Source organism: Setaria italica, chromosome VIII (genome assembly GCF_000263155.2).
Source record: "Setaria italica strain Yugu1 chromosome VIII, Setaria_italica_v2.0, whole genome shotgun sequence".
NCBI classification, from domain to species: Eukaryota; Viridiplantae; Streptophyta; class Magnoliopsida; order Poales; family Poaceae; genus Setaria; species Setaria italica.
In genome coordinates, this window is record NC_028457.1 from 22,443,372 (window position 1) to 22,515,460 (window position 72,089).

The 72,089-nt window shown below is 42.2% G+C and overlaps 1 protein-coding gene and 2 long non-coding RNA genes across 3 annotated transcripts; 2 read left to right on the top strand and 1 right to left on the bottom strand.

Moving 5' to 3' along the window:
* Window positions 1–26,808: 26,808 nt before the first annotated feature.
* Window positions 26,809–30,686, bottom strand: LOC101771582 (probable LRR receptor-like serine/threonine-protein kinase At3g47570). The gene is made up of 2 exons (XM_004979205.3): window positions 27,677–30,686; window positions 26,809–27,496 (listed from the first exon to the last, which is right to left on the bottom strand). Exons 1-2 carry the CDS (start codon window positions 30,657–30,659, stop codon window positions 27,102–27,104), a joined length of 3,378 nt encoding a protein of 1,125 aa, XP_004979262.1. The 5' UTR covers window positions 30,660–30,686; the 3' UTR covers window positions 26,809–27,101.
* A 16,731-nt stretch (window positions 30,687–47,417) lies between these two features.
* Window positions 47,418–48,049, top strand: LOC101771979. Its single transcript, XR_001164716.2, has 2 exons — window positions 47,418–47,603; window positions 47,715–48,049. It is a non-coding gene; the product is annotated as an uncharacterized LOC101771979 (long non-coding RNA).
* Window positions 48,050–62,450: 14,401 nt separating this feature from the next.
* Window positions 62,451–64,140, top strand: LOC101761586. Its single transcript, XR_001164699.2, has 3 exons — window positions 62,451–62,647; window positions 62,753–64,047; window positions 64,126–64,140. It is a non-coding gene; the product is annotated as an uncharacterized LOC101761586 (long non-coding RNA).
* The last annotated feature ends 7,949 nt before the right edge of the window (window positions 64,141–72,089 follow it).

Here is a 72,089-nt window from a genome sequence, read left to right on the forward strand (position 1 = left end):
ACGTTCACGGCCCGACTACAGCCTTCCAAGCTGCACCTTAGCAACCGATACACCACCTCCAATGGCTGCCGCGATCTTGTGGAGCGCGTCACCCAGCCACTAGGGCACTCGTCCTGCAAGCAATAGAAGAACAAGCAAGAATAAGTAAAACAAGCAACTTAATTGCACATATGGAGATGAAAACCAATCTGAAATCATAAAGTTGGGGTTCTGAATCAAGTAGAACGGATGGTCTAGTCGACACACGCGTCTACAAGGAACTAGCAATGGCTAAACTTTCAACAAAACAAAACCCAATCTGTTCATGGTGGCTCTAATCCTTATTAATACCTAGGAGGATGACCAGGGGGGTGTTGGGGTCGTGCTCCAACCCTAGGACGTGTCCCTAATGGACCCAACTTGATACACGGCTCATTGGGCCAAAATAAGGCGACGTAGCACCTCTGGACAGAAAACCTCTCAGTAGTATTTCGATGATTGCGGCCGACTCACAGAAGATATGGATGTGATTCTAGATCCATATGAAAATAGACTTCATAAGGATTCCAAGGAGTACTTGAACACCTAAAAAGGAGTCCGGATGAGGTCGTGGCGGCCATTGCAAGTTGACATAGAGCTACAGTTTGAATCCAGCCTCAAAACGTATTGGATTGGAGCTCTTTCTTTCCTTGGGCCAAAAGTGACGTGGTGGCCTGGTGGAGGACGTTGGTAATACTTGGAATTGGCCCCCAATCTACTTCTTTGGTCCTCCATACCTTCCATGTGTTTTTAACACTATTTTTGATCCATGTATGTATTTTTGAAATTGAGAACGAATACACATGATGGTGCAGCATCAATTCATCAAATGTATCACATACAATTTTGATAAAGAATTGTTTCACCTCAGAGTCAAAATATGCCAATAAGGTTGTATCTGAGCATGTGATGTCCTCATCATTAATGATATGAACCCGGTAGGGTTGATTCCCGATCTTTTGATGAGAGAGGCGTGGATAACTTGATTCGTGGATGGAGACGACGTTCACGACCCGACTACAACCTTCCAAGCTGCGCCTTAGCAACCGATACACCACCTCCAATGGCTGCCGCGATCTTGTGGAGCACGTCACCCAGCCACTAGGGCACTCGTCCTGCAAGCAATCGAAGAACAAGCAAGAACAAGTAGATCAAGCAACTCAATTGCAAATATGGAGATGAAAACCAATCTGAACTCACAAAGTTGGGGTTCTGAATCGAGTAGAATGGATGGTCTAGTCGACACACGCGTCTACAAGGAAGTAGCAATGGCTACACTTTCGACCAAACAAAACCCAATCTGTTCGTGATTTCTCTAATCCTTATTAATACCTAGGAGGATGACCAGGGTGGTGTTGGGGTCGTGCTCCAACCCTAGGACATGTCCCTAATGGACCCAACTTGATACACGGCTCATTGGGCCAAAATAAGGCGACGCAGTACCTCTGGACAGAAAACCTCTCAGTAGTATCTCGATGATTGCGGCCGACTCAGAGAAAATATGGATCTGATTCTAGATCCATATGAAAATAGACTTCATAAGGATTCCAAGGAGTACTTGAACACCTAAAAAGGAGTCCGGATGAGGTCGTGGCGGCCGTTGCAATTTGACACATAGCTGCAGTCCGAATCCAGCCCCAAAACGTATTGGATTGGAACTCTTTCTTTCCTTAGGCCAATAGTGACGTGGTGGCCTGGTGGAGGACGTTGGTAATACTTGGAATTGGCCCCCAATATACTTCTTTGGTCCTCCATACCTTCCATGTGTTTTTAACACTATTTTTGATCCATGTATGTATTTTTGAAATTGACAACGAATACACATCATGGTGCAGCATCAATTCATCAAATGTATCACATATAATTATGATAAAGGATTATTTCACCTCGGAGTCAAAATATGCCAATATGGTTGTATCTGAGCATGTGATGTCCTCATCAAGATGGCACCCCCCATCGTTGGCAGTGCTCCCTACCGAGGTGGCCATTGAGATCACTAGCCGCCTCGCTGCGACCTCGGAGCGGCCCATGGATGACCTCCATAGCCTATGGGCAACCTGCTTGTTCATGCACTGCGTGTGCGGCGATGACGCCATCGGCCGGCGCATGGCACTTGCCCATTTCAGATGCAATATGTCATGGAACGAGCTCGCCAGCTACGCCGCCCTCCTTACACGCCTGACCCTAATCGGCAACCCAAATGCCTACTTCCTCACCGGTATACGAGAGTTCTTCAGGGAACACCGCAGCCACCAGCCATCCCTCTATGAGCTTGCTCATGCCATCACGGGTGGGCACAATGTGGCAGCCTATTTTGTTACCCTCCTTTACAGGAACAATGGCAGCGCTGGTGATGACGACACTGCGAGGTGGTTCGTCAGATGGGTTGAGGGTGAGGAAAATTCAGCAGCGAGCAATGGCAGCGGACCAAGGATGCAAAGTAACAAGGGGTGTCGGCTGTGCCGCGAGAAGGCCACGCAGATGTTTGGCCCAATGACACCGTTGCCGCTGGCACCGGTGCGCGGCGACCTTTTGTGCGCTGGCGGCGGCTGCGGTGTCACTTTTGGATGGCCAAAAAAGACACTGTGTTGCAGCGAGGGCTGTAGGATGTGCTGAGAAATTGTTTTGTTCCAAAGGGCACTTGGATTAGCTAACTATTCACTCTGTACATGCAACTGCGAATTAGTGGAGCTTTTGCTTTTCTGCTACTTTTGCTGATGAGGTCTAGGACTGGTTGGCTGACCTTGTAGTCAATATTGCCAATGTAAACATACATGTGATTAACAAAGATCAATCTCATATTACCATAAAAAATATTAGTAATTTCAAACCATTAGGTATAAAATATAATAAAACAATCATCATCATCAACAATTCAACATTACAAAAATTCCAATCTAACGGCATAACAATAACTACAAGCATGTCCAATAACACGCACGTGTAGCAATGCAAAATCCTGTAGATCATCGTCTTCGGACACATCAAGTACGCCATCACCATAGCGCAAGTCAATCACACACATGAAAACTCACGTGAGGAATATGCTTATTTGCCTTCCACTGGTTTCTTGGTGGAAACAACTGTCGTACCCCTACATTCCTTAAAAAACCGAACTGCCTCGCTGTCTTTCCTATTTGCCTTCTCCCCCAAAACATCCCATCATAACGCTAGTTTTCTTCCCTCTTCCCGCATCGGACGTTGTTGGCGATATGCCCTAGTGGCAATCATAGAGATGATGATATTCCATTGTATCTATGATTTATATTGTGTTCGTTGAATATCCATTAAAGGCTACCTGAATTGATTTGCAATTATGTGAATTGTATGTCAAACTCTTTACTTGTATGGTTATTCTAAAGTTGTCCCTAATCGGAGTTCATGCGAGGACACACATGAATATTAGACTAGTACATGTATTAGTTGATGACTATGTTTCACAAGTCATGGACATGGAGATGTCAAACTAATAATGTGGGCACATGTAGAGACATGTGCTAGGACTGACCCAACACGAGACGTAGTTACATAGTTCTCTCTTTCCACGAGATTGTTGCATGCACTCAAGATGTGAATCGATTTACTTAGGGGCTGCCAAATGCTACTCCGTAACTAGGTAGTTCTAAAGGTAGCTCTTGGGTTTGTCAATAAGCATGCTGTGAGGCATGATCAGTAAACATGGAATTTGCCCCTCTCTATTTGAGAGAGATATCTCTGGGCCCCTCCAGTCATCGAATCTGGAAATGCATGGCAATGCTACGTGAGGTTAAGAGTTACCTAGAAAGGGATTTCGAATCACAGGATCGAGAAAGAGTGGTCGGCTTGGAGGTAGACCAAATATGGTGAGGCAAAGGGAATATCATGCACGTGATGTTGTGATGGTTTGTCTGATATGATCTTCGTGTATGTATAGGAGTTGGCACGTCTTGCTAGAGGCCGCTACTAACTATTGGACGAGTAGGAGTACTCGCACCATGTCTATACGTATATGAACCTATAGGGTCGCACACTTAAGGGGGCTGGAAGCCCAATGAGGATATGATCTGAATTGGACCAGGTTTGGGAGTACTAATGGGCCTCGGACCTAGGGGCCCATTAGGGACCCTATAAATAGAGGGGTGGGGGCGGCTTAGGGTTTCAGCCCTTTTTGATCGAACCTCAGCCGTGCCTCCCACGCCCTCGCCTTGTTGCACTCGCGGACCTAGCAGTCCGGCTTGCGACGCTTCCTCCCTGCATGTGTGGATAGCTTGGAGGTGTTGCATCTGCAACACTTGGACGAGCCACCGCACGAGAGCTTGACGAGCTGACGAGGAGCTTGACGAGCCGCCGCACGAGGAGGACGCCGCTACACATGGACGAGCTGCTGAGGAGCTGCTTGACGTGGACGTGTTCGACTACACTGCGCCGACGTGTGATCAACTACACTGCCCCAATGTGCTTCATCAACTTCCGCATCTGCACGTCTAGTGGTAATCTCGTGATCTATAATAGCAGTATTCCTAGTTTACGCAGTAGAAAATTTTGTTTTGTGCTAGCATAGCCTACCTCGTATCCCTACAGACGCATTGTCTTCTTCCCCTCTCATTGCTGGCCGCATCGTTCTCCCCCATCTACAGTGCGACGATGGCACGCCGCAACCACAACTCCCAGAGGCAACTGCGCGACGTGCGCAGTCGCTTCTCGCGAAGCCCCGCAACCTCAGGACCATCATCAATGCACGGCCCCTCATACACCACGGGGCCGAGCCGCCAATGAGTCATCAAGATGCCACTCCCCATGGACCTTGACGACGACATCAAGCCCGGAGTCCTAGACATGGCACCGGGCTTTGAAGCAAACACTGCCGCCCCATGGAACCAAGGGAATGGAACAGGAGCCTGAGCATCGCGCATCAGTGATGTGGTGAGCTGGATCCATCCAGCATCTCTATAGTCTTAGATTTTTAAACTTGAGTACCTGAGGATTTCTCCAGAAATAGGGTCGAGGAAGGAATTTGCTATTTAATTTGGATGCTCACCTGTTGGTGCTAGTCTATGGTGTCCTAATTTAGTGCTAGCCTCACTATCATGCGTGTAGTAAGCATTTGATAAAGATTCACATTTGGTAAAGTATGCAAAAGGAATAATATTTTTTGAAGATGATGGCATGCAGTAAGTTCATTATGTGCTACTTGATAGCTTAATTTTTGTAATATAAATGTATATCTCTTAAATCTTCATTGCAATCACATTCTAAACATAGAAGATCCACTGCATGAAACATTCTAAATATTGTTTTATGGGTACACTTATGATAGAACCATATAATCATGTTTTGGGTTCGTAATCTTTTCATACCACACACTTAATATATAGGCCTATCAACAGAAAATTGAATATTGTTCGTGGCATTTTATTCATCATTACGCACATGCATGTATATTTGCTCCAGAAATGAAAACATGGATTCACAATATGTCAGTTGCTCTCCTCTCCATTATACAGTTGCCAATAATTAGATTAGTTAATAATCAGGGGTGAATTTGGCTTATTTATCAAGAGTGAATTAGATTAACCTCTAGTTTCATGAATGGTATCTGCCCTCATCCAAATACATTCATGACTTTTGGTAGCAGCACATTCTTTTTGTTCTATGTATAAATAACCCTCTTTTATTTCCTATAACAAATAATTGCAACACACATGAATCTAGGGGATACAAACAGACAATTCTACCATCCTGACTCATCAATGTGTGCCATATTTTTTATGATCCAGTGCAATTAGTATTGTACAAAGGGTGAAAAGTTCTATATAGTAGATATCCTTTATATTCATTGTGACCATGTTTTTTCTGTTAATGAAGCTAGTATTGTACATGTCCTATCTAATTACTGGACACTATTTTTTCCTGAATAAAGGAGGATTCCTACGATTATGCCCTCTATTTAAAAAAATGAAAGTGTCATTGTCATTCTCTGTTGATAGCGACGACGAAGGCAGTGATGATGTCCTTTCTACCAAGCAGGTGATAGTCCTTCCCTTATCTAATATCCCTTGTTTACATATGGGAACATCATTTTTCAATTTGAATTTCTGAAAAAAAAAACTGATGCTCCTGTAAAATGTCTGATCAAAGCTAAGGCGGAGGAGCTTCGCGTTACTATCAAACGAAGGATGATGGCTGGCAAGTTTTATACTCTGGGATGAAGTATCAAACGAAGGATGATGGCTGGCAAGTTTTATACTCTGGGATGAAGTATAGTCGAGGCGGCATGATTTTGCATGCCTCTCTGCTTTATTCTGATCTCATAAAGATGGACTTCATACTTATATAGATGTTAGTTTGCTAATGTATATGTAATGCATTCACTATGTTTGATGTCTCTGCTCATCTTGATCACATGGGCAACAACTTTGTACTTATATGTGTTAATTAAGTATTTTGTGGGAGGTTACACATCTTGTTTGCTAATGGTTATATCTGTTGCGTATGATTGTTTGGTTAAATATATTGTCTACTTATATGTGTTGTGTGACGCAACCCCACTCGAGTGAGCGTATTATGTTCGATAGTTCAATTCTAAATAACCAGGAATTCTGAAAACCCAGCGAAGTTCTTTCCACTAACAATGGCGAGCCTAGGTACCCACGCAACTCCATTTTAAGGCAACACTGAACCTGTGGATACTGGATTTCGTCCACAATCACACTATCTACTTATTCTAGATGCCGCTGGAATAGGCGGGAGGAGATAAGATCCAAACAAGCACTTTTAATACAACTATTGTAAATTCAAAAAATGGAAATGCAGATACATGTGTATACAAACTAATTGTTCAAGCATAAAAACTATGCCTGAAACTAAAAGTTTAGTCTGATCTGTACTCCAAATCTGTACTTCAACATAATTTAAAGACACAGAAATTCTCGATGCAACAGATCCTTGTCTATAACTTTACCTTTGTACTCCCTGTAAGTATTCGCTTATAGTCTTGGCTTTTTCAAACATGCAAGGAAAGATTGTGATCTCAATCTGTGAATTGGCAGCAAGTAAAAATTCTAAGAATTAGTAAAAATAAATACATAGTATAACTTTTTTCTTAGCGAAGAAAATAACCATCAGTTGAAAAGAAAGCCAGGAGAGTACAAACACATACATAAAATCAACATCATAAGAAACCATACCATCCATAACGCTTGACTAGTCACGAAGAAAGCGATCGTCTGGGTGAAGCAAACACTTCAGGATACACAATATTTTTTGTGTATTTTCCACATCCATTGTCACCATCTTCTACAAAAATTTTGAGACCTCTTTTAGAAGTGACTCTTGACACTCCAACGTATAACTTATCGTGCGAAAAACCTGGATTTCTTAAATATAGTCCAACAGCTAACAAAGTCTGGCCTTGACTCTTAGTGATAGTCATAGCATAGCACACTCGAATAGGAAATTGACGTCTTTGCAAAGTAAAAGGCCACTTCTTATTTCTAGCAGACAAAACTATACGAGGAACGTATACTATGTCACCAATGTTAGAACCAGTACTAATACGTGCCTCCAGAATTCTGTTAGCTAAATTAGTTATAATGAGGCGCGTACCATTACATAAACCGGCCATCTGATTAAGATTCCTGAGAAGCATCACTTGAACTCCAACTTTAAGAACAAGGCAATGATCAAGAAAATGATTAACCTTCAACGAATTCAAAAATTCAACCGTATATAATAAATCAACGTTGCCAACTGTATCTGAACACTTAGAAACACAATCAAAACTCAAATATTCTTTCCTTTCTCCTGGGACTATCAATATCATTGCAGAATTCATCTCATCTGCCACGTCATTACTAGGAGACACAATGGCTCGCTTGCACAAATAAGTTTCATCCTTAAAATTAAAACTGAAGTTGTCATAAACTACATCAATCATGCCTCGTATTCTATCGCCAGCAGTAGTCACAATTAACATGTCGTCAGGAATTTGTATCCAAGCACCATAATCTCCAAGTGCACGAGAAACAATAGGTAAAGTACCATCACCTACTAAAAGAACCCAGTCACTAAATTTAGAGATCTCCTCCTTAGCAACGGAATCTAAACAATCTATAACTAACCTCATATTCATTGTTAGCTCCAAAATAATAACAAATCTCCATAGCGGAGAATTAGTAATCGCAGCATCCACTATCTTTGAGTGCACACCACCTTCAATAACAGGCAGAAGCTATCTTAAATCACCACCGAGAACCACAACCATGCCACTGAAAGGCAATGACCCCATATCTGCATCGTTCTTTGACATAATGTCTCGTAACGAGTGATCTAAAGCTTCAAAACACCGTCTATGTGTCATCAGTGCTTCGTCCCATATTATTAGAGACCCTTTTTTCACAAGATCAGCTAGCATAGTACCTCTCTTAATATCACAAATTCTAGTCTCATCAATGTCTATTGGAATCTTAAATCTTGAATGTGAAATTCTGCCATCCAGTAGTAACAATGAAGCAACGCCTGATGATGCAACAACAAGGACAATCTTTCCAAGAGATCTAACATACGTAATTATACTGTTCCAAAGAAATGTCTTGCCAGTACCTCCAAAACCTGACATGAAGTAAAATGCAGGTTCATTATTCATGACACTTCTGACAATGGAATCATAAGCAGTCCTTTGAAAATCATTCAATCTACTATACAATAGGGGAGCCTGATCTACTAATGTAGCAATGTCATATGCATCTTCATCATGAATAAGACGATTTCCAAAACCTGAACTCGTGCTAAAGATGGCAAATTGTACTTTGTAATTGAAACCCCATTTTTAAAAAATAACTCAGATAGCTCATCAATTACCATACCTCTCAACTGTGAATCAGGTACAAAATAAGAAGAACTGCCCATACACTTTTGAAAAAAATACTCTATATCATCAGCCATGGATCGCCAACATCTATCAAATAAAGAGACTTCATCAGACACACCACAATACATCACCATTAATACAAAAAAAGATCTTAACTGAGATCCGGTAACCCAGCAATCTGCTTCAGCGAAAGTAGAAAACCATTCGCGATCATCACCCAATAAACCTCATGCTGAGCAAGCCTCTTTAAACGTGTCATACAAAATTCCGTCAACCATACGTACATCCTCATAACATTGAGCTCCTTTGGGAAGTAACAGAAGCATTCTGAGATAGTAATTCTCACCGGGAGAAGGATGAATATTATACATGCGTCCAATCTTATAGGTCCCATTGCCCCTGGGTTTCCAAAATCATGATAAGCTATCCCATGTCCACCTAGTAGGAAAATCACAATACGATAAATCATGAGCAGCAGGATAGTTACGATTTGCTACAAACCATTCAGTTAATGTGGTCTTCTGGAAAAAAGGAGTAGCAATCAAAGATGCCAAGTTAGCTCCAGTAGCATATGGCGCCATATTCATGTTAGGTAAATGAACTGCCAATCTCTCAATAGCTGGAATCTTGTGATGCAGTTTAAAACAAAAAATACGCCAATATGCTTCCTTATCACATATATATCAACATTGAATATGTTCTATTATTTCATCTTTAGCATATGGCACACCGAATTTATCTACTGATCACAACCTATTATTCACCAGAAAAGTGCTACTCGATGAGGCCTTCCTTTTCCCAGTCCTCCAAAATGTAACATTTTCTTAGTCAGGTCCCTTCATTACATACTTAAACAAATACTTAACAATGTTTTACTGATTGCAAAATTCAACATTTATATGTGCTTGATATTTCTTCAACAAGAACATATTGTAAGGAACCACATAACGATTATCCAATTTAACACCATTCTTAATAATGTACCGTCCCTTATCATGTCGCTTGTACATAATGAAACCTATCCCATCAGTAGTAGTTTCTGCTTGAAATTGCTTAGGAAAATGCTTTGAACACGAACCATTCTTCATACAAGGAGAATTTTTATTATCATCACCACATGGACCATGCATCATAAATTCTTCCACGAGTGCATATCCAAGTGGATCTTCTTCAGGATCTGGTATTTCAGCGGATATATACTTGTCAATGATTGAAATAATGTCTGCCACTGCTATATCTTGGAGCCAAACCAATATATGAGCATGTGGCAACCCTCTTTTCTGAAACTCGACACTTTGCAGAACTGAAAGGAAATTGCTTTGTTGGTATGTAAGTCGTACAACAACAGCCATAGAAGATAAATCTGAGCAAAAAAAAATTATGATACCATTGTAAAATGCAACAGAACCTAATAATGCATAAATTATATGTCGTACCTGCAACAATAGGTCCAAAAACAGAACCAGACTTAATATCATCCATTAATTTGCTCAGCTTCATATGATACACCCTACAGCCAACATCAGGCCTATCCGAATGCTGTTGCCCACACTCCAACTCCACGCTCTCTCTTTTATTTCTGGCCATTTTGGATTGCATGTAAATGTTGTAAAAAATGAGGAATACCATGTACCCAACATATAGCAACTGCATCTTGAAATTGCTGAGTTAAATACCATCAACCACCAACGAAAGAAACTGAAACAACGCGTTCTTTCCCTATAGAAGTACCATCAATGCAGCCTCTACTCACAGCATCAGTAATACCTTGAAAATGTTCACATCTAAAGTCATCTTGATGATCAGCTATCCAAGTCAGCCTACATTCTTCTATGCAGGCAAAAATATCAACTGATGATTGAAAAGACAACCTTCCACAACATAAATATGGATTAGGTTGATCTCTCCTATAATGACAATTATAACAAGCATACTCCTGCATGGTAACATTTTTTCAAGCACCATCTTGTAATAAATCCGTACATCTATATGGAATCCCAAGACAAAAGTCCTGCTCGCCATAAGGAAACAACAATGGATATTGTAGTGCCATATAAGCAGGATGAAGACAAGAAATGTGTTGCAAGCTACAGGGTATACTATCCACTATGATATCTCGTTTATAATTCTCAAGTGAAAAATCACCAACAACTAACCCAGCTATTTCACTCGTTGTTGCCACATTAAATTGAAAAGGATCATCTTCATGTGCACCTACAATTCTTATACCTATATGTTCACCACCATGCTGAGCAAGAAGATCACGTGCTTTCTGAATTGCTTCACCAAAGGGTTACAATTATCTAGCATTAACATTAGACCATTAACAATATCAGGATCCAAATTGGTATCATCACTATCCTCAGACACAATAGCTGAAATTCTATTCCTAATTTCATGCTCTATCTCATATATGTATAATTGAGCAAACTTAGGAGACTCATCTTCAGCAGGCATCAAAGGACCAATACGATGATATACTAAACCATTAATTTTGAACATATAAGGGCCAGCGCCATCATTAATTCCTTTGTCCATATTGGCACCCATAGAAGTAAAAGCAAACAAAGAATTGTATTGCCTAATTCTATTCAAGAAATTCTTGCACCGAGAATCTCTATCACAATGCTCCAAAGAAGCCAAAAATTCTGGCATTACTTGAAAAGACGGTAAAAACACCTTGCCACCTCTGCAACATAGATTGTAGATCATATGATGTTGTGTTGAATCCTGCTTACTGCGCTCTCCATACCAAAACATACAACTACAAAATGCGCATTCATAATCAGCGGTATCGTAGTATGACCGATCAGGATAAGATACTGCTTCATTAATAACAAAGTTTCCAAAAAAAAGGTACAGGCTGTAACAGCTGCCATTTTAGTCATTTAAGTGACTTGGATGAATTGGAAGTAATTCAAGAAGAAAGGAAAAAGAAATTGACCGAAAATCAAATTCGGGTCAAATTTGGCCGAAATTTGAATTTTGAATTTGAAATTCAGAAAAATTCGGCGAAAATATAGAATAGAAGTGTGAAGATGATTAGAGCTTAAGGGTCAAAAATTTGGAATAATATTTGATCCTAAACACTCAAAAGAAATCAGAGAAGGAAATGAAAAACTACATTTATTGTTCACCGTACGAAAACAAGAAATCAGAAAAACAGCCTCAGAGTCTATTTTGGAAACTGAATTCTGACAAATTTCTCAAATAAGTAAATCAGGACAACTATACCATGTTGAAGTATGAACTTTGGACTCCAAAATTTGGGTGTTGTTGATCAGGAATAGCAGAGGGAACCATTTTAAATAGAGGCCTAAAGTTGGCACTTTGTCACAATAGGCGGCTTTGCTGGAATTTGGTTAAGTCTGGAAATGGTATTGAGTACATGAATTTAGAACCAATTTCTGGAGAAATTTCCTTAAAAGTGAGCAGATGTTTTTGGACATTAGTGAAATATGGACTATGGAGAAGGTAAATGAATAGTTGTTGTCCAGAGAAAGATGAAGGTTTGAATTCAAATTGGAGCCAAAAGTCAGCAATTGAGCAGATTTCGAGCTCCTTGCTGAAATAATTCTAAGTCTGGAAAACATGATGAGTATCTATTTTTGAAACCGAATTCTGCCCAATTTTTCAAGTAAGTGAGCAAAGGCAACTAGACAGCGGTGAAGTATGATCCTTGGACATGTTTAATAAGGTGTTGTTGCTCAGAGATAGCGAAAGAGTGAAATTTAAATCAAAGCTCAAAGTCAGCACTCTAACTATTTCGGCCAACTCTTGAGCTGCATAAATTCTAAGTCTGAAAACAGTGTTAACTAGCAATGTTTGGAGCGAATTTCAGGAAAATCCAGTGCAAAGGTTATATAGTTTCTGGTGCAAAATGGAATCCTTGCTGGTTATAGAGCACGAATGGGTAGTGGATGGCCTATATGGAATACAATTGGGCTACTGAAATTGGTGCCAAAGAAGGGTAAATGATCATATTTAGAACTGTCGAACTGAATCGATAAAATTTAGTAACAGTACAAGCTGACAGAAATTTGGAGCTCCAAAATCTCGACCTTAGGGTGCTTATTTCGGTTAGAGGTTAATCTATCAAATGGAGTACATGGACTACTTTACAAGATTGATTAAAGGATGTTCGAGAGATTGGGTTCGGATTTGCCGATTTTGAGGCCTGAATATGTAGATTGAGAAGAGATAAAGGAAAGAAAAACAGCAGGAACAGAGGCGACAGGAAGAGCCGTGCCGCCGCCGGCTCTCGCGCATGCCGGCCAGCGCGACGGCCACGTTCGCGCCACGCCGCCTACCATGGGCCAAGCTGGATGTTACGCACGGTGAAAGACCACGACGTTGCTATCCCCGTGCTTATCCGTTTCACCCCGCCGCTTTACATCGCCAGGAACCGAGCTCAAGCAAATCAGTGCCGCCGCCGGCCGATTCACCCATGCCGCCGCTCCTCTTTGCGATTCCACCCACCCAAGGTTCCGTCAGCTCCTCCTCAACGCCCCACGCTGCTCCGTTCAGTAGTTCCTCGCCGTCGAGCTCCGAATCACCGCCGTACCGGTCCGCCCGCCACCACCACTGTCCTCTCGGTGAGCTCTTCGTGCCAGCCCTTTTCCTTTCAATCGTCGGTCCTCGTAGAGTATCTAGGTTGTGTAGATGCCGTAGGTCGCGCCGGAGACTTTTTTTTGTGCCGCCACCGGGCCTTGCGCCGGCCGGCCGCCGGTCATGGTGCCACCGCTCGTGGGGAGCCCGGCACAGGCCACCTCCAAGAGGGCCGGCACCGCCTGTGGGGAAGCCTCGGCTTGAGGATGCCCCCAGCCCGGCCACGCCGCCGGGGAGGCGCCGCCGGCGAGCCCCCGCCCCCTGCGGTTGGCGCCCCTGTTTTGGCGCAGAGAGGAAGAAGCCATGCGCCAGGGAGGTTGTGAGGAGAAAGGGGGGAAGCAGGCCGGTCAGTGTTGCTTGGGCCGAGATGCCGAGTTGTGGTAGGAGAGGCCCAGGTGGAGTGGGAGAGAAATAGAAGAAGGCCAGCCGCCGTCTTGGGCAAAGGGGAGGCGACGGCCCAGCTAGCCTGCGCGGTGTAAAAGGAGAAAGAGAGCCGGTGGGCCATTTTTCATTCGGAAGGAAATGAGCCGTGCGGCCCAGGTGAAAATAGAAGAAAGAAAAGAGTGGGCTGGCGAATGGTTGAGAAGGAGGAAGTTGGGCCGCGGCCTGTAAGAAAGACAGACCGGCCGGGCGCTCGTTGGGCCAGTTCAGCAAGCCCGTGCGCCAGGGGAAAAAGAGAAAAGAAGTTTGGTGGACCGGCTTTTAGGCCCAGTGCGAGTGCAATAGTTTGGGCAGGTAGTTAAAAAAGAGGAGAGAAGAGGGAGCCGGCCCAAAAAGGAGCTGCCGCAAAAAGGCCCATGCGCCACAGGTTAAAAGCGGGCAGGCCACTTCTCGGCCCGAGGAAAGTGCCGACCGTGGGCCCCACTTGTCAGTGAAGAAGAGAGGGAGGAGAATAGGAGGCCGGATGGGCCCTAGGTGGAAGTGATAGTGGGTAGAAGCAAGCTGAGTGAGAAAAGTTTTAACAGGGGTTTTTGAATAAACCTTAGGTTTTCTTTTGTTAGATAAATAGATTAAATACGGTTTTCACCATTTAATTCACAGGAAATTCTAGAAGTGTCCAAAATTAGTGAAACCAATTTTATTAGGATTGTTTTATTTTCCTTTATGCATTAAAATTCTTAAACCCTAGGAAAAATAATAAAAATTTAGGTATTTATTTAATGCCTCTTTATTTAAGGTATTTAAATAAATGCTTAAACATTATTAAATGTATAAAACTTGAAAAATACTTTATTATCCACAAATCCTTATTAAGTCATAGGAAATAAGTTTTCGAGATTAGAAAATAATTATAATGCTTTTAAAAATAAAGAAAAAGGTCTAAGATAGGATTAATAAAGAAAATAAAAATGGTGGGTTAATCTTTGGGGTTTTTGTGTGTTGGCTTGCAACTTTATCATGATAAATTGTGTAGTCACTGTTGGCTTGCAACTTTATCATGAAGGAAAGTTGTATAGTCTTGTATTCAAAAAGTTTTGCATCTCTAACTCTTGCATATACTGAATCGTAGACGTCACAACTCCTGAAGTGGGAATTCATGGAATTCAGCTGGAGATGGACAGCATTCGCGAAATATGGAGTGCCTCTTTTAATAAAGAAGTTTTCCGAAGAACTAACATTTGTTGATCCCAGGCAAGCCCCGGTGCATTTTATACCTATCTATTTTGGAATCGTTATTTCATGTGACTGGTTATAGGTTATTGCTTATTGTATGCACTAGGTCTAGGAGTTGATTGAAACCTATTCTTGTGTAACATTTGTTGATCCCAGGCAAGCCCCGGTGCATTTTATACCTATCTATTTTGGAATCGTTATTTCATGTGACTGGTTATAGGTTATTGCTTATTGTATGCACTAGGTCTAGGAGTTGATTGAAACCTATTCTTGTGTATGATCATGCCTTGTTTTAAGGACATCTTTGCCACTTGTTCAAACCTTAGAAAATACCCAAGTCTAGAATTGCTTACTTGCTTACATGCTTGGTTTACCAACCTTAAGGAAAACTCTTAAGTCATACATGTTGCTTATAAAGGATACCTTGGAAAATGAAAACGGACAGAAGCTAGAGATGTAGTTCTGTCTGCTAGATTAATTTGATTAAGGCCCGATTCGTTGTCTTAACCTTTGATCAAGTGATAAGCATCTGATCACTTACTGGGTATGGGACCAGTAAAGCCCAGTAGGTTAGTAAACTCTGTGATCAGGAATACTTCGTACCCGCGCTTGACGTGCTGGAGATTGGCAGGGGTGTAGCCTGAAACTCACATGGAGATCGGGCCAGACGTGGGGTCCCATGTGGGGGTGCATCCCTGGGTCCGGGTAGTCGTATTCCTAATCATTGATTTTGCTAATTGAGAGGTTGTTAGATACGACCTGGACAGTCGTATAAAGCTGGTGATCAGGGTACTCTCCTGCAGGATGTAAATGGATCCGGATCACCGCAATTCTCGGTTATGAATGCACTTGATCACTGTTGAGCATCGTAGTATCAATTCATGCAATATATATATATATATATATATATATATATATATATATATACCTTTGGTTGATATTTGATATATGACTTAACAGCTATGGTTGTTTTTACTTCTGCTATCATTTAAAACGGTTAGGTAATAACTTAACCCAAATAAAAGATAAAACTAAGGCCTTACTTGTAGTAAGCTTTTCGGCAAAAATTGCATTAGCCAAGTACACCAAAAAGCTAAGCATCCACTTCCAAAGAAAGCTATTATATTGGTTAGTCGGGTAAGACTTGCTGAGTACCTCGTACTCAGGGGATCCCTTGTTGTTATTTTCAGAAAACCAGTAGGGACCCACCGAAGAGGAAGCTCCGAAGATCTAGGGTATCTTATGAGTCTTATGATACCCTAGAATAAAACTTAGATGTTTATTTTTTCTTCCGGACTGGTTTATGTTTTAAATTCTTAGAACCACGCTAACCTGCACTATTAAGTTTGTTTCGAACTATGGTTGTAATATATCGTACCTTTGATATGTCTTTAAAAATATAATATTTGTTGATATTATCCCATCGCGGATATTATTCTGATGTATGGCTATGAGACACGTCGTGGATCCTTCGAGGAGTCCTAGGGACACTCGACGGACTACCGGACTTATGCTGTTTTAGGTGCGTTTCGGATAATTGCTGTTCCGACAGCGATTAGGCGCACTTAAACCAGCTTAAGTTGGGCGGTTCAACATGCCAATTAAAACAAAAGAGTACTAAATATATACTTCGATTACCTTTCAAAAATTCAATATGATCCAGGGCAAAACGTCCCAAGAAACTGAGGGTATATTTCGCAAAAAACCTATTTGCAAACCAACGCGAACAAATTAGTTTATAGAATAAACTAAAATTCGTAAAAAATAGAAGAAAGAAATTCAGCGACTACTATTACAACACCTGCTCCTCCAAGATTACATAAACGCTGATTCTTCATCCAAAACCAGCTTCGTTAGCATTACTCACGAGACACAATAGGAAAGATACGTCTGCCTTAGTTAAACAAAGTAGAACAATAATCAACGCTGGAAACATATATTTGACAATTAAAAACAACAAATAAAAAGAGTACTCTATGTACTTACGTAACCTACCGATGACACCCAATTCTCCTGTCGTGCGATTCACCGGATCCAATTCAGATGCTTCGGCAATAGGAAAAATAAACATGCATACATACAACCACGAATGAATATAATGCGATCAACATGAGAAAATAAACGGATCAAAAGTAAACGCACACGCTAAACTAAAATAAAAACTAATAAGAAATTTCAATGAATCAAACATAAATGCATACACTGAGTTAATTCTAGGAGATGATGATGATGTTGCCTTCGCTTAGAATCTCGCGTACAACGACATGTAGGTGGTGACATAAAGCCGAAATAGGTCCTCCAAAATTCAAAAATGCAGAGTGTGAAAGAGGTATAGCAAAAAGAGTGGAAGTTTAACGACAAAGCATAAAGATAAAAATGCACAGGTAGCGCCATAAATCTAGAAATCTCAACACGTAGGAATTGAGCTATAACAAATGAGCAAGAACACGTCAACACGTCATCCACCAATGCAGTGAACATGGAGAAGCGAATACCTATGCATACTCTTGGAATGTTGAGGAGATGTCAAACGATTAGAAACTACACCAGGAAAATCAATGCTATTGCTGCATTTTTTGTCAAATGAAAAATGATTGCTGAACAGACGTCTGCTTTAGACATATTTCAGTGAATAAAAATTTCTGAAGAATGCAAATCTGAAAGGCAGCATTCTAACATATTAACCACCATTAATATTACAATAGTATAAGTTGTTTACATATATTCAGCATTCCAGACATTTCAGCATTACAGACATATAGATGCAACATTTGCTACTTGCATACTACACAAAAGAAAAGGAAGCTTAATGCTGCATCTAGATAACTCCATATTAATATGGTTCAGATTTCAGACAGCAGGCATATGAAAGAACTACATATAGTAATTGGATAATTCAGATTCTTGATTTGAATATGTCCGGATGATGCTTGATTAGGTGTTGAGAAGACTTATTCGGATCCACCTCAAAACCCTATGCTGCTGATTGTGATCATCGTAAAAATGCAAATACTTGATACTCCTCACCAAGTCAAAGAAGATCTTCTCTAGCCCAACTTCAGCATAGCGAGCACGACTATGTTTTTAGACTTGATACTCCTTACCTTTTTTTTGTGTACATTATAAGGTTGTATTGACATATTCGATCAGGAACATCACTACTATGTTTTTAGACTTTACCTTCCATTTTCAAGTTGATGGTAACTCAGATTGTTGTAATTTTCAAGAAGTAGGTACTATGCTGGAGGGGTTTTCACATGGTTTGCGACATCGGGTTGTTAGATTGACAGTAATTGTAGCGCTAAAAATGTTGAACATAGGGTTCCATAAGTCCAATTTTTTGTTGACTTTGTTTCGTTGTCTGTAACCAGATCCAATTCTTTGGAGTTTCTGTATAGAATAGAAACATTGTTTCATAGATTTAAGTTGCCCTCTCTCTACTTTTTCCAATTCTGATGATATTGTCTTGCGGTGCGCTGCTGCAGTGTGTCATTTAGGATTTATTGAGAGTTGGGCAAGACACACCACACCACAGGAGCAGGGGGGTGTCCTTTCATATATAGGCCATATAGGCTGGCAGTTACAAGTGGAAGTTGTATAGGCTAGTAGTACAAGAGGGAGTACAACTGACCATATCTAATACCCACCCGTAGTCACTGACCATATCTAATACCCGCCCGCAGTCACAGGAGGAGCTTGGCAGACACCAAGACTGGACCAAAAATCAGTAAACAACTGTATAGGAAGACCCTTGGTCATGATGTCAGAATACTGATGTGAACAAGGGACACGAGGAACACGAACTTCTCCCAACGCGACCTTCCCACGGACGAAGTGGATGTCAATGTCAATGTGCTTCGTTCGTCGGTGATTAACAGGATTGGCTGTCATATAGATAGCAATGACATTGTCGGAATAAACCAGCGTAGCCTCGGAGAGAGGAACATGAAGCTCGTTTAGAAGCTATCGCATCCAACAACACTCTGCCATAGCATGTGCAACAGCCCTGTACTCAGCCTCAGCACTGGAGTGAGAGACCGTAGTCTGTCACTTCGAAGACTAGGAGACTAAAGTATCACCAAGATAGACATAATAGCTTGAAGTAGAATGCCGCGAATCAGGGCAACCAGCCCAGTCTGCATCAGAATATGCTATGAGAGTGTCCACGGGTCTAGTGCCAATATGAAGACCATAGGACAGTGTGCCTTTGACATAGCGTAGGATGTCCTTCACAAGCGCAAGATGACGCTCACGAGGAGCATGCATAAACAAGTAGACTTGTTGAACAACATAGGCAAGATCAGGCCGAGTTAGAGTAAGGTACTTAGAGCGCTAGCCAGACTTCTGTACTCAGTTGGATCATTAATAGGAGGTTCGTCTATGGCAGAAAGCTTGGACTTACTGTCCGCTGGCGTTGACATAGAGTGGCACTCACTCATACCCGCGCGCTGGAGTAGATCCAAGGCATACTGTCATTGGGACAGAAATAGGCCAGCAGAAGATCATATGATTGAAATCCCTAAGAAGTGATGAAGAACCCCAAGATCAGTCATAGCAAACTCTGTGCGAAGCCGACCAATAATATCTTGAAGTAGAGCTAGCGTCGAGGCAGTGAGAACAATGTCATCTACATACAACAGGAGGTAGGCGATGCTGGCACCATCCTTGTAGACGAACAAGGAGGCATCAAAAGATGAAGAAACAAAGCCCAACTATCATATATAGGTGGCAAACCGCTGGTACCAAGCACATGGAGCCTGCTTCAGACCATAAAGCAACTTCCGTAGGAGACAGACATCATCAGGATGAGCTAGATCCACAAAACTAGGAGGCTGCTAGCAGTACACTGTCTCACCAAGATGACCATGAAGAAGTGCATTCTTCACATCCAGCTGATGAATCAGCCACTCACGAGAAGTTGCAATACTTAGAACAGTCCGGATGATTCCCGGTTTGACCACCCAGTTGGATGTCTCGTCGTAGTCAACACCATGTTGCTGTGAAAAACCCCGAAAAACCCAATGAGCCTTGTGATGAGCAAGAGAGCCATCGGAGTGGAATTTATGCTTGTAAATCCACTTCCCAGTCACAACATTCACACCAGGGGGCCGAGGGACGAGGCACCAAGTGTCATTATCAACAAGAGCCTTGAACTCATTGGCCATAGCAGCTCGCCAAATGGGATCGGCAAGGGCACTGCGATACTTGGATGGGACTGGCGAAGCAACTGGATGCTGAGCTGACAACCGAGTGCAGCCACGTCATAGGGCGATAGAGAGGCTAAGGTGGCTGCAGCTCAACCGCAGGAGCTGATGGCTGCAGCTCAGGTGCAGGAGGCGGAGGTACCTGGAGATGCTAGCTGTAGACATGGCCACGAAAGAGACCAGGGGGTGGTGCTTACAGCGGCTGAACACGAGCAGCAGCCAAAGTACCACCCACTGGTGGAAAAGCATCGGGGGATCTTGGCAGGGGCACAAGACCACGCCCACCCGGACTGGGAGAGGCCGACGGCCTCGGTGGGGATACAAAACCGCTCCCGCTGGGTGCCGTGAAGGACGGTACATCCTCATTGACAATTGGAGGCGACGGACTAGCTGACAGTGGAGTCGATGGAGCTATAGGGTTAGTAGGATAGTAGCAATAATCCGAATCATCATCTAAGAGGAAATCGAAGAAGCTATCGTGAATAGGAGACTCGTGAGTGAAGGGGAAGGTGAACTCATCAAAAATGACATGACGTGATATGATGATGCGGTGACTGGCGAGATCAAGACAACGATATCCTTTATGAGAGGACGGATATCCCAAAAGCACACAAGCGGCTGACCGAGGGGCCAGCTTATGAGGAGAAGTGGCCTAGAGATTTGGTTAGCAAAGAAACCCAAAAACTCAAAGAAGCTCATAGGAAGGCGGACTGCGGTGCAAGCATGTGTAGGGAACCTCATGGCCAATGGAAGATGAAGGGCTTAACCCCAACAGGATGGCAGCATGGAAGCATGAATGAGGAGTGTGCGCACAGAGTTATTAATGGTGCGAAGCATACGTTCAGCCTTGCCGTTTTGAGGGAATGTGTAAGGGCAAGAAAGATGAGAAACAATGCCACGAGAAGCTAGAAAAGATACTATGGCATTATTAACGAATTCTTTACCATTATCAGTTTGGAAACATTTAGTGGGAAGACCAAACTAAGTATGAGTGTATGCAACAAAATTAACCAAGTGTGCATGAACATCAGACTTGCGCTTAAGAGGAAAAGTCCAGCAAAAGTGCGAGTAATCATCAATCATGACCAAATAATAACCGTAGCCCGAAATACTAGTGATAGGTGACGTCCAAACATAACAATGAACAATTTCAAAGGGAGAAACTATTTTGGAGGAGGAGGGACTAAAGGGTAGCTGCACGTGTTTGCCTAGCTGGCAAGAATGGCAAAGTGAGCGAGCTACTTTATTACAATAAATAGACTGATTATTCTTGAGACGAGCTAGGGCAGCACAACTAGGATGGTCAAGATGCTAGTACCATAGGGAGGACGAAGCAGCGATGAGGGCATGGGCAGTGGCAGGGGTGACGGCAGATATGGTGTAGAGATTGCCATCACTATTGCAACGAAGAATCACGCGTCCCGTCCTGAGGTCCTTTACAGAAAAACCAAAGGCATCAAACTCAATGGAACACTTATTGTCTCACGTGCATTGATGATAGAAAGCAAGTTTTGAATCAACGAGGGGACAACAAGGATGTTGTTGAGCATTAATGTGGAGGTAGTGGTATGTAAAGCGGAATTTCCTTGAGATGTGACCAGAATATGCGTACCGTTACCTACTATAATGGAAGAATGAGAGGCAGGGGAGTGAGAGAGGAGTATACCATCCAAGGTGTGCATATGGGTTGAAGCACTAGTGTCCAGGACCCAGGGGTTGGAACCTTGGATCAACATCTGCTCAAGGACAGTGATCAGCCCGGCCTGATCCCAGGCTTGGGTTGGCTGCGCCATCTGGAGGTGGGGAAAGATGGTCGGCGACGCCTAGGAAGGGGACCCAAATGCAGCATGGGCCTGTGGCATGGAGCCAAGGAGGCCCAGGCCACCGCACCAGCCCTGGCTGCCCGAGCCACCGACCTGGCCTCCCTACTATGGAGCAGATGGATTGAAACAGAACCACAGGCCGGTGGGATAGGGCGCACGCGGCTGCTGCTGGCCGCCCCCGCTGCCGCCACTGTTCCACTTGCCAGAACCCCTCTTGCACCGTGGCTGGGAGCCAGAAGGCGCGAAGGAGGAGCGGCAATTGGAGCTGTAGTGAGGGGAAGGGGTGGAGGCGACGAGAGCAGTGGACGCCACCACCTTGTCCGTGTTCACCAAACGCAGCTCCTTCAGGGCAAGCTGATCGAGTGCTGCAACGAAGGTGATGTTCGGCGTGGTGGAGATGAAGTCCCCAGTGGTGCTGTAGTAGGTTTGGCGTCGTGGAGGAGGTTGAGGATGAGCGTGGAGTCTACAATAGGCTGCCCAACATCATGAAGGGCATTGGCAGCCCTCTTCATCTTCTTGCCGTAGTCTTCAACAGACAGATCACCCTAAGTCATAGAGTGGAACTCGTGACTTAGGAATATGGCACGGGGAGCCTGGTTTGCTAGGAAGTGAGTTTCGATGGTGACCCAAAGCTGGCGCGCTGTCTGGTCATCTGTCATGGTGAAGTCCAGGACAGAGTTGGAGACAGAGCCATACAGCCAGCTGCAGACGCAGCAATTGCCTTGTTACCAGGCAGCATCAATGGGATTGGGAGGAAGAGTCCCATCGATATGTCGTAGAAGACCAAACTTGCTGCACATGACCCTGAAGAAGGAGCTCCATTTGTTGTAGTTGGAGGAATGGAGTTCCAACGTCATGGGGACGTAGGACTTGACGGCGATGGTGGCATAGGGACTCATTGCATCTGACATGGCTTCAGCAGCTTCTGGGGAAGAATTGCTGGTGATAGTGCACGTAAACAGCAGTAACTGCTGGAGGAAGGAGAAGAAGTAGTGCTGATGGTGTGGCGCCTAGTGGAGGAGACGAGAAGGCACCTGGGCAGCGGAGGAGAGGGCGCTCGGGGCAGCTGAAGAGAAGAGAGGGCACACGGCTGGCCTAGAGGGTCCGGACTCATGATACCATATTGAGAGTTGGGCAAGACACACCACACCACAGGAGGGAGGGTGCCCTTTCATATATAGGCCATATAGGCTAGCAGTTACAAGTGGAAGCCGTATAGGCTATTAGTACAAGTGGAAGCCATATAGACTAGTAGTACAAGAGGGAGTACAACTTAGCGTATCTAATAGGATTAATGAGGACCCACCTAGATTAGTATTTAGAATCATGTCTTTAATTCGTAGATAGACGAAGATGCTAATTAAATCGCAAATGAGACTATATTGGTCATTTCTTAGTTGAATGTGTATTAAATGCAAATTTTGGACAATTTTTTTGAATTAATAATTAACGTTCCAAGTTTGTATTACCAAACTTTGACTCTCACATTCTGAACATCCATTGAACTTTTGCGTGCACACTTTTCTGCTACAGTTTTCTAATTTAATTATACTCATGTCAACAATCTAAATTATAATCATATTATATTTAAATTGATTGTGCTAATAATTCCGATTAATAAATAATTAAATCGTATAAAATTTGCGCAGGCACAAGAATATGCAAACTAATTTATTCAAATTTTATAGTAGCATGTGATGCAGCAATACTAAGGTGCGCAGACAACACGCATTGTATAATATATAGACATAACAAACTAGCTACTTCACTTCGGAGTTTACATTATTTAGATTACACAGACTTCCAAACTACATAGACTATTTGAGACAGGATGCAGTGTACATGCAGATACGACGACGATGATTGAAACTGATTTCATATTTATATGATAGAACTTCGTTGGTGTTCATAGAGTATGCATCTTTAGTGCATCCCTCCTTGTTTCCTTCCCATTACTGGGGCCATCTGCAATTATTTTAACGTATCATTCCATTGAATTAATCAATGTAGTATCGAAAGAAAATCTAAGTCATTCCTTTTTACATACCCACTATTATTGTAGTCAGCTTTGAGATGACCATGTGCTTCAATTATCATCTGCACACTGCTTAAGGATGATTTTCATGTGATTTGGATCAATACCGCCATCCACAACATCAAAGTGTAGTGGAGCGCTCTCGTCTGCTCCTTGATGTAGAATGGAACCATTCGCACACCTTTCATCTCTTTGAGCATAGTTGCCCATATGTTTCTTGTTGACCTTCCCTGCTCTATCAGTTCAGCTGATGTTGCATCAAGCCTTGACATCTGAGTTTTGAAAACTTTCTGCCTTTCTTCAAGAATTTCTTTTGCTTCATAGCTCAGATCCTCAATTTCAATGTTAAGCTCACGCTTTATGTGTTTAATAGCTAGACCAGCTACAGCTTCTAGCGCTTCTTCCTGGGTTTTTTTAGGCTTCGAGGTCAATCTGCAAGATCGTTTTTCCATCGGGTTTTCCAGTCCTGGAAATGCAGATGACAACCAATCCAAAGTACATGCCGCTAGAAGCTAATCCTGAATTGTATAAAGGTGAATAGATATTCAAACTGGTGCACACTTCATTCAGTAAAATCCTTTGACTAATCCGTGCGACCTTCTTTGCTGGCCATGATCCTTCAAAAGCTTCTACTTGTCACAATGAGCAATAGTACCACAGTACAATTAGTGAGAAATGACACGCTTAGATTTCAGGAATTAGCATGTTCCTGATTTGAGGTACGACTGTTACAATATAAACAATGTATATTAGAAAATCAATGGAATGAACAAGCACAATTTCAAGTGCTATTAGTTCTAAATTATTTGGGCTTTATGCTTAAATTCGGCTATAAGTCCAAGTTCTTGATTATTTATATTAATGTGACCAGATTAGACCTTAATGTGCCTACTTGCATGCTCAAGTCCCCAAATTATACTCGAATTCATGCTTAATTTTGCAATTAGGTCTTAGGCTTCATCACTGGAAAATAGAGCAATCCAGCAAACAATTGAACGATGATTCATCACTATGTAAAAAAATACTAGATAATACTACTTATATACATATATATAACAGACAAGGTATTAAAATTACAAACTCCTTCTTACGGTACTCCAGTGTTGCTCTGCTACTCTATTTTACACTATTTTGCAAACGATCAAACTTAAATAGTGATTTGCATGCTTTACATATTGCAAGTACTTTTTACTAAGCGATCCACATTTGATTCACACACACTACATAATAGCATTGTTCTGACTCCACTACATAAAGTCAAGCACTAATTTACAGGTTCTAGCTACTGCTAAAAGGAAAACATCAGGATGCTGAAGCAGTTTATATAGACGCACTCCACGCACGCATCTACGCTTCAAATAAACCAAACGATCTATGCTTCTTCGTTGAGTTGCACTGGTATGAAATATCTTTTCAGCCACACGACGAAAAACTAGCAATGCTTGTATCTCTATGACTCCTCCCGCAGCAAGAGCAAGAAACAAATCTCCACTTGATTGATCATGGATAATTGATCCACTGACACAGGCACGCTGGAGGACATGCAACTCACGAAGAGTCTCTGTCCAGCCATACTGCTGCTTCTTTACATCTTCATTTATATTTGCAATACCCTGAGTCACAAACTCACCATCTTTCTGTAGGCACATTTGGGTAAAAAGTAGAGACTAAAATCTTGGATAGTTAAAATTGTCTATGTCAACACTCATTCTGCTCTTTAAAAATTCAATTGCTTTTGTAGCAATAGCTTCAAGAGCAGCAGTCATCCGGTTCTACCGAGCCAGTAACTCTGTAGTATCAAAATGTGAACTGCGATACGTAATCCAAACCCAACCAACAACATTGGTACCACAAGAGGACTCGGTTCCAAAACTTAGAGCATCGAGTTTCAGCTCCTTGCAAAGTTCACAAAGTAAAAGTTGATGACTAATCTTCACAACTCGATTAGCCTACATGACATGGAACATCTATTTAAACCCCATTTGTATAGATCCACGTATAAAAAAAGCAGTAGATATCTGTTCCACCATTTGCATTCACCGATTGAAGCATAGATAACTCGATCAGCGTTGATAATGGAATTAAATAATCAACTCATCGATTCAATCATAGATAGCTCAATCAGCATTGACAATTGAATTAAATAGTCAACCAAAAAAGAACACTACTACCTGCACATGAATCTAAACTAATAATAAATTCTGATTTTTCTCCTACTACTAACTAAAGAATTGGAAAATATTTTTTGCACGCATAGTACGTTATTGAGTAAAAATATGCACAACATGTGATTCTTAATTGACAATGAGACACGAGGAGCATTAATACCTAGTGTGGTGGAGGCACCATGTTGGACGCTACTCAGCAAAAGCAAATTCGACTCTGCTTTCCTTGAACTCTCCGTTTTCTACCAAGTTTACTTTTCCCTTGCACACAATAGTAGGCTATTTAGCAAGCCGCATCTGGATGGGGTTGCTGAGTTCATGAAGATTGTTTCAGAGATATTTAGTGAGAATGAAGAGATACTTTGTTCATGTCATATGTGCTTGAACCAGGTCCGGGCGTATAAAGGAGTTGTGGAGGATCACTTATATTGACAGCAGTGTTAGATAAGAGTAGCATCATCATGGAAATTTAGAGGGCTAGTGACAACACCAGTAGATCTAATCCTTGAAAATTCAGAACCGGACATATATACATGTCATATTTGAAGTTACACTTTCTGCCTACCGTACCGTGATATGATTTCATCTTCATTTCTGCGTTTCTGTACCATAATTATTAGAGCGCCAGTGACAACACCAGTAGACCTAATCCTTGAAAATTCAGAACCACAGCATAAATTTTGAAGAACTAAAACAAAACGGCTTCGCAGGAAGATTCCTTCAGTCACTTGAGCAAAATAATCATAGATTATATTACACCCGTAACATGCAAACAAAACCAGTTGACTATTCCTCAACACATATTAGTGCTGAGATTGTCCGTTTTATTGTGGAGACTTCAGCATAAACGTCTAATATTGTTGGTCGATCCTTTGGTGTCTGCATGGAGCATGCGAGGCCAAGCTTAACAAGCTGCATGATGCAGTTAAGAATTCCCATTGTTACATGCTTTTCATGGTCTAGGTTAGTGTCCACGCCTTCAGATCCGAAATTTGGGATGATCTTAGGATCAAGTATCTCACATATCTTTTCGGGAAATGCATTTCCGACAAATTTCTGAAGGCTCAAACCATTATTAAATAACTCATCTGTTGGGCGTTTCCCGGTGAGCATTTCTAGAATGATAATTCCATAGCTGTATACATCGCCTTCTTTTGAGATCTTGCTCCCAGTTCCATACTCTGCATTATTTAACATTCAATAATATTACAACGTTGATTATTGGAAATAATAAAAGGTTCCTTTTTGAAAAAAATCAGTAAAACATGAATGATATTATGGATAACCTATAACTTTTATAGTGACGAAAGATATTAAGATAGTAAATGTTTTTTTTGCGGGTAAAGATAGTAAATGTTTACCTGGTGCAATGTATCCAATTGATCCTCTTGGTCCTGCTAAGCTTGAACTAGTAATACTTGAGGAATCGTGAATTTGAAGGAACTTAGCTAACCCAAAGTCGCTGACACGGGCTCCCATGATATCATCTAGAAGCACATTGCTAGGCTTCAAATCACAATGGACAATTGGGGGCACGCAACGGTTATGTAAATAATCCAATGCAGCAGCGATGTCCACCGCTATTGTTACTCTGGAGCCCAAACTCAACGGTCTTCTCATTTCCGAATAAATCCAGCTCTCTAGGGTGCCATTGGCCATATATTCGATTATAAGAGCTTTGAAATCATTCCCTTTATTGTCCCACGTTGAGCATGCAGAAATAACCCTTAGGAGATTACGATGACGAGTGTTTCTAAAAGCCTCACACTCAGCAACAAAGCTTTTTGGGGCTCCAAGTTCATCAAGTTTGAAAACTTTGATAGCAACAATTTCACGTGCTTCAGACTCAAGTACACCCTTATATACTGATCCATATGCCCCTGAGCCAACCAAGTTGTCTGAAGAGAAACTGTTTGTCGCTTTGACTAAATCAGCATAGGAGAAGTTCTTCATCTCATTGAATGATGGATGATCTGACCGTTTATATCTCTTTCTTTTTTTCAAGAGAATAAATACAACACATGCCACAAAGACCAAAGCAAGGGCCACACTAATCACAGTTATCATTAGATTGCGTGAAGAAGAGCGCTGGTGTCTGGATGATGCCACGCAAAGTGGCAGTTGAAACTTAGGGGAACGAGAGCATAACATACTGTTTCCTTGGACAAGTACCTCACTAGAATTTTGAAATATCCCTCCTTCTGGCATTTGACCCTCAAGGCTGTTGAAGGACAAGTTCAGAAGCTTCAAAGAATTGAAGGATTGAAAAAAGTTTGGAATTTGTCCACTCAAGTTATTTCGAGAGAGGTCAATCTCAGCAACACCTCCCAAATTGATGAATGACTCAGGAATTCTGCCATCAAGAAAGTTACCCTCCAGGTGAAGGGACTCTAAGCGGACACACGCACCCAGACTAACTGGAATTTGCCCAGAAAGATGGTTGTTGGAAAAATTTAGTAGGCCAATATTGATCAAGCCACCAATATCCTGTGGAATTTGTCCAGACAGCTGATTGTGGGACAAATCGAAACCTTCTGTTAAGGAGTTAAGAGAAAAGAGCTCTTTTGGTATGCTCCCGTTCAAGGTGTTACATGAAAGGTTGAGAGTTATTAATTTTTTGCAATCGCCTAGTGATCTAGGAATGGCTCCACTGAAATTATTATCTTGCAAAAAGAGCTTGTTCAGTTGGCCGAGTTTGCCTATTGAAAGCGGAATTTGTCCAGAAAGATTGTTCTGTGATAAACTTAGGGAAGTCAAGTTTGCAAGATTTCCAATTGTGCCAGGGAGATTTCCGGCAAAATAATTCTGCTCCAATCTAAGCCGCATCAGGTTTGTGAGGTTCCCTATCTCTGGTGGTATGGTACCAGATATTTTATTTGCGTGCAGCCACAAAGCATTTAGGGTGTTTGCAAGACTACCAACTGAACCCGGCAAATTCCCTTGCATTACGTTTGTTGCCAGTGACAAAACCTCCAACTGCGTGCAATTTTCCAATGAGGAGAGGAAAGACCAATCTCCAGCTTCCAGCTGATTAGTTGCCAAAATAAGTTCGTTTAACTTATAAAGGGGCCCAAAAGAAGGGATAATACCATGGAATGCGTTAGCCCCTAGGTTAATTGACTCAAGATCAGTTGCATTGGCCAAAGAAGGAGGGATTTTTCCTCCAAAGTTATTTTGCTGCAAAATCAACGTTTGGATGCTTGGAAGGGTGTACCCGATGTCAAATGGAAGGGCACCAGTGAAATAGTTGACGCCTATACTAAGGTACATGAGTGAAGAAATGTTGTATAGGGAGGGTTCAACAGTCCCTCGGAAATTGTTGTATGATATATCAAGGACTTGCAAGTTTGGTATTTTGCTTATACTTACTGGGATGCTGCCCTGTAAATGATTAGCTGCAAGCAAGAGCGAACGAAGGGAAGAAAAATTCCCCAAAGACGAAGGTATGTTACCTGCAAGACCATTCACCGATAATGTAAGATATTGCAAAGGTGAGTTGAGATTTGAAACATCTGGTATGGACCCAGTAAAATTATTCCACCCGAGGTTTAATCTTCGAAGTGATGTGCTGTTGAACAGGGCTGGAGGAATACCTCCACCGAGGTTGTTTTTTACCAAGTTCAATACTTGCAGCGAGGAACTGTTAGCAAGGGCGGAGGGAATAGGCCCTGTGAGGGTATTGTTGGCGAGGACTACAGAAACAAGGGCTGGGCTGCTTCCAAGTGAAAGGGGAATGCTGCCCGTCAAACTGTTGCGAGCAAGATATAAAACCGAAAGATTGCGGAGCATCCCTAGCTCTTCTGGGATGCTTCCACTGAGCTTGTTGCTCCTGAGATCAATCACCTGAAGATATGTGGAAGACATAGTGTTTGGGATGGAACCGGTAAAGCTGTTAGAGCTGAGGTTAAGGTAGCTCAACTTACTCAGCTGCCCAAGTTCTGGTGGAATCTGACCACTGAGTTGATTATCCGGCAAGTGGATCCTTGTCAGGAGAGTGAGGTTGACGATGCAGGGTGGTATTTGGCCACTAAGGCCATATGACTCGAGGTCCAGCGCAACGACACGAGTTGTGTTCGTCTTGCTGCAAGTAACACCGGGCCAGCGGCAGAAACTGAGGGAATCGTTCTGCTTCCATGAGCCTAGGAGGTTGGTGGCGTTTGAGAGGTGGAGCTTGAGGCAAAGGAGTGTTTGGAAATCTGTGTTGGATGAAGAAAAAGAAGCAGCAGCAGTAGCAGCAGGGAATACTGCAAAGCTCGAAAGAGAGGAGAGGACAACAAAGATTAAGAGCCGCGCGGATCTGAGAGTCCCCAAATGAGGCACATTTTTTCTTTGTCTGTCACACATGTTGTGATCCTTCTTCTCTAATACAAAGTTTCCTGAGATCTACTAGCGAAACATGCTGCATTTATACAAGGAAAACGTAAGCTGCTACCTGCCTAGCTCTATGCACATGTCCCTTGCAAAGTAGTACTTCATTCAAAGATTCTGTTTTGGACCACATGTACGCGGTAAAGGTTGGACCGACGCTCAGCACACTTGGCCACTTGTCTTTCTATGAACGCAGACAAAAATGACTAGACTAGATATTTAATCATTTGGCAGTGAATGCACGTGGGTTCTGCATGTTTATTTGCCCTCTAAAGTTCCACGATACTTCTACAAGGAGAAAGTCAATGTATGGCCTAAGAAGGCAAAGCACGTTCGTCCTTGTTCTGCATTAGTACGGACTCCAAGCAAATATTCTTGCAAAGTACTCTATCCGTACCAAATTACTGTTCGTTTTGATTTTTCTAAAAATATAATTTTTTATATGCACTAGAAAAGTTAAAACAAATAATAATTTAAGATGGGGAGTAGTACTTTCGAATGACCTATGCTGTAGAAGGTGACATCAATTATTGGTTAGGTTCCTCGCTGGTTTCTTATTCCTCATTTCAAGCTAATCTTCTTTCAGAATTTCTGTCAAAGAAAGAGAGGAGGAGAAGAAAGATATTACGTATCATGTAGACGATGACCCCTTGGGGACGAAAAAGATGGGCCGCCGTTGGATCAGGGAACTCGACTGCGATTTCCCCTCCAACCTATGGTTCCTTACCTGAAATCAACAGAACGGTCCACCGTGGTCTGAATAACCAAGAGACTTGTCTTGCCAAGTATCATTCGTAGCTACTATGGTCCAAGAGACCTATCAGTCATCATGTAATTCCAAGATTCTTTGACTACACACGCAGCTACTATGGTCGGATAAGTTGACCAATAATATACATGAACCCAATTCGAATTTGCCCCCTATCACATATGCAAACAATTGTCGCTGGAAGTCTGGGAAAGGCACGTGCGTTCCCATTTGGATGACTCATCGTGTCTGAACTTCCACGATACTTCCATGTCACTAATGGCTGGAGTCGCTCACTGTGCTTGACTTTTTTTACGAAACACACTCAAGACATACCACCTGCGGTTGGAAAGATTCAGAGAAATATCCCTGTGTTGCCAAATACAAATAATCGTCGACAAGTGGATGGTGGTCGTTTGTGGCATAGATCGTTAGATTATTTTAGAAACCAGTATTTGCTATGGACAAAAAATAAATATAAATAAAAGGTATGTTTGTTAATGCACCACATGATACATGTATGAATAATTCTGGATGTATGGATACTTCTAGATGGTATGGTTCACCAATTTGATTGAACCACATAGTTCACCCTTCACCCCTCTTAACAGATAATTTGATTGAACCACATGGTTCACCCCTCTTAACAGATAGTTATACCAAGTGGGATGGTATCATCATAGATGAGTCCACACAGTTCAACCAACCAAACAAAAAGCAACTATTTATCTTGCCTCACACATGAATCAAATGATACATGCAACCACTACTGGTCCCAAAAATTGCCTCACCACCGATTTAGAGCGGCGTCTGTTTTATATCGTCAGTGATACTCACATCCATCACCGCTGGATGGAGACCCGGCGATGAAGCCCATAAAAAAACAAAAAAAGCTGCCGCTCGTCCGCACCTCACACCAGCGCCGCTCCTGCCAAGATGCTGCGGCCACGTCCACGCCGTCGTGCCTCTACGGCAGAGCCCCCGCACCGCCGCGCTGCTCCCACCAAGCCCTGCACCAGTTGGAGGTATGCCATAGACGCAATCATAGAGATGATGATATTCCATTTGTATCCATGATTTATATTGTGTTCATTGAATATCCATTAAAGGCTACTTGAATTGATCTGCAATTATGTGAATTGTATGTGAAACTCTTTACTTGTATGGTTATTCTAAAAGTTATCCCTAGTCAGAGTTCATGTGTGGACACACATGAATATTAGACAAGTACATGTATTAGTTGATGACTATGTTTCACAAGTCATGGACATGGAGATGTCAAACTAATAATGTAGGCGTATGTAGAGACATGTGCTAGGACTGACCGAACGCGAGAACTAGTTCTCCCATTACACAACAAGTACGCTTTGTCCTTAGATCCGAGATTGTCGCATGTACTCAAGATGTGGATTGACTTACTTAGGGGCTATCAAATGCTACATTATAATAGGGTAGTTAAAAAGGTAGCTTTCAGGTTTGTCAGGAAGCATGCTGTGAGGCATAGTCAATCAAGATAGGATTTGTCCCTCTCTGATTGAGAGTGATATCTCTGGGCCCTCGAGTGATCGGATCCGGAAATGCATTGCCATGCTACGTATGGTTAAGAGTTAACCTACAAAGAGATTCCGAATCATAGGATCGAGAAAGAGCGGTCGGCTTGAAGCTAGACCAAATATCGTGAGGCAAAGGGAATAGCATGTATGTAATGTTGTGACAGTTCGTCTGATATGATCTTCGTGTGCGTATAGAAGTTAGCACATCTTGCTAGAGGCCGCTACCGACTATTGGGCCGAGTAGGAGTACTCGAGCCATTTCTATACGTATCCGAACCCATAGGGTCACACACTTAAGGGGCTAGATGCCCAATTCGAATATGATCCGAGTTGGATCAGGTTTAGAAGTACTAAAGGGCCTCGGACCTAGAGGACCGTCAAGAACCTTTATAAATAGAGGGGTGGGGCACCCTAGGGTTTACGCTTTTTGCCGAACATCAGCCGCCGCGCCCCCCACGCCTCGCCCTGTTGCAACTAGCGGACCTAGCAGTCTGGCTTGCGACGCTTCCTCCCTGCACATGTGGATACCTTGGAGGTGTTGCACCTGCAGCACTTGGATGAGCTGCCGACGAGCCACGACGAGCCGACGGCGAGCCACGGCACGAGAAGGATCTCGCTGTACGTGGATGAGCTGCTCGACGTCGACGTGTTCGACTACGTGTTCGACTATGCTGATTGGCTTCGCTGCCCCGACACGGTTCTACATCTTCCGTACCAGTGCGTCAAGTGGTAATCCCGTGATCCATATACGACAGTTTTCCTAGTTTACGCGGTAGAAAAATTTTGTTTTGCACTAGCGTACCCTACCTCGTATCCCAACAGTGGTATCAGAGCTGTAGCTGTTTTGTTATGGATTCAGGATGTGTGCATATAGAGATATGTGAGTTTTCAGATTGATCTATGGCCTGTTTTCGTGTTCTTGCTGCAATGGTCGTGTAACGATATACTCCTACCAGTCGGATTTCCGCCATCGGAGTTAAGTGATACACGTAATGGTAGTTGCAGCGAGCAGTTAAATGATACACGTAATGCCAGTTGCAGTGAGCGAAGATCAATGTGATTGGTCGAATCGAAATCTAGGTTCATACGCCAGGCGCATGAGATGTGCAATAGTAGATTGGATCTACTACCTGGTTGGAATTTTGCCGTATATGTGTGCTTCAGTAAAACAACCATAACTTTTTGGTACAATCTCGGATCGAGGCGAATTTTATATAAAAATTGATCTAAAGAAAAAATTACACATAAAATTCATCGGCTTTGCCATTTTCGATGAAATTAGATTTCCCAATTTCGGCTTGGAAGATGAAGTTTCGGGCCTTTGAAGTTTGGAGCATTAGAACGTCAAACTCTGGTTTGCAGGATGCTATGATCTTGTGAGCAGTATGGCCCCTTTGTGTATGTGATGCATGTGTGTAACTTATTCGTGACCTGCGTGTCGCGCGTACGGCAACATGGCTATTTAATGGTCTGCGTACCAATCTGTGATGATCCAAGCAACTATGTAGTCTTCTTTACTAGGTATTAGGTGTAATAACATGTTCTAGTTCTTGGAGGACTCATCACCAAAAGAATGGAACATGGAGATGGAGATCACCATGGTGAACAGATTCTATGGAGATGGAGATCGCCATAAGAAAATGGGCCATACTGTGTCACAACTATGTGCATGTTATTCTTTATGTTTTACTTCCTGCATGATGTGATGTTAGAAGTAGAACGATCCCTCACAAAGTTTAAGTTTGTATGCCCTCTCAACTAAAACTTGCACCGTCCCATGTCTTGTACAATTGGTGGTGGGTCTATGAAATTAGGGTGCCACTGGTTTTCCTTGACTAGACGGGTTCGTGTCGGACACTTACACTCATAAGGGTTGTTTGCTTAACAAGGTTATCTTAATGGTTAAGGACCTTGGGGCATAAAGGTTGGGCGCCGAGACATGGAGATGTCACCCAACAACAGGAGTCATATATGATATGATTAGCAAGAACTTGCTTACCGATCTACCTTATTTGCTAGCGGTGAAGCTAAAGCTCACTAGTAGACTTGTTAGTTGTGGATCCTGAATCACTAAGTATCAATAGAGGGATATTGATTTTAGTAGGAGAAGATTCTGTTAAATAGTTTAATGTGATTTGCTCCATCATGGATACATTTGTCTTAGTGTATTTTGCATTACTTTTGTTGTAGATTTATTGGCACCTAGCAACACCACACCGTTTGCTTTGCGTTCGGTCCTTGAGAAGGACAAGTTGAATGGAACAAATTACTCGGATTGGATCCGTAACCTGAGAATTGTTCTTAGGGCTGATAAAAAGGAAGATGTTCTAGACACCCCATTACCAGAAGAACCTGCTAATGATGCATCTGCTGCCGTTAAGGCTGCTTACAAGAAAGCATTTGATGCCAATCTTGAGGTAAGCTGTCTTATGCTCACTTGCATGGAACCTGAGCTGCAGATGCAGTTCGAAACAAATCACGAGGCACACGATATGATTGTGGCGCTCAAGGATATGTTCCAGACACAGGCCAGGACTGAAAGGTTCAATGTGTCCAAGGCTTTTCTGGAGTGCAAACTAGCAAAAGACGCAGTAGTAGGACCACATGTAATCAAGATGGTTGGTTACACTCAGCGATTGAAGAAGCTGGGCTTCCCAATACGCCAAGAGTTGGCCACTGACTTCATTTTTTCGTCTCTTCCGCCTAGCTATGGGAACTTCCTCTCGAACTACAATACGCATGGGATGGAGAAGGATCTGAATGAACTATGTGGTATGCTCAAGACAGCAGAAGTTGACATTAAGAAAAGCGCTAGTAGCAGCCATGTGATGGCTATATAGAATAAGCCTAGCTTCAAGAAGAAGGGCAATTCTTGGAAGAAGAAGGGTAAGGCTAGAGTGTCCAAGCCAAACCCAGCGCCCAAGGCTAAAGCTGGACCTGCTCCAGATAAAGAGTGCTTTTATTGTCACGAACCTAGTCACAGGAAGAGAAATTGCAAGCAGTACCTAGCTTCGTTGAAGAATGGCGGAAGTAAGAGTACTTCCACCTCAGGTACGCTTGTGATTAATGTTATAGACAACATATTTCTCGCTGATACAATTATCAATTCTTGGGTATTTGATTCCGGATCGGTTGCTCACATTTGCAATTCGATGCAGGGAATGATAAGAAGTAGAAGCGTTGAAAAGGGAGAAGTTGATTTCCGCGTGGGCAATAATGCAAGAGTTGCTGCGTTGACCGTCGGAACGATGCAACTCCACCTCCCATCAGGATTTATTATGGAATTGAGTAATTATTATTTTGTTCCTAGTTTAAGTCGAAACATTATGTCTCCTTCATGCTTGATGAAGGATGGCTATTCATTTGCGAGTGAAAACAATGGTTGTGTGATCTCTAAGAATAATATGTTTATGGCTTTTGCACCCATTGTGAATGGATTGTTTATTTTAAATCTTGATGGTTCACCTGTCTGTAACATAAATGCTAAAAGGTCTTGGCCTAATGATTTGAGTACTACCTACATGTGGTATTGTCGTTTGGGTCATATAAGTGAGAAACGCATGAAGAAGCTCCATACTGATGGACTTTTAACTTCGTTTGATTTTGAGTCATCCGAGACATATGAGGCTTGCTTACTAGGCAAGATGACCAAGACACCTTTCACAGGTTTTCCTGAGAGAGCATTAGACTTGTTGGAACTTGTACATACCGATGTATGCGGACCAATAAGCATGACAACCAGAGAAGGGTACCAATACTTCATAACTTTTACTGATGATTTTAGTAGATATGGATATATCTACTTGATAAGGCACAAGTATGAAACCTTTGAAAAGTTCAAGGAATTTCAGAATGAAGTTGAAAATCAGCATGGCAAGAAAATTAAGGCCTTGCGATCTGATCATGGAGGTGAGTATTTAAGCCACGAATTTAGCAATCATCTAAAGAGTTGCGGAATTGTTCCACAACTTACGCCACCTGGAACGCCTCAGAGAAACGGTGTATCCGAGCGACGTAATCGAACTTTGTTGGACATGGTTCGATCAATGATGAGCCAGTCGGACCTACCATTATCATTTTGGGGATACGCTCTAGAAATAGCAGCTTTCACACTTAATAGGGTACCGTCTAAATCCGTAGTTAAGACACCATATGAGATGTGGACTGGAAAGATTCCCAGCTTGTCTTTTCTAAAGATTTGGGGATGTGAAGTGTTTGTCAAGCGACTTCAGTTGGACAAGATCACACCCAAGTCGAATAAGTGCATTTTCGTGGGATATCCAAAGGAAACTTTAGGATATTATTTCTACAACCGGTTAGAGGGCAAAGTGTTTGTCGCTCGGAACAGCGTTTTCCTAGAGAAAGGGTTTCTCAAAGGAGAAAAGAGTGGAAAGATAGTGCATCTTGAAGAAGTTTGAGATGAGCCGATCGGGCAAGAATCAACAAGTGATGCTAACGTAGCAAAACAAGTTGAGACACCCATGGCAAGAGAAGCACTGCCACAACCACGAAGGTCGGCAAGGCTACGCGAAATGTGGGAAATATTATTGTTGGATAATGGTAGAGTTCCATGCAATCCGAAATAGGGTCCATGGGATACAATCAAGTTTGGAACTTGGTTGACCCGCCTGATGGTGTTAAAGCCATAGAGTGCAAGTGGATCTATAAGAAGAAAAAGGACATGGATGGAAATGTTCACATCTATAAAGCACGACTTGTCGCAAAAGGTTTTCGACAAGTTCAAGGAGTTGACTACGATGAGACCTTCTCGCCTGTAGTGATGCTTAAGTCCATTCGGATTATTCTAGCTATAGCTGCATATTTCGATTATGAGATATGGCAGATGGTTGTCAAGACAACTTTCCTGAATGAGAACCTAACTGAGGACGTCTATATGATACAGCCCGAGGGTTTTGTTGATCCGAAAAATGCTTGAAAGGTATGCAAGCTTCAGAGATCCATTTATGGATTGAAGCAAGCATCTAGGAGTTGGAACATTCATTTTGATGAAGTGGTCAAAAGGTTTGGCTTCACCAAGAACGAATAAGAGTCTTGTGTTTACAAGAAGGTTAGTGGGAGCTCTGTAGTATTTCTAATCTTATATGTGGATGACATATTGCTAATTGGAAATAACATTCCTATGCTTGAGTCCGTAAAGACTTCATTGAAAAATAGTTTTTCGATGAAGGACTTAGGGGAAGCGGCATATATTCTAGGCATTAATATCTATAGAGATAGATCAAGAAGGCTTATAGGATTAAGCCAAGATACTTACATTGACAAAGTGTTGAAGCGGTTCAGCATGGAAGAGGCGAAGAAAGGGTTCTTGCCTATGTCACATGGTATACATCTCACCAAGACTCAGTGTCATTCGACTACTGATGAGCAGGATCGCATGAGTAGAGTGTCATATGCCTCGTCTATTGGATCTATCATGTATGCAATGATTAGTACTCACCCAGATGTTTCATATGCGCTAAGTATGACAAGTAGACACCAGTCTGATCCGGGTGAGATTCACTGGACAGCGGTGAAAAATATTCTTAAGTACTTAAGAAGGACTAAAAATATGTTCATCGTCTATAGAGGTGAGGAGGAGCTTGTTGTAATAGGCTACACCAATGCTAGTTTCCAAACTGACAGAGATGATTCAAAGTCACAATCAGGATTTGTGTTCACGCTAAATGGTGGTGCTATTAGTTGGAAGAGTTCCAAGCAGGAGACGGTGGCCGATTCTACCAGAGAAGCCGAGTACATCATGTCTTTGGAAGCCGTGAAGGAGGGTGTTTGGATAAGAAATTTCCTTATTGAGCTTGGTGTGTTCCTAAATGCGTCCAACCCATTAGATCTCTACTGTGATAACAATGGGCCAATTGCGCAAGCAAAGGAGCCAAGGAATCACCAAAAGAACAAACACGTTATGCGGCGATTTCATCTCATTAGAGACTTCGTTAATCGGGGTGAGATCAAGATATGCAAAATACAGAAGGATTTAAATATTTTTGATCCATTGACAAAGCCTCTCCCGCAGTCTAACCATGATGCGCACATAAGAGCTATGGGTATTAGATATATTCTAGATTGACTCTAGTGCAAGTGGGAGACTGTTGGAGGTATGCCCTAGAGGCAATCATAGAGATGATGATATTCCATTTGTATCCATGATTTATATTGTGTTCATTGAATCTCCATTAAAGGCTACTTGAATTGATGTGCAATTATGTGAATTGTATGCGAAACTCTTTACTTGTATGGTTATTCTAAAAGTTGTCCCTAGTCGGAGTTCATGTGTGGACACACATGAATATTAGACTAGTACATGTATTAGTTGATGACTATGTTTCACAAGTCATGGACATGGAGATGTCAAACTAATAATGTTGGCGTATGTAGAGACATGTGCTAGGACTAACCTAACATGAGAAGTAGTTCTCTCTTTACACAACAAGTATGCTTTGTCCTTAGACCTGAGATTGTCGCATGTACTCAAGATGTGGATCGACTTATTTAGGGGCTATCAAACGCTACATTGTAATAGGGTAGTTAAAAAGGTAGCTTTCGGGTTTGTCAGGAAGCATGCTATGAAGCATGGACAATCAAGATGGGATTTGCCCCTCTCTGATTGAGAGTGATATCTTTGGCCCCTCGAGTGATCGGATCCGAAAATGCATGGCCATGCTACGTACGGTTAAGAGTTAACCTACAAAGGGATTCCGAATCACAGGATCGAGAAAGAGCGATCGACTTGAAGCTAGACCAAATATTATGAGGCAAAGGGAATAGCATGTACATAATGTTGTGACGGTTCGTCTGATATGATCTTTGTGTGCGTATAGGAGTTGGCACGTCTTAATAGAGACTGCTACCGACTATTGGGCCGAGTAGGAGTACTCGGGCCATGTCTATACGTATCCGAATGCATAGGGTCACACACTTAAGGGGCTGGAAGCCCAATTCGGATATGATCCGAGTTGGATCAGGTTTAGAAGTACTAATGGACCTCGGACCCAAAGGCCCATTAGGAACCTCTATAAATAAAGGTGTGGGGCGCCCTAGGGTTTACGCTTTTGGCCGAACATCAGCCGCCGCGCCCCCCACGCCCTCGCCTTGTTGCAACTCGCGCCCCCCACGCCCCACGCCCACGCTTTTGGCACGAGAAGGATCTCGTTGTATGTGGATGAGCTGCTGAGGAGCTGCTCGACGTCGACGTGAACGACTACGTGTTCGACTACGCTGATCGACTTCGCTGCCCTAACGCGATTCTACATCTTCCGCACCAGTGCGTCGAGTGGTAATCCCGTGATCCATATACGACAGTTTTCCTAGTTTACACGGTAGAAAAATTTTGTTTCGTGCTAGCGTAGCCTACCTTGTATCCCAACAGCACCGTCATGCTCGCACCAACACCGGGCCGCCATGCCACTCCCACCGAGACCCACACCGCCGTGCCTGCTCCAGCACCTGTGGGCTCCGTCCGAGCTCTCACCGCTGCACCACTCCCACCGAGCCCCTACGCCGTGATGCCCACTCTAGCGCTAGGGAGCTCGGTCTGAGCTCCTACCACCATGTCGCTCCCACCGAGTGCCTACGCCACCATGCCCGCGCCAGCGTTGGTGAGCTTTGTCCGAGCTCCCGCCGCCGTGCTAGGGAATGGAGAGGAAGGGAGGGGCTCGCCGCTGGGAGTGGAGGGGAGGGGAGGAGGTGGACCGGCGAGAGGGAATTGAGGGGCATACCGGCTGGAGGGAAGGGGAGGGGAGGAGGCGGACCGGCGTGCGGGAAGGGGAGGTGCGGAGCGGTAGGACTCGCCGCCGAGAGAGGAGCTGGAGGGGTGGAGCAGTCGGGAGGGAAGGGAGAGGAGCACTAGCGTTCACCACCGAATGGGGAGTTGTAGGGGCAGAGTGGTAGGGAGGGAAGGGAGAGGAGCGGGGGTGGGGGATGAGGGAGAGAACGGAAGGATAAGGGCGGACCCTAGACAGGAGGTGGAATGAGTCACGGTTAACAAAATTTATGGGTCCGGACTCCGAGCCACTACCAGACTATAGGAAGATCCGGTAATGATAGCTATCACTATGGGTTTGAACTACAAACCGACTATGATGCCGGCTAGTTATAACTACCGGTTGTGATCTCTACAACAATTTTTCCACACGATGGGTCTCTGATCAGGCTGTGATGATGTTTCATTGCCGGGTTCTTATAAACCAGCAGTGACAGTTCGGCTAGGTTTACCCATTCTGTAGCAGTGAACCAAACACCCGAAAGTGAATGAGTTTTCTTCTATAGAAGAACGACTGTTGTTACGATAGGTTTCTTGTGTGTTTCATAATAAAATCTCAATCAGATTTTATACCATCTCACGTGACACATAATTAAGAAGTAATCATCTTGAGATGGATTTTGAGATAAAAACTTGGATAGAACCAAGTGCTTATTCCTAAGCAATATTACATCGGTCTATTTATATCTTTTGGAAAAACAAATCCATTTGCACTTATGGTGATTTAGTTTCCAAGTATAGCTGGACATCCATTAAAATCATGGGACTAAAATAGCTTGATTGATGAAACTATATGAAAAGTGAGATATATTAATATTGGTTAATTAATCCCAAACCATATCATAGACTGAACTTATGATGAAGCAGCAAGGTTGTGGTGACTAACTTCAATATTCATTCTAAAGAGCTATGCGTAGGATCGTATGGCTTCATTGAGTGATTAACAACTACACGGTATAGATTCCTCAGAATCACCAACCATTATCTATAATATAATGTTGCTTTGTATTGCATAGATGATAACAAGTTATATAACATATGCTAAATAAGTCCTTACCAATTTATCGGTATTCTATGACTTAGATTTTGGAAGGCTCACGTGGAATTTCCTCCTAGATTATAACTTATTTAAGCATCATATTGTACTCATTTTCTATTGTGAGTTTTCCAAACAAAGTTCTTTTCATAAAAGTTTTAATGGGGCAATATCAGTGCATGTATGTATATGTCATATCTCTTATTTTCAGCACTGGTGCTTTTAAAGACGGCATTCAAGACATAATGTATGTCTACCTTCTGTTCTCCATACGGTGTTTTTCAAGGAGGTGTCAAAGATATACTTATCCTTCTCAAATTTTCCGGGTCGGGTTTTAGGGGGAGGATATTACAACTCTCATATGTATTAGCAATTAGATAGTAATCTATATATATGTTGCATAATTTACTCCTTATTTCCCTATCAGGGAGTTTTTCATGGCGTACCAAGCTATACGATGGTTTCCCCTCACATTTCCTACAAGGTTTAGACTATAGAGGAGATTTTCCATTATTTGGATGCTATCGAAATGAAGAACAATGATTACATGAAGCATAGAATACACCAATTGATCAAGGAGGAGTGTTAAGATTAATAATAGCCGTGTGATGAATTAGTAATTAACAGAAGGATTAAGTAGATGATTAGCACGTGTATTATGCAGTTTTAATCTCGTCATTAGCGTTGTCTAATGACGGTTCCCAAAAGGGCCTATCAGAAGTGGCATGTCCCTTCACAACACGCATTACTGGAGGATCGACTTCTAGTACTGATCGGTAACCCCCTTTAGTATGCTCGATTCGTATTGCTTGGGTTGTTATAAATACCACGCCATTTAGTACCAATGCGCCATTTAGTATGGGTCAGTAACACCAACCGGTACTAAACTGCGAGCCATGTCGCACTGTTGCAGATAGCAGTTTAGTACCGGTTGGTTTTACGAACCGATACTAAAGTTTATTCCCTTTCTTTTTTTACCCTTTTGTTTTAATTCGTATTCGTATCCGATGGAGCTTTAACTAATAATATTATGTTAATATATCAACCCATTTAAATCCAAGTATCACAAGTATCAACCCATTCAAATCATTAACACTCAATAGTTCGTCCATCAATACTTAAGGTAGAGAGAGCAAAATCAAATCCATAAGAAAAGGGTACGGTAGGAGTACATCCATGCATGCAGCATATTTAATAATTTGCTTCGCTTATGTAGATATGCCACGTAGCTTAAGTCTCTAATTGTAAAGCCTAGAACTTCATCAATATAAGCTAGGGCATGAATTAGTGCACTCTCTAGCGCTTCACAATGACGGTCACATGCACTACCATAAATCTCGAACAATGGAGACGACGTCTACTGAATGGCCTGTAGAAAGTGAGATGAGCCTGGAGCTTGACATCTCTGGTGCATATCGAATTTCCATAGTGTAACTATAATTCAACACATCTAAGACTTGAGCCAGAATCGCATGAAAGCTCATTACCGCCAACATTTGACTAAAGATATCCTAAAAGAAGAGAATAATGTAATGAAATTTAAAAGATGTAACATAATTAAAGATAAAAGGATAATTAGATATGTGTTCCATAGCATGTCATGTTGATTCAGCTGACAAAGCTTCCAATAGTCCTAGTCACATTGCTTTCTCCCTCCTCGAGCGCTTTAAGCTGTTGTAGGTAGGCCTCCACGGCGGTCCTTTCAAAAGTTAACCTACTTGGTGCTAATTGATCCCATGCAGCAATTGAAACCATCGAGATGGGGTGTCCTGGTACTCTCATCCGGTTGGCCTGTGTTTCTCGAACAGGTACATGAAAAGAGATTTTTACTCTTTTAAAATTCCGTGGACCAACTATCTCAAATTGCACTAAAGGAGAAGTACCGATGCTTCAGCCATCTAATATTGTTGATAAGCTACATTGCATGTAAGTAAATTTAGGAATTATTCATGTTTAGTAAAAAACCAATTATAAGAAGGAAAGAATATTACTATGTTGGGAATTGTTCCTCTGCTTTGATCGTCTTTTGGCAGTCAATGACGTGATTAAGGAAGTGAATTCCTGGAGGACGAGCCAACGGTGGCTCCTAAAAAATGTAGTGTCCATGGCCGCCACCACTACGGCAAGAAGAACTTCCACTTGCCATATTTAGCCCAAACTGTCCAAATAAAATTGTGATAAGATAATTTGCCACTATTTTTCATAACTAGTCAACTTTGCCACCAATAATACATTATCATATACGCAAATCATATACATTGAAATAAATCTAGTCCATCATTTCATAGCCATCCACAATTCTATCACAATGCTATCCATGAATATTTACATGTCCTCTAAGAGATATAGCTTTATGCTATAATTGTATCATATAAAATAATTACTTAGCATCCAATACAAATTGGTATCCAATTCAAGCAAAATCCTAGCCATTTTAATCCAATATAGGTAGCAAAATCACTTTAATGCATCAAAATAAAAAATATAGAAAAAAATAAAACCTAACCAGGGAGGGCGCGCGAGGGAGGCGGAGGAGGGACAGGCGCAGTGGCAGCCCGCGGGGGAGGCGGGGAAGGGAGAGGCGCGGCGACAGGGATGGGCTGGCGGTGGTCGGGGATGGAGCGACGGCAACGGCGATGGGGGCGATGGGCGATGGAGTGGGGGATGGGGCGACGGGCGACGGCAACGGTGATGGAGATAGGGATGGGGATGGGACGGAGCGGCGGTGGGCCACGACGATGGTGATGGTGACAACGACGGGGACAGGGCAGCGGCAGTGGACGAGGGCAACCAGGACGGGGCTAGCGCGGCATAGAGGGAGGAACTGCTAATTTCTGAAAACTGCTAAGTGTTTGGAGAAGACGAAGTATTTGTAGATGGGACACTTTAGAACCGGTACTAGCTAATTTCTGGAAACTGCTAAGTGTTTGAAGAAAATGAAGTATTTGTAGCTGGGACACTTTAGAATCGGTGCTAGCCTTTGCTCGGTACTAAATTCCTCCATTTAGTACTGGGCAAGGCTCCCAACCGGTACTAAAGTTGCTAAATGGCAGGATCTAAAATTATGGGCATTTAGTACCAGTTCCAACCTTTGCCCGATACTAAATTCCTCCATTTATAACCGGACGTGCTTCCAACCGGCAGTTTTTTTTTTCCCATGCACATTATCTTAATTCTAATAAAATGTTTCAATTATTATGATAAGGTTGTCACGTGTATATATGGATATATGCATATATATGAAATAGTAGAGATAAAAATTCATCACAAATATTAACCAGAGTACATTACATATGAAATTCATCATACATATTAAATCTTACATAAATGAGATACTTAGAACCTAGGATCATCCACATCGTGACCGTTAATCATCGCAACATACAAACAACAATTTATATCGATAATGTCAATTCCTAAGAACCTATCGACATAATCTAGTGCATATATTAAGTCTTACAATGAGATATTTAGAACATAGGATCATCCACATTACGACTGTTAATTTGGGAGATCAAAAGATACACCAATCCTAAAATAATGGTACAACATGAGATCTACGAGTCCAGCTGAATATTATAAAGGAATCTTGAAATAATTATCCAAACGTCTTTTGGACCAAGTGCTACTTTTCATAATAAATGTATAGTGACCCAATAGCATGTCTAGGCAAAAGACCTGTTCACTGAGCATGGCTCATTTTGGCAATCCAAAACCAACCATAAGCCAATGGGGTCAAGGTTAGTGAATAAATCTCTACTTGAACCGGCGATTGGCCACCATACTTCTATTATAAAAATCTGGCTCCAAAAGGTATTTGGAAAACTATTTCAAGGTTCTTTTATGATGTTCAGCTAGAGTTTGTGGACTCTAAGTTCTTCTGTTCTTTGGTATTGGAGGAGCGGAGGTGTTACATCCATTGCTGGTCCATCTGCATCGTATTACGTAAAAAATGGATATAGAGCATCGTATTAGATAAATAAGTTGATCAATATTATGTAGGGGAAAGATAGAGTAAATATATTTATAATATTTAGTCCTCACTCTAAAAAACTCTCCATTCTCCTCGTTCTAAAAGATCAACGAGTACTCCATTTGTAACATAAAACTCATTCTAAAAAACTCTCCACTCTCCACAATCTTAAAAAAGTCTCCATTCTCCTCGTTCTAAACGATCAACAAGCTAGTACTCCATTTGTAACATAAAACTCATTCTAAAAAACTATCCATTCACCTTACTCTAATAAAGTGACAAGTACTCCATTTGTAACACAAAACTATCTCATTTAAAAAACCTAGAATACTGTGACCAGAGGAGGGAGAATGAAGTTGCTAACCGGTCCAGTGAAGAAGCCGATCGATTGAAGAAAAATGAATCCCGAGCAAATGGTGAGCTTGCTCGGGAGGAAGCTATGGAAGCAGCTCATTTATATATCGAACAAATGGTTGACATTAGTACTGGCTGGTTTCATTTAGTTCCGGTTGAAGCTACTACCACTAAATGGCATTCTCACCATTTAGTATCAGCTTTAGTACCGGCTGAAGCCACCAGCCGATACTAAATGGCTTCCTGGGGAATCTAGCTGTCGGTCACGTAGTCTCACGCTCATGGGTCCCACGCTCAGCACACTTGGCCACTTAATTAGTCTTTCTCAGATGAATGCCGAAAAATATGACTAGACTAGATAATCAGTCATTTGGCAGTCAATGGACGAGGAATTCTGCATATTTATCTGCCCTCTAAAGTCCCACGGTACTTCTACAACGAGTCAGTCAATGTATGGGCTAAGCATATATGCAAGGCACGTGCGGCCTTATTCTGCATGTATGGAGTCCATGCACATATACTTGCTTGCAGAGATTTGGCTTGTCAAGTATAATGCGTAGTCCAACCGGCCCATGTGCCAACCTTTTATCTCATATCCTCAGTCATCATTTAATCCAAGATTATCAGGCAAACAATTATCTCTCGGAGCCTTGGAAGTGCACGTGCGTTCTCATTCGGATGACTCATGTCATAACTTCCACGTCACTCGTTGCTCGAGTAGCTGACTGTGGTTGACTTGACATACCACCTGCCATTTGGAAATTTGGGAGAAATATCCGTGTGCTGCCAAGTCCAAATAATCGTCGACAAGTGGATGCTGGTCGTTTGTGGCATATGGTACTATTTGTTTCCCTTCTAGATAGATTATATAAGTTGGATTATGGTCCATAAGTAGTAGGATAAAAGATCATCATGGGACCACTTTAGAATAATAAATAATCTGGAATAAGTTACCACTGGGTTTCATGGTGGTCCCATGGTTGTTCTCAATTGTTCTTTGACCATAGAACCCATGGAACTATGACCTGTAATACAAATTATATACTCTAGATGGATTATAATCTGAAACTAATAGGTCTAAATCAAGTGGTCAGTCAATTTTAGAAATCAGTATTTGCTATGGAGGGGAGCTAACATTAATTAATTTCCTGTGTCCACTTGCTAGTTCCTTGGTCCACATTTCCATCTAACAACCAACTTCTAGTCAAAGATGGATCCATTGCTGGTTCTGAAGGCATCAAGGCTACCATCTATATATATGTGCTGGGACTTGGTATTGCATTTCAAGCATCGAGCACCCACCAATTCCATCTTGTGCAGAACTCGCGTGAGCAACCGTAGAAAGCGCATACTACAAGTCGGTAACAATGGCAAAGAACTCCTCGACCACCGTTCAGCTGCTCCTCGTCCTCCTCGTTTTACTGGTTCTTGTCAGCGGCATCCTCGCACGAGGCGGACCAAGCACTTGCAACCTCAGGCGTAAGCGAGCACTGCTACCTTAATTAATTTCTGGTCATAATGGAATAAGTATTTGTCTTCGTCTTCCGCATTAATTGTGAGCTAAAGTTCATCATTATTTCTGGCATCCAGCGTTTGAGCAGCGGAATTGCCCTCCAATCCCTGGTCAAGGGGACTAATCACAACAATGTATCAAAGGACGCCAGGGACGAATTTATACTACTACATGCTTTCAGATGCTTGGTTGTGTGTCGTGCTGATGTTGGTGTATATGGCCTACTTTTCCAATATAATATGAGGGACAGTATAATTAATTAACTGCCCGTACTATAAAAAGTTCAGAGCTGTTTTTGAAGACTCATGTGCGTGTGCAAGTTTATATTTCGACTAAAGAGTCCCCGCCCATCACAGTGATGGTAAACAAATTATGTAATGTCTTATAATTAAGATTCATTGATCACACACAACCAAACCTATCAAATGTATCTTTTTTTACCTTTTATTCCTTACCTTACTTTTATAAACATCCACTATTGTCCATTCTTCATCTCGACAGCGATCTATGACGCTCTAGTAGGTCTGTCGAGCCTAGGGCACTTTATTGGCCGCCAAGCCCTATCAGATACAAGTCCTTCAATGGTGTGCCTTGCGCATCGCGCTCATCATTGAGAACTTTTTTTTATTTTTAACCCTTTTTTTATTTATTTTTAAAAATAACCTCACCCGGGCTTTATTTGTGCGGCGTAACCCTTTTGACCGCGCCAGACCGCCTGGCGCGGCAGTAACACGCTGCCGCGCCGCATGCACTGGCGCGGCGGCCCCTGCCACGCTGGCGCGGCGAGTCGCGGCGCCAGGTGGGCGCTGACGTGGGTGGGCGTTCGCCGCGCCAGCCCGCCTGGCGCGGCAGCGTTGACGCGCCAGCCCGCCTGGCGCGGCAGGGCCTGCACTAAATCCGCGCGCCGGCTCCCTTCCTCCTCCCTCCCTCCTTTCTTCCTCCTCCAGACACCCGAGACCGAGCTCCTTGCCCCGCCCCCCGCCGCCCCACCCTCAAATCCACCCAAAATCCGGCATTTTCGGTGGGGGAAAGTAGTGGAAATCGATCCCTGCTTCGTGTGAAAGGTATTCCCCTACTTATTCTCATGTTTTACCGTTGCATTTGGTAGATCGGAGGATGTTTAGGTGACTTAGGGTTAGGTTAGTGATTTGAATTTTGAATGAAATGCAATGGTGTTTTGTGTTAGATGATACGTAATTCATACGCAATTGAGTCTCTGCCCGCGATATTGACGTGTAGAACTTGTCGATTTAGGTATATATTCATTGAATCGTATAGTGCAATGTATATGTGTATTTTTTGTTTGCAATTTGTCCAATATATGTAATGTGTGTAGTTGATATGTCGAATATGTGCAATGTGTAGTGTATATGACATGGTGAAATGTTTGTATTTTGTAGATGGATCGTTTAGTTTGATTTTTTGATGGTGGTGTTGTGAAACAAAATGGGGAATTAGAGAATATGAATGAGTCAATTGAATTCTTCGATGGTCCTCCAAGTTTTAGTGATTTAGTTGACCGTGTAATGAGGAAGTATGGATGTAGAGTGGATGAGATCAGTTTGAGAGGTCGTTTTGATTGTGGGAAAGCTAGAGCTCATTATGTTCTCATGAAGTTAGCATCCGATGCGAATTGGAAGCACTATAAGGATGTTGTGCATGAAGCTAATGTTGCATGTTTGGAGATTATAGTCGAAATTGTTCGTATGCCTGGCCCAAATGTTGTCATGAGGGAGGAATTTTGTGACAATGGAAAATTGAAATTATTATGCAAGGTTCATACAGAGAGAGAATTTTGTGAGAAGTTAGAAGATCTAGTGAAGGACTTGAACGACGACGCAAAAGAATGGTTGAAGGGTGAAATGGAGGACAAGGATAAATGGGCGCAGGCTTTCGATGAGGGAGGGATGCGTTGGGGTATTATGACCACGAACTACTTGGAATCACTCAACGGAGTTTTCAAAGGCATCCGAAGTAGGCCCGTCGCTGGAATTATTGAATACACATTCGAAAAATGCAACGCCTACTTTGTGGACCGATGGCGAAAGGCACGTGAAATGTTAGATCAAGGCTATAGAATTGGGCAAGTTGCAGATAATTATTTATCAGAGGCTGAGCTTAGATCCGTGCACCACTTAGCAGAACCGTACGGGCCAGAAAGGATGGTGTATTCTATAAGAAGTTACGGTACGACTAACATTGGTGGTGAGAGTCATGGAGGCCGACACTACAGAGTGGATCTGAATGAAGTTTCGTGCACCTGCAATGTTCCTCAATTGTTGCACCTTCCATGTTCACACTTCATTACAGCTTGCAAGGCAAGAGGTCTTAACTATGAAAGCCCCTTGTACATGTCACTGTTGTACTCTAGGGAGCACACCATCAAAATATGGGAATCAAGCTTTCAACCTTACCTAGAATTACCAAACGGTGGGGGACACAAGAAGCTGCGGATGCATGAGGAGGCACCATGAGGATGGTGGCGCATAGAGGAAGACACCAAAGACAAAGACGGTGACGCATCAAGGCAATTGTAGACAGGATGGGGAGGAGTAGTAGGTGGCAGCGAGGAGGGTGCCGGGGGGCAGACTATGCGCGCTGACCGGTCGGAGCGCTTGCCGATGCGGTCGGGGCGCTCGCTTGACCGGTCAAAGCGCTCGCCGGCCTGGTCGGGGCGCTTGCCGGTGCGGTCGGGACACTCGTCCGACCGATCGGGGTGCTCGCCTGCGCGGTCGGGGTCCTCACTGGCCCGATCGGCGATGATGGCACGCACCAATGTTGCCAATACTGGACGTGCGAGGTAGAGGGCACAACCATGTGTCAGCGTCTAAGGAACTAGCAAAGAAGGCCTCCAAGACGGTTGTAGGCGCAAAAGAACGGCGAGGTAGAAGATGCCGTAGTAGTCCGCGGTTGCTAGGGTAGATGAACGAGGTGGAGATAAGATGGCAATGCTGACGACGAGGTGCTGGACAAAGCGAGGAAGTAGACCCCGACGATCTGACGCAAGGCCTGATGATCCGGATGACGCGGCGACTGAGCTCAAAGGAGACGGCAAAGAACTCGAACAGCCTGACAAAGACCATGCGCGCAAGGCACAACAACTCGTTGTGATGTTGAGGTCGTTGATGTGATCGGTGGCGGTGAGGATGCAATGGTGAAGGAGACCACAGATGGAGCTGCTACTGCCTGAAGAGGCGATGCAGCGGTAGCCCTTCATACTCAGGGAAGAGGCGCACAATACGAGGACAAACATCACAGGAGCTAGGTGAATCACGCACATCGGCTGATCAGACCGAGTATGCGCGAGGCGAGACAATGATGGACGAAGTCAGCGGAGGCGTCCAGATCGGCGAAGGCAACGACGAGCCGGTAGAGGTCAACATGCGGATGAAGCAGTGAGGAGGGCGGTGCACATGGGTGTCCCGCCGCACAGTCGGAGATGGGGCAGGGGCTGGTGAGGTTGACACCGATGTCGAAGTAGAGGCAAGAGGTCGACGGGTGGTGGGCGACACAATCCCAATCTTTGATCGGGCAAAAGAAAAGGACACATCAAGAGCATCTCGTGTAGAACCTCCAGGTGCATGTAGGTCGAAAAGATGGAGCAACACAGAGAAATTGCGCGCCAAGGGATGGCGGTGTGAGGCGGTGGTGAGCGCGGCGCGGGGGAACTGGTGGCGCAGGGAATGCGCAGCCAGGAGGGACAGGGCGGCGCAGGGGGGACACACAGCCGAGAGCAGCGGCGCGAGGAGGGGGCACAGATAAGGGCGGCAGTGCGAGGAGCAAAGGCGCGCGGAGCATATGCACGAGGAGTAGAGGCGCGCAGCCGAGGGTAGCGTCGTGAGGAGCAGAGGAGGGAGGACGACACTCGGGTTAGTTTCTTCATGATCTGATCTTGCTTGACAACGGAGGGCGACGGATTAACTGGATCCAGCATGGAGACGGAGGCGCTGCCCCCCGGCGGAGGTCATGGGCAACCTCCTCAGGGGCGCGCTAGGAGGCCGTCGAGGGGGCACGCTGGATGCGTGCCGTGAAGGATGGCTGGCGGCGTGTCGGAGGCAGGGAGGACGAGCGAAAGTGGAAGGTTTGGTCTAGAATATGAAACCCTAAACTCGTGATACCATGTGGGAAGAATAGATTGTGTATAATAGATGGATTGATTGTATTGAGACCTCGGCCGGTATATATAGAGTACAGAGACTTGGGGGGAAAGACTCCCCCGGATACATATGGCAGTCTATGATACGTATATGTACAACTACCAAATATACTCTAACATTTATAAACACTTCAAATATTACATGTATTCCGAATATGCACTACACATCCCATCCGAGTCTGCATCAGTTTGAAGTTGACCTACACTTTTTCCATCGTAAAAAAATTCTCCATTGGGATTTACAACCTCCTCCAGAAGGAATCCACAGATGTTCTGAAATTTCCCTAACTCGTTCTTTTTTGTGCCATCGCATCAACTTAGCATGCGCCTTGTTTCTGAACAAGCGCTTCAAACGTGGTATTACAGGAAAATAACACATCACCTTTACGGGAACTCTTTTCTTGGTAGGCTGCCCATTAACATCAAAGGTCATCTCGCCTGATCTTATACCGCAATACGTCACAAACAGGACAAGCATCCAATTTCTCAAATTCCTCACCGCGATAGAGGATACAGTCATTAGGACATGCGTATATCTTCTGTACATCCAATCCTAGAGGACAAACAACCTTTTTTCTTCATATGTTGTTGATGGAAGTTCATGACCCTTAGCCTTATCGGTCACACCATTAGCTGTCTTCCACTACAGCAATTCCAGTGTGCTACCCAACTTTCTATGGCCTTATTTGCAATCTGGGTACAACAACTTTTTGTGATCCTCCAATATCTTCTTGAACATCTTTGACTCCTCCGCATTTTTGGAGTCTTTCTATGCATCTAGCAACACCTGACCTAGTTCGCTAGCTGGTTCATCTTCTGCAACATTTTCTTCAGCCTCACCCATTGTAGTGTCTGCAAAGGCACCTCTTTCAGCCTAGTCTAGAATATTGTTATCATCATCATCATCATCTTCATCGTCTTCCATTACAACTCCTCATCCGCCGTGCTTGGTCCAAAGAATATAATTTTCCATGAAACTCCAACAATATATGTGGCTATGTAGAGTGTTTCTTTTAGAGTAATCATTGCTATTTTTGCACATTTTGCATGGACAACACAAGAAACCCTTTGGGACTTGTTGGCCTCTGCCGCTTCGAGAAAAGTATTTAGGCCATTAATGAACGCCATCGAGCACCGGTTGTCGTACATCCATTGCCGATCCATCTACAAATAATTTTTAATTTACTTCTCCATCTGAAAAAGCAATAAATGTAAAACAATCTTTCTGTAAAATAATGCTAACCTTTTGTGGACCACTTTGGATGAGCAAACTAAATCCCAACAAATTTTATGAAGAATTTTGGCAGCGCCTCCCTTTGTCCCAAGTCGTCGTGAGCTTGAGCTCAACTATGTTATTTTTGTAAAGCAGCAATTGATTATTTTTGTTTCAAATAAAACTAAATTTGTCATCCTACATGATACTAAAAAGTAATTACCAACACATATTTATCAATATCAAACACACTTTCATAAGTGTATAAATAAAAAAAACTCTCCATTCTTCTCATTCTAAAAAAATTACAAATTTATCTAGCTACAAAGCATAAAACATAGAATACTGATCATGAGAGGAGGGAGGATGTAGTTGCTAACCTTTAGAACAGTTGGAAGAGTTAAATCCCCACAAATCATGGAAAAAATGGGCAGTACCTCCCCTAGGTCACCATGGGAGTGAAGAAGCCTGAGCTCTCGGTCAAATGATTGAGCTTGGGCTCGGGGAGGATGAAGCAGCTTATTTATATAGGGTGTACGTTAGTACCGGTTTGTTGTTCTATCCGATACAAAATTGTGACATTTAGTACTAGTTGAAGCTACCAATCGATACAAATGTGCATAAGCATCATTTAGTACTGGCTTGACCCACCAACCGGTACTGAATGGCTTCGGGGCAAATCTATGGCTTTGGGGCAAATCTAGCCGTTGGTCACCTGGTACGTGTGCTGCCATTTTGTATCGGCTGAGACCCCAAACCGGTATTAAATGGGCTCCGGTGCACTATGCGTGCCGACCGGTACTAATTCTGGGTGCTAGTACCAAACCAAAAGCCCACCGGTACATACATGTTGGACCTAAGTACAACACGGCAGAAGAGCTGGGTTTATTTTGCAGGATCGGCTCTGCAGGAATGTTTATTATGTACTTACATGTTTGACCCGGATATAGCACGACGGAAGAGTTCGGTTTGTTTGGCAGGATCAGCTCTACAGGTTGTTAACCTATATGATCAGATTGGAATTGATCTCATATATACAACTGATCCTGCGACATGACTCACATGTGTGCTAAGGACTAATATATTTTAGACTCATTAAACTAACCTGTCTGATCGTGGTTCGTGACATGGTTCAGAAGTCACACGGATTTTTCCAGAACACCGATGGAATATTTGTTACATCTGAAAGTGGAGTCTATAAATAAGTCCCTACCCTCTTATCTCATTATGCATTGTGAGCGGGACCATGGATAAGGCGGAGTAACAAGAGTAGACCGTCTAGATCCACGGAACCCTACGTTGGTACCGGAGCCGGTGAGATGTTGAGGTCGCCTGCGGCGTGATCTGATCGTCGCTGACCATCTTCCCTAATCCGCTGCGAACTCTGCCTTCCGGTCACCTCTTGTGGCCGCCCGCAATTTTGTAGTGAACGACTGCGCCGTCCCTGAGGAACTGCATGGCCGTATCCGTTTGGATCTCGATCGTGTGGGGTCCTCAGCAGTGTCGCTCCTGGGATCCTAGTCCCAAAACTTGGAATCTCTCCTTCGGTTGATGCAAGACACGTGAAAGAATTGAAGGAGCCCTAGCGCGGTGCCGTTTCTACCGCCGTTCGGATCGGGGTTCTCATCGCTTCCTGGAGTTTTCTTGACTAGCATGCCGCCTAAAATTGTATTAGGGCTGCAGGCTAAAAACGCTTGGATGTGGCGGATTTATTCGTGGTGTGCTCATCGATCGCTCGTCGGATCTTGAACTCAGCGTACCAGCCACATGGAAGGACGCACACACTGCTGCCTGTGGAAATCTCTCTGCTCTGTACGTGCACGAGCGGACAGAGCGTGGAAGTGCCAAGAAGCTGTGTACTCGCATAAAGATTGTACACGGGATCGAACTTCGAAGAAGAAAAAACTCACGCGCGTTGTGTCAGCATGCAGGAAGATATAGAGTCAGGAAGCTGGAATCGATCATCTGCTGCTTGGAATCGATCATCTTTAGCATGCACGTGGAAGCAGGCTACTATTAGAACCTTGTTCTCTAATCTATGCGTCAGGAACAGAGGATTTGGGATCTCAGCTGCTAATATTTTGCATGCCTATCGAGCAAGGGAGGCCAGCTGTTGTTCAAGGGATTTGTCTACACGTCAAGTGTACTCAGCTAATTCTCATCGGTAACACATATTAACACTTGCAATGGCTTTTTTTTTCTGAAAGCTTAGATAATACAATTGGATGGCTCAATATTGCACGGTTTGGAAAAAAAGAAAATTTATTGTTTTCTCTTGGCTGAAGAAGATCTATTATGCTATTGATACAGCAAACCAGAAAAAGCTATAAGAAATAGCCAATGTGAGGAAAAGGGAACTGATAATTAAATTAGTATCAACCGGCCGTTCTTTTGCTGCTGAATATGAGTTAACATATTGGTGGAAAATTATACGCAATTGGAACAAGTGTTTGATTAAGTTTCTCTCATAAGTGGTTAGCCTTGTTTATGGCTTTATTTATTCTAAGATGAATACATGTACTTTAACACACGAGCATCTAAGTCTTTGTTCCAGCAGAGGAATTACGGAATGCACGTTATTACTTTTATAAAGGAAGTGCAGGTTATGGTTATTTTGAACTCTTTGCCAAAGTTATTGATATAATTCAAGATTTTACCATTTGTTCAATATGTGATCTCGAATATTACTCTTGTGTGGCAGAAGTTTGAAAACTCTCCAAGGGAAGGATCTAGTCGAGAATATCATTAATTGCACCTTGGAGAGGGAGAATATAATACCTATCAAAGGAATTGGCAAATAGGAAGGTATGTCTATAATTTTGTATGTGTGGAATACTTATTTACCACTACTTTTCCAAATAGTCCAGCTATATATTTTTGTTCTATGTCACATATTACTGGAGATTGTGATGTTTTCCACTTCCATGCAAACAGTTCCAAGGAAATATATATTTATTATGTGCTCACTTGAGGAGTATTGCTTAAGATATGATACATGGAATTGGAAGTAATGGCTTATACGTGTTGCTTAATTGGAGTCCATTGGTTTTGGTACTATTTGGAAAAGGAAAATTTTAAACATTACCCATTGGAAACTAGTGCATATTGGAATTCATCATTCTTTTTTTGATGGTATGCTGGATGGTGAAAACAGTGATTCTTTAATTTGTGAACTCCATAGTGAGGAATACTATTGATAGGAACACGTGCTTGAAATATTATTATATTATTTGAGATTTGGTCACATATCTAGAACGGAATTATGTTCTTTAGTTCTGGAACTATAAACTTTAAGTGGGAGGAATTTGATGATAGTGAAACATATGCAAGGTCTTTCTGAAGGTGGAAACATCTAATTAGTGTTTGGCTATTGTCATCCGGATAAATATTATGTACTCCCCTTAGAGGAATATTTGTCACATCTATGCATTACTAAATCTAGATATGGTTCCATTTATCTTCTTAAAATACAAGTCGGAAGTTTGTAGAAATTTAAACTCAAGTGGAAAATCAGTTGAATATAAGTTTTATTCAGTGATTGTGGGGGAGAATACACTTCAGAAATGTTGAATGACTTAATTATATAATGAGCATGGAATTATTAAATGTATATCTATACACTTGGCAATAGATGGTATATGCAAAGGAATCAAATATTTATGAATTATTATTATTCATTGGATCAAGCACCATATAAGTTATCACAGTCACTGCGTTTGAGTTGTGCACTGGAAGAAACCCCTTGCTTTATTGTTTAACAATTTTTGGAAGTACACACCAGGATTTTTCTTTTTTTCTATTGGTTATTCTGTGACAAACTGGTGGAACTTATATATACAATATTATCAACACTCATCTTGCTCTGAGATGGTAATGGTGGAATTATTAAGAATATGACAGCAAGCACGTATGGACAGATATAGTATAACACTTGGAATTAGTACTCATTGAGGAAGAGGTCTTAGGAAAAGTGGGAGAAGTACTTGAACCATCATACATCGATGATCATTATGTAATGTATGGGAGAACACTCTAAATGTTTGGTTTAGAGAAAGAATCTAGTTTTTTGGAGGAAATAAATCTTAATGAAATACTATGGTTCGAAGCAGTGCATAAATACTAGTGATTGAGAGTTTGTTACTTTATGAGATAGCTACGAGTCTCTACGCTGGAAATTGGATGTAAAGCTTAGTGGAATTTTAAGGCTAAGCTCTTTACTAATGGATTTACATAGAGGAAAGGTTTACTTTCTGGAAACATTTGGATTCACACAAAGGGAAGGTTTAATTTGTGGAAATATTTGGCTTCACACAAGGGGAAGGTGTACTTTGTGGAAATATTGTGATTCACATAACGGGTAGGTTTACTTTGTGGAAACGTTGAACTTCACACATAGGGAAGGTATGTACTTTGTGGAGTATTTTTTAGCTTTGTGCAAAGGAAACATATTACTTTGTGGAAACTTTTCTCCAATTGAAATAATAATCAATTGCATATTATTGATATTATGGCTTATTAACCTTGAACTCCAACAAATGGAAGTTTAACTTGGTTTTCATCTTAATGAACATTCGTGGGAGGAAATATGCTACAGTTGGAAAGTTGTGGAGAAAAGGAAATCAAAACAAACTTTGCAGTTGTGTATATTAATTCTTATCTTTAACAAGCTTCACGTCAATGGTATTTATTTATTTATTTTAAAGCTATCACATCATATGGTTTTTCGATGATGGAAGGTGACAATGGCATGCCCATTTGTTTGTTGGAATTTTTTTCTATATTTTAATATGCTGATTGACATTCTTATTGCTTCAAATGAGTTCACATTGAGGGTACTTAAAGCTTGGTTATTTTTCTATACTTTGGATAAGAAAGTTATATGAAAAGCTTCCGATGATTGATATATAATATACATAGAGATTGGAATAATTGGTTCCCTTATTTATTCTGAAATGAAATGATTCTCTATGGAAAATTGAAAATTTGTAATGCACTTATGAAAGTTATATGAAATGCTTCTGATGCTTCGTATACAATGTACATAGATTGGAACAATTGGTTCCCTTATTTATTCGTAAATGTAATGATTCTTTATGGAAAACTGCAAATTTGTAATGCACCTATGAAAGCGAATTAAATTCAATGAGGAATAGTATCCAAATACTCTTGAGGAAAAAGAAGGAATTAATAGTATTGGAATTTTGTGCTATTTTCTTAAATGACCATACCTTAGCTACTAGAATTAGTTGTTGCATTAAAGTAATGGAAGGAAGTGTGTGTGTCTAAGGGAGTATCTTGTATCATGAGGTCATGAAAATTGCATCACAACCTATCACTTAGAGTTTTGGAAGTTCGTGGTAATAGTGGGAGGAAGTATGTGTGGCTAAGGGAATATATTGTATCATGAGGTCATGGAAATTGCATCACAACCTATCACTTATTTTGGAAGTTCATGGTAATAGTAAACACATTGAGGAAGTTGTTATTGTATCCAAGAGATGGTAAATAAATTTAGATACAACTTCATTTTATTGATCGAAATGTTTCAGCCAAGGAGATGTTGGGAATCTATGCGGCTTTCAATATTATTCTATATTGTGTTTATTGTTCAACTCAATGTGGAATTATTCGGATACATGTGATAGGAAAGTATTGATGTGGAATCTAACTCGAGGAATTTGTACTCGAGGTGCCGATGATGTTTGTGCTAGAATACAGTAGAGGAATAAGTTGAGATCGACTCTACTGGAATGTTTATTATGTACGTACATGTTTGACCTGGGTACAGCACGGCGAAAGAGCTGGGTTTGTTTTGCAGGATCGGCTCTGCAAGCTATTAACCCACATGATCAGATTGGAATTGATCTCATATATACAACTGATCATGCCACATGGCTCACACATGTGTGCTAGGGACTAATATATTTTAGACTCGTTAAATTGACTTGTCTGATCGTGGTTGGTGACATGGTTCAAGAGTCACATGGATTTTTCCAGAACACAGATGGAATATTTGTTACATCTAGAAGTGGAGTCTATAAATAGGTCCCCACCCTCTAGCATCGTTATGCATTGTGAGTGGTGGAGAAATAGAGGGAAGACCGTCTAGATCCACAAAACCTACAAGGCTCAGGCGGGGTTTCCTTCTAGATTAGAACTTATTTGAAAATCATATTGTACTCCTTTTCTTTTGTGAGTTTTCGAAGCAAGGTTTTTCTCATAAAAGTTTTAATGGGGCAAGTTTTAATGGGGCAATTTTAGTGCAAGTATATATATGTCATATATTCTATTTTCCCCAGGTTTTTAAAGATGGTATTCAAGACATAAGGTATGTCTATCTTCTGTTTTCTGTTAGGGGGTTTTCAAGGAGGTGCCAAAGATGAGAAATTTTAGAGTGCTTGAAAAAACTAAGAGCCATCCATCCAACGAAATCGAACCGTGTAAACAAAGGAAGTATCATGAAGTACCAAAAGAGAAGTACAAAAAGTACTAATTTGGTGGGACCAAGTACCAAAAATAATGAGAAATTACTTTGATACCCTTTTAATTATATGTAAATATATTTAATTCTTTTTTGTAAGGAGGATAAGAAAGGAAAGTACCTACAAGTACTACTGGTACTTTAAAAGCATTGTAAAAAAGCTTGTCAAAGATATACTAATCCTTCTCATATTTTCCTTGTCGGGTTTTATGGGGAGGATATTACAGCTCTCATGTGTATTGGCAATGAGATAGTAATCTATATATATTTTGTATAATTTTCTCCTTATTTTCCTGTTAGGGAGTTTTTCATGGCGTACCAAACTATACGATGGTTTCCCCTCACATTTTCCTACAAGATTTAGAGTTTTTCCATTATTTGGATGCTATAAAAAAAAGAACAATGACTACATGAAGCCTAGAACACACCAATTGATCAAGGAGGAGTGCTAAAATTAATAATGACCTTGTGATCAATTAGTGATTAACATGTGGATAAGTAGATGATTAGCACGTGGCAGTTTTAATCTCATCATTAACGTTGCCTAATGACGGTTCCCGAAAGGGCCTATCGGAAGGGGGCAAGGGGCATGTCCCTTTCGAACAGACGCGTCTTTCGTGTCCTTTGAAATCACTGTTCATCCAAGATTAATACAGAGAATCAGTTCATCCATTCACATTTCCATTCTCTAATTCTAAACAGTAAACATGGGTCCCACCCTCAGCACGCTTCGCCACTATCCTTCTCAGATGAATGCCGACAAATATGACTAGACTAGATAATCAGTCATTTGGAAGTCAATGGACGAGGAATTCTGCATATTTATCTGCCCTCTGAAGTCCCACGGTACTTCTACAACGAGTCAGTCAATGTATGGGCTAAGCATATGCAAGGCACGTGCGGCCTTATTCAACGTGAGGTCTACATGATCATGTAGAAGATGAGTTAATTGGATCAGGGAAGTCAGACTGCGATTTCCCCTCTAACCAACCCTTCATTCCTTACATTGACAGCAACAGAACGATCCTCCTTCCATTGACATCAACACAACAATCCACCACTACTGGAAAAACGACATTCCATTCTCAACAAAAATCTCGATTGTTTTCTTTAGTCCGGGATCTAACTTTCATAATTATGGAGACACCTTTAGTCCCGGGTCTAACTTTCGTAATCCATGGAGACACCTTTAGTCCAACCGGGACTAAAGGTGACCGTTTAATCCCGATTTGTGTTATCAACCAGGACTAAAACCCTTGTCACCTTTAGTCCCGGTTGATAAAAGGTTCCCCATAAGTTACTATAAAAGGATTGCATTCCCTACTCAATCAAATGTGATGTGTAAGTGAGATGGTAAGAAAGCTATGTACAAGGCTTGAGGTTGTGGGTTCGAATCCCATGCACCCATGCAAACAATTGTCTCTCGGAGTCCGGGAAGAGCACGTGAGTATGAATCGTGTCATAACTTCCACAATACTTCCACGTCACTCGTTGCTAGAGTAGCCTGCCGTTTGGAAGATTGGGAGAAATATCTATGTGCTGCCAAATACAAATAATCGTCGACAAGTGGATGCTGGTCGTTTGTGGCATATGTACTATTTGTTTCCCACCTAGATAGATTATATAAATTGGATTATGATCCATAGCTGGTAGGATAAAAGATCATCATGGGATTATTTTAGGATGATAAATAATCTGGAATAAGTTACCACTAGATTTCATGGTGGTCCCATGGTGGTTCTAAAGTATTTTTCTACCATAGTACCCATGACCCGTAATCCCAATTATATAATCTATATGGATTATAATCTGAAACTAATAGGGTCTAAATCAAGTGGTCAGTCAATTTTAGAAATCAGTATTTGCTATGGAGGGGACCTAACATTAATTAATTTCCTGTGTCCACTTGCTAGTTCCATGGTCCACATTTCCATATAACAACCAACTTCTAGTCAAAGATGGATCCATTGCTGGTTCTGAATGTGCTTGACTTGACATACCACCTGCCGTTTGGAAGATTGGGAGAAATATCCGTGTGCTGCCAAATACAAATAATGGTCATTTGTGGGATATGGTACTATTTATTTCCTCCTAGATAGATTATATAAGTTGGATTATGGTTCATAGATGGTAGGATAAAAGATCATCATGGGACCTCTTTGGGATGATAAATAATTTGGAATAAGTTTACCACTGGGTTTCATGGTGATCCTATGACGGTTCTAAAGTGTTCTTTTACCGTAGTACCCATGATCCGTAATCCAAATTATATAATCTAGATGGATTATAATCCGAAACTAGATCAAGTGGTCAGTCAATTCTAGAAATCAGTATTTGCTATGGAGGGGAGCTAACATTAATTAATTTCCTGTGTCCACTTGCTAGTCCACATTTCTATCTAACTAGCAACTTCTACTCAAAGACGGATCCATTGCTGGTCCTGACTGTGCTTGACTTGACGTACCACCTGCCGTTTGGAAGATTGGGAGAAATATCCGTGTGCTGCCAAATACAAATAATGGTCATTTGTCGCATATGGTACTATTTGTTTCCCTCCTAAATATATTATATAAGTTGGATTATGGTCCATAGGTGGTAAGATAAAAGATCATCATGGGACCTCTTTGGGACGATAAATAATCTGGAACAAGTTACCACTGGGTTTCATGGTAGTCCCATGATGGTTCTAAAGTGTTCTTTTATCATAGTACTCATGATCCGTAATCCTAATTATATAATCTAGATGTATTATAATCTGACCCTAATTGGGTAGGGTCTAAATCAAGTGGTCAGTCAATTTTAGAAATCAGTATTAGGGGAGCTAACATTAATTAATTTCATGTGTCCACCTGCTAGTTCCTTGGTCCACATTTCCATCTAACAACCAACTTCTAGTCAAAGATAGATCCATTGCTGGTTCTGAAGGCATCAAGGCTACCATCTATATATATGTGCTGGGACTGATAATGCATTTCAAGCATCGAGCACCCACCGATTCCATCCTGTGCCGAACTCGCGTCCGCAACCGTAGAAAGCGCATACAAGTCAGTAACAATGGCGAAGAACTCCTCGACCTCCGTTCAGCTGCTCCTCGTCCTCCTCGTTTTACTGGTTGTTGTCAGCGGCATCCTCGCACAAGGCGGACCAAGCACTTGCGACTGTAAGCGAGCACTGTTACCTGCTTGGGCATAATGCAATAAGTATTTGTCTTCGTCTTCCGCATTAATAATTTTGAGCTAAAAAGTTCATCTTTTGTGGCATCCAGCGCCTGAGCAGCATGAATGCCCTCCAATCCCTGGTCAAGGGAACTAATCTCAACCAGTGTATCAGAAGGACGCCAGCGACAAATTCACGTACCTATTCCTTGCAGCAGGATTTGAAGGACTGTTTACTAGTACTCCCGCCGTTTCAAATTTTAAGTCTAGTACATACTTTTGGTTATGTATATTCTAGATATAATGTAAATTTAAGTGCATAGCAAAAGCTACGTATCTAAAAGAAGTGAAAACAACCTACAATCAACGAAGTACTTTGATTGTATGTCCTGCTGATGTTGGTGTATATGGCCTACTTTTCCAATATAATATGATGGACAGTATAACTACCCGTCCAATAAAAAGGTTCAGAGCTGTTTATGAATACTCATGTGCGTGTGCAAGGATTACGACCAAAGAGTCCCCGCCCCTTACGGTGATGGTAAACAAATTGTGTAATACACTAATGGAAAACTGAGCATTGTCCAACGTGTTAGTACCGGACGGCTAACGCGCGGCGTTAGTACGGATCGTCACGCACAGTGCCACCGGAACTCCTATAGTACAGGTTTGGATTCTCAGCCGGTACGCATGGGGACCACGTGGCCAACGGTAAGATTCCCCTGCAAGCCATTTAGTACCAGTTGGTAGCTTCAATCGGTACTAAATGATGTTCACGCACGTGTGTACCGGCTGGTAGCTTCAACTGATACTAAATGTCACAATTTAGTATCGGCTAGAGCAACCAGCCAGTACTAACGTACACCCTATAAAATAAGCTCCTTCTTCCTCCCCGAGTCCGAGCTCAACCATTTAACCGAGCTGAGAGCTCGGGCTTCTTCACTCCATGAGCGACCTAGGGGAGGTGCTGCCCATTTTTTCCACGATTTGTAGGGATTTCACTTTTCCAACTATTCTAAAGGTTAGCAACTTCATCCTCCCTCCTCTCATGATTAGTACTTTATATTTTATGCTTTGCAGCTAGAGAAATTTGTGCTTTTTAGATTGAGGATGAATGGAGAGCTTTCATTTATACATGCACGGAGAATGTAGTTTTTTAACTTATGAAAGTGTGTCTGATATTTAGAAATTCGTATTGGATGTTGAGAAATGTGTTGTGTTAATTACTTTTAGTACCATGTTGGATGAGAGGTTTAGTTTTATTTGAAATAAAAATAATCAACTAATTTTGTTGCTTTACATAAATAAAATAGTTGAGCTCAACCTGATGGTGATTCGGGACAAAGGAAGGTGCTAACAAAATTTTTAGGGATTTAATTTGCTCATTGAAAGTGGTCCATAAAAGGTCAGCAATATTTTTCAGAAAGATTTTTTTACATTTGATGATTTACAAATGGAGAAGTAAATGAAATTTTTTTTGCAGATGGACCCGCAGCGGATGTACGACGACCGGTGCCCCATGCCGTTCATTAGTGGCCTAAAGAATTTTCTCAAAGCGGCTAAGGCCAACAAGTCGCTGAAGAGATTCATGTGTTGTCCATGCAGAATGTGCAAAAATAACAAGGATTACTCTAAAATAAACACTCTACACGGCCACATATTTCATTGGGGTTTCATGGAAAACTGTATTGTTTGGACCAAGCACGGCGAAAGAGGAGTTGTAATGGAAGACGGTGAAGAAGATGATGATGATAACAACATTCCAGCTGACTGGGCTGAAGGCGGTGCCTTTGCACATGTTGCAATGGGCGAGGCTGAAGAAGATTTTGCAGAAGATGAACCAGCTGACGAACTAGGTTAGGTGTTGCTAGATGCACAGAAAGACTCCGAAAATGCGAATGAGACAAAGAAGTTTGAGAAGATGTTGGAGGATCACAAAAAGTTGTTGTACCCCGATTGCAAACGGGGCCACAAAAAGTTGGGAAGCACACTGGAATTGCAGCAGTGGAAGGCAGCATATGGTGTGACTGATAAGGGATTTGGGGAGCTATTGAAAATCGTAAAGAACACGTTTTCCGAGGGTAACGAACTACCCTCAACCACATATGAAGCAAAAAAAAGGTTGTTTGCTCTGTAGGATTGGATGTACAGAAGACACACACATATCCTAAAGATTGTATCCTTTATCGCGGCGAGGAATATGAGAAATTGGATACTTGTCCTGTTTGCGACACGTTGCGGTATAAGATCAGGCGATATGACCTGGATGATGTTGAGGGGCAGCCTGTCAAGAAGAGAGTTCCAGCAAAGGTGATGTGGTATTTCCCTGTAATACCATATTTGAAGAGCTTGTTTGCAAATAAGGCACACGCTAAGTTGATCCGATGGCACAAAGAAGAACGTAAGTAAGATGAAAAGCTGAGACACCCCGCAGATGGTTCCTAGTGGAGAAACGTTGATAGAGAATTACCGGACTTGGAGAAGGACGCAAGGAATATAAGGTTTGGTTTAAGCACTGATGGAATGAATCAATTTGATGAGTTCGGTAGTGCTCATAGTACATGGCCTGTGACCCTATGTATCTTCAACCTTTCCTCTTGGTTGTGCATGAAGCGGAAGTTCATCATGATGTCAGTCCTTATCCAAGGTCAAAAATAACCTGGAAACGACATTGACGTGTACCTAAGACCGTTGGTTGATGAACTTTTGCTGGTCTGGAAAGAAGAAGGTGTACCTGTGTGGGATGAGGACAAATAGGAGACTTTCATTCTAAGAGCATTGCTTTTTTAACCATCAATAATTGGTCTGCACATAGTAACCTATTGGGATAGACGAACAAGGGATATTGGGCCTGCACCCACTGTCTAGATGAAACCAAAACTGTCAGAAGGTGGTGTATATGGGCTATCATTGATTTCTTCCTACGAATCACCCTTTTAAGAAACAAAGGAAGGCATTTTAAAGGGGAGCTTGACACACATGCTAAGCCTTTGCATCATAATGGAAAGCGTGTATTTTCTATGATAAAAGATGTAAAGGTAGTCTTTGGTAAGGGTTCCAATAGCTAACAAATTCCGAACGAAAATAACAGACGCGCAGCCATGTGGAAGAAAAAGTCTATATTCTAGGAGCTACCTTATCGGGAAGTTCTAGAGGTCCGCAACGCAATTTGATGTGATACACCTAACGAAGAATCTTTGCATGAACCTGCTAGGCTTCCTTGGTGTTTATGGGGAGCCAAATGATACATTGGAAGTAAGGCAGGACTTGAAACGTACGGAACAATGAGGATCTACATCCAGACAAGAGAGAGAACAGATAACACTACTTATGTCCTGCCAGCTATACTCTCAACAAAGAGGAGAAAGAAAGCATGTTTGTTTGCTTGAATAGTATAAAGGCACCATCCGCGTACTCCTCTAATATACAGGGAATAATAAATTTGAAAGAGAAAAAATTCACAAATCTAAAGTCACATGACTGCCACATCCTGATGACATAGTTGCTTCCAGTTGCACTGAGGGGTATCCTACCAGAGAATGTGAGATTGGCAATCATAAAGCTATGTGCGTTCCTCAATGAAATTCTGCAGAAGGCAATCGGTCCAAACAATCTAATAAACCTACAGAATGACGTGGTCCAATGTCTTGTTAGATTTGAGATGGTCTTTCCACCTTCCTTCTTTAATATTATGACTCATCTTTTGGTTCACCGTGTTAAAGAGATAACCATTCTGGATCAAATACTCCTACACAACATGTGGCCTTTTGAGAGGTTCATGTTAGTTCTAAAGAAGTACATTCGCAATCATGCCCGTCCAAAAGGAAGCATCGCCAAGGGATATGAAACAGAGGAGGTCATTGAGTTTTGTCTTGACTTTATTGATGAACTTAGGTCGATAGGGGTCCCGTGTCATGCCATGAGGGCCGCGTGAAGGGAAAGGGCACACTCGGAATGAAAGCTAATATGAACATATGAGACTGAAATCCACAAAGCAAACTTCACAGTGCTATAGAATTCATCCTTGGTGACTCCATATATGGAGGAGCACAAGGATATTGTACGGTCCGCAAACCTGAGGAAGTCTGAGGCCTGGATTACACGGCATCACATAGATACTTTCGCAACATGGATCCGACGACACCTCATGGGTAACGAATCGATTGATGAACAACTTCAATGGTTGGCTAGGAGACCTTCTATCACGATACTACAATACCAAGGGTACGAGATAAATGGATATACATTTTATATGAGACCCGAAGATCAAAAGAGTACCAACCAAAATAGTGGTGTCCATATAGTTGCAATAGACAATAATGAGAATAAGGACAGCTACTATGGTGTCATACAGGAGATATGGGAACTTGATTATGGGCCTTTGAAGGTCCCTCTATTTTGCTGCCAATGGGTGGCTGGAGGAGGCCTAACGAAAGACCATTATGCGATAACAATAGTGGACCTCAATAAGATTGGATATAGAGACGAACCATTCGTCCTAGCCAAGGATGTGAGTCAGGTTTTCTATCTGAAGGACATGTCAAGCAAACCCAAGACGAAGGGAAGTAAAAATTTAGAAGATGAGCCAAAACGCCACGTAGTTCTACCAGGGAAAAGAAAAATCATTGCAGTTGAGGACATTTCGGATAAGTCAGAAGATTTTGATCAGTTTGATGACGTTCCTCCATTCTTAGTTGAGGTTTGACCCCATCAACCTATTATCCAAAGGAGATGCTTGGTACTTACACCATGATCATGACCAAGGGATGTTCATCAAGAGGAAGATTATCGATGTTCTATTGAATAATGATGAGTAGGCTTAGAATCATTATATTATGTGATATTATGTGGTCATGTAATGTATTTTGTACAATTCGAACAATTCATAAATTATTTTTGCAAGGTCAAAATATTAAATATTTTCTCTATTTTGGATCATCAAAAGGCTTGAAACATTAAATTAGAGGCAACTATACAAGTACATTCTATACTGATAGCATAATTGTCTAATATATTATAGCTAATATTTCTTAATATTTTTTCATGTTCAAAATAGTAGCTTTTTTTCATTTTTTGGGATCAACAGCAGTATGGAAACGTTTCATATCCTATTAGTAATTAAAATTTCTAATTTTACTATATAAATAAATTGTTGTATGGTGTAGAGATAGTCAATAATAAAGTATGAAACCTTTTTCAACCTTTTTACCCTAAGTTTACAACATTTATTAAGTATAAAACTAATATAACAGCAACTTTAGAACTAAGAAAAGAAAATAGAGTGTGCGCAGGAAATGAAATGTCCGGAGGTAGATTAGTACCAAGTGAGGGCCTTGCCCGATACTAAATTTCGCAGTTTCGCCTCCCACCTTTTTGGCAGTAGCTAGCACTAGTACTAAAGGCCATCTTGTACCGGGCAAGGCCTCCGTTCGGTACTAAACTGCTCGAACCTACAAAAATCCCACCCCTCTTCTTCTCCAACACTTAGCCACGCAGTTGTTCCTCTCCCGATCTCGCCGCCACTCCGCTGCCCCGACTCCTCCTCGACGTTCGGCCAGGCCTAGCGCTCCCCGGCAGCACAGCGCACTCCATCCTACCACACTCTACGCTCCTCCTCGACATCTACACCGAACGCCACCCCGGCCAACCGGCCCCCTTTCTCGCCAGCTGTGGCCCCGACTCCTCCTCGATTTCCTCGACGTCAAGCCGCACCTGGCGCTCCTCGACAGCACTGTGCACTTCTCCTCACAGGTCTCCAAACTTCTCCTCGACCCGCCGTTTGTCACCTCGACCAACCAGCCCCCTTCCTCGCTGGACGCGCCCCCGGCTCGTCCTCGATTTCCTTGACGTTCGGCCGCACCCGATGCTCCCTTGGCACCGCGGTGCATGTCCTCCCTGTAAGATTCCACGCTCCCCGATGCCGGCCACCACCCCACCACGGTCAGCCCCCCGTGCTCGCCGTGTGTCGGCCACCACCGAGCGCCTTTGCCCTCATCGCGACCTCCATCACTAGGAGCTCACAGCGGTCACCGCCAAGACCCCACGCTCCGACCTTCACCCCCGCCGCCTTACGCCCCTCGGCCCTTCCTCGTGTGCTCGTAAGCCCCCAACCCCCCACCCCGATCGCCGACGTCAGCACGCCTCATGATGACGTCAGCACTTAGAAATTAAAAAATATAGGAATTTGCTAGAAATCATTGAGATTACTGAAAAATAGCTAGAAAACTTACTTACATGATGCCTAGAATTATTTCTTTTATTTCATTTAGTTACATTCTACTTACAATTACTTTCTTAATTGTTTCTTTTTAGTAATGGTTAGATTACTTGTTAATATGGAAGACAAAAATATAGAAAACATAGGAAATTGTTAGAAATCATTGAGATTATTGAAAAATAGCTGGAAAACTTACTTATATGATGCCTAGAATTATTTCTTTTGTTTCATTTACTTACATTCTATTTACAATTACTTTCTTAATTATTTCTTTTAGTAATGGTTAGATTACTTGTTAATATGGAAGATAAAAATATAGAAAACTATTAGAAAACATAGGAAATTGCTAGAAATCATTGAGATTACTAAAAAAATAGCTAGAAAAATTACTTACACGATGCCTAGAATTATTTCTTTTGTTTCATTTAGTTACACTCTATTTACAATTACTTTCTTAATTGTTTCTTTTAGTTTCATTTATTCTGAATTACTTTTTAAATACCTTGCTTTTTCTTGTACTAGTTAAAATGGGTGACAGGGAGGAAGAGGAGTTCCTGCAAAATATTATTAATGAAGGTAGCAACTACAACGCAGAAGTAGATGATGCTGCAGGCAAAGAGGATGATCGCAGCCAGTACCTAAATATGACTGGTGATGGCGGTGATGATGCTCCAGCCGAAGAGGAGGAAGAAATTGCCGAGGCATATGAACCTAAATACGAGTGGTGAATTCTCTACCTATCAAAAATGGATATAATTAATGCATCTTTTATTAGCCATCTGGATCATCGATGAGGCCTAAATGGAAAAGAGGCGAGAAGGAAAAGTTGGAGGGGCGTACCACCATCACAGAAGTGGGCAATGAAGGCGCACCAATTGCTCAAACATCCCCATAAGCATTAAAAAAATGGGGAGCAACCGCACTTACTGATGCACATGAAGATATCTTCCCTGAGGGAGAGAAGGAAATGTGTTGGCAATAGTTGATACTGCACTTACTGATGCACCTGAAGATATCTTCCAAAAGGGAAAGAAAAAGAACCGAAGGAATAAGCCTTTAGGAAGATGGCAATTGCATTCTAGACGTTCAAGAAAAACTTGCACAAAGACTTTATCAAGAAGGGCATTGAATCAGATTTGGAGAACAAGTTCTAAAAGCTACGACCTTATTGGGAAGAATTCAAGCAATACAAAGTTGTCAGAAGATGCCAAAAGGTGAGCTCAAAAGGCTAAAGATAATGCAAGAAAAAAGAAACACTATCATCATCTTGGCCAAAGAGGTTATAAGATGGCGATGCCCAAATGGCAAAGAATGGAAGATGACCTAATGGCAAGAGGAATCGTGCCGGCAACTCGCAATTGGCCATTGTGAGCAAAGAACTTTTTCTACGCTCATGGCAACACACTAAATAGGGAAGATGGATCCTTTGTTACTAGTGATTCATTAATAACAGAAGTCACCAGGTTGGAAGCTGCACTAAAGGCTAAATGGCAAGAAACTTTCAAGCCTGACAGAGAGAAAGACGAGCTGACTATGCACTTGGGAATCCAGAACACACTGGACGTGTCCGAGGCATGGGCGTAGTTCCATGGAAGAAAGGCTTCAGTGAAGATATTGAGTCTTATAGAAGTCGAAGAAGAAGCAAGGCTGCAGCAGAAGAGAAGATGTGTATCCTAGAAGAACAGGTAGCTTCGACTAAAGAAAGAATGGATCAGCTGTAAGACGCATTAGCACTTAGCCAATCACGAGCTGCATCAGGTGCTAATGTGGACATAATAAACCCTGCCTCCTAGCATTGTGGCAGCGTCGCTTCCACGAAGTACCAACCAGAAGAATCATCTGACATGGTTGCGGGCAACAACCAACACTACCCCGTGGACGACATCACTGTGAGGACCCCATGTGAGCTTCTTACTCCGGTGAGGAAAACTGTCAAACTAGTGGCTCACCATATTGCTGAAGTACCGGTACAAGGCGGGACAATTCATGGCGCTGAGATTCCTGAAGGATATGCTAGAGTCCAAGTTGACCAAGTGGAAATAGGATGGGAAGACCTAGACCTCGAGATCCCTGGAGGGGATGGTGAAACAGAGCTGGCACAAACCATCCACACCAAGATTTGTTGGACCAAGTGCTACATAAGGTTTTCGCAAGCAGCAAAAGTTCCTGCATCATCCCCTCAAAGCTCAAGGCACAGATCACCAACGCCACCATCCAGGGATGCACCAACTCCAAGGGACCAAAGCATGAGTCCATTATCCCCACCAGCTACAAGGGACCAAAGCATGAGTCCATCATTACCTTAGCCTCCACTTCATAAGAAGAAATACTTGAAGGCTCCACCACCTCCTAAGCAGAAGAAGAACCCACCTCCTAAGAAAGCAAAACCTCCACCACCGAAGAAAGCATATGAACTAATTGATGAGGAATGTCATCAGATATCTATGGCTCAGGTTGCTACTCACTTCACGCCAAAGAAGAAGCCTGAGGAACCACCAATGGATGAAGCAACAAAGAAATACTTTAAATCCCTAGTGGTAAAAAAAGTGGTGAAAGAACCCATATCAGACTATGACCGCTCAATCACAAAGTCATATCAGAAGAAGAAAAGATTAGGGTCCACCATTTCCCAACTCGGAGAACAATCTCAACAATCAATCAATCCGCTCAAAGTGCTTTCAAAAGAAGATAGGATTTTAGCGGAATGGATTGCCACAACCAAACTCACAAAACAACAACTCCTAGGGGCGTGCGATATCCCAAATCACCCAGGTGCTGGTAAATGGGAGTTTAAGTTAGGGGAACCTCTTGTGTCGCCACAGTTAGTGGATCACCTACCAACGAAAATGTATGCATTTCGTAAATGGTACATGGAGGTAGCTACAGATGGACGGATCATGTTCGCTGCTCGGGTTAAAGATAGTGATTACTTTTGAGGGCTAGATGACATATGGATTAAGTTTGAAAGTCTTCATTACTTGTGCCATCAAGACACTCTTGACAAGTCCCTCATTAGTGCATGGGTTCTATAAGTGTTTGCTCTCATTTCTACATCCTAGCTCCTACATTAATTGTGTGCTGTCTCATCCCCTCTTTTACTTTGTATCATGTAGAATGGAGATTCAAAATTGCCGAAGAAAACAATACTATCATGTCGACTTCATGAACCCGCATATTATAATATGAGGCATGCTTAATGAAATGGTCAAATCGGACCATGAAGACTATTT

Bases quoted from the DNA above. Each gene is read 5' to 3' on its own strand.
- LOC101771582 (XM_004979205.3), bottom strand. From the start codon at position 30,659: ATGTGTGACAGACAAAGAAAAAATGTGCCTCATTTGGGGACTCTCAGA. The intron at 27,497-27,676 runs GTAAACATTTAC...TAAATAATGCAG, and splicing joins AATTGGATACATTGCACCAG to AGTATGGAACTGGGAGCAAG.